Source organism: Tasmannia lanceolata, unplaced genomic scaffold (assembly GCF_043159265.1).
Source record: "Tasmannia lanceolata isolate RefF3 unplaced genomic scaffold, GAP_Taslan_0.1 ptg000006l, whole genome shotgun sequence".
Lineage (NCBI taxonomy): Eukaryota > Viridiplantae > Streptophyta > Magnoliopsida > Canellales > Winteraceae > Tasmannia > Tasmannia lanceolata.
In genome coordinates, this window is record NW_027518683.1 from 20061097 (window position 1) to 20133185 (window position 72089).

At 38.8% G+C, this 72089-nt stretch overlaps 2 protein-coding genes across 2 annotated transcripts; one reads left to right on the top strand and one right to left on the bottom strand.

The window, feature by feature from the left end:
• Nucleotides 1-6741: 6741 nt before the first annotated feature.
• On the bottom strand, nucleotides 6742-30583 carry LOC143880045 (tropinone reductase homolog At5g06060-like). The gene is made up of 5 exons (XM_077382814.1): nucleotides 30417-30583; nucleotides 21359-21566; nucleotides 11140-11356; nucleotides 10856-10962; nucleotides 6742-7180 (listed from the first exon to the last, which is right to left on the bottom strand). The coding sequence occupies exons 1-5, from the start codon at nucleotides 30485-30487 to the stop codon at nucleotides 6995-6997; spliced, it is 789 nt and encodes a 262-aa protein (XP_077238929.1). The 5' UTR covers nucleotides 30488-30583; the 3' UTR covers nucleotides 6742-6994.
• Nucleotides 30584-60179: 29596 nt separating this feature from the next.
• Nucleotides 60180-61581, top strand: LOC143878472 (zinc finger protein 10-like). The gene has a single exon (XM_077380758.1). It carries the CDS (start codon nucleotides 60360-60362, stop codon nucleotides 61314-61316), a length of 957 nt encoding a protein of 318 aa, XP_077236873.1. The 5' UTR covers nucleotides 60180-60359; the 3' UTR covers nucleotides 61317-61581.
• The last annotated feature ends 10508 nt before the right edge of the window (nucleotides 61582-72089 follow it).

The following is a 72089-nucleotide window of genomic DNA, read 5'->3' on the forward strand; positions in this document are numbered from 1 at the left end:
ATGATTAAACAAATATAGGAGTGCACGCCACGCATATGTCGGTCTGTGTAGAGGTAATGTTTGTTTAACATTTTGACTTAGAAAAATCTGTATTTCCTTCCCCCGAGCACAAGAGAAGTTTCCTTGCATTGCACTTCTCTTGCAATCCAACAAATTGTTCTTCTTGCCACGACAATAGTCATCGAGGCGAGCTTATTAGTCAATAACTAGTATGAGGTTAAACAAAGCAATCACTACCCAATAAGTACATATATGTATAGACAAATATGTACAAAATCTGTCAAGAGGATTGAATATTGAATATGTAATTTGCTAGTAACTTTTGAAAGTATGGTTCTTTTGTTCCCACTGGTGGAAACAATGGGACCCATATAAGTTTGAAAGAGGTCCCATATAATGGCTCTTTTGTTCCCACTGGTGGAAACACTGGGACCCAGATAAATTTATTAGAGGTTCCATATAATTCCAAGTGGGTCCAATTTCTTTCACCAATGATATCAGGTGGAGCAAATTTAATAAAACTTTATATGAAGGATTTCCTAGAAACATAATTTTTTCTTACTCTACACGAAAAATTAGCTAATGAAAGCACAATTAATCTACTCAAAAAATCCCATAATTCAGCAAAGATAATCCGAAAGAAAACGCTAATCAATATTTAAAAGTAGGTCTGAAGGCGTTTGAAACATTAAGATGTCAATAATGGGCCTTATAGGGACACAAATTATTTGGCTGGGTCATTATGGTTTATGGAGTTTTTTAGTGTTATTTATTTGATTTTTGGGCAAAAAAATAAGAGGCTTTTGTTGGGCCCTATGTAGTGAAAATGCAAAGTGTTTTTAAGACAGCAACATGTAACGCACTTTCAGGCTGCTCTAAAATAGAAATTAGGCTGGCTGAAATTGATCCTATACCAGTAGTTAAAATTAACTAATGCTTCAAGGTGATTTAGGCCTATTTTTATGAAGTTTTGATCTACTTTTTGTGAGGTTAAAGAATAGTTAGGCCTATTTGTATGAAGTTTTTATGTACTTTTCATGAGGTTAAAGAATATTTGATCATGTTTTAATCAAATAGTTAGGCCTTTATCTTTCTCTAGCATTGTCTGTGAACATTTATTGGATTGTTTGTAGGACTGTTTAGTTTTTTGTGAAAGTTTCTACTTTTGGTGGATTTGTAGTAGAATTACTTGTTTAAGGAAATATTTGTAATATTTGTATAAACTTTACATTGTTTGGTTTTTAATAGTGAGCTGATATTAATTTGCACCATTTTTGCCTTTTGCCATTCAAACAACGCAACTCAACTCAACTCAACAAAGCCTTTGTCCCAAACTAGTTGGGGTCGGCTAAATGAATCCTTTAGAAAATTTTCATGAAGAAGTTGAAAGGAATCTACCCGGCTCTAATCCGGCTCTAGGTGGGTTCTTCTACGTGGATCATTTTCTTCCATTCTATCCTATCCAAGGTCATGTTCTCTGTTATGTTCCTAGCTATCAAGTCTTTCCTCACTGTTTCTACCCAAGTTGTTTTCAGTCTCCCCCTACCTCTTTTTACTCCATCAATTTGGCACGAGTCGGCTCTTCTCACCGGAGCATCCAAAGGCCTATGTTGGATATGTCCAAACCATCTTAAGCGGTGCTCTCTCATCTTCTCCTCAATTGGTGCCACCCCCACCTTTTTACGAATGTCTTCATTTTTAATTCTATCTAACCTTGTGTGGCCGCATATCCATCTAAGAATTCACATCTCCCCTACACTCATATTATGCACATGCTGCTTCTTAGTGGGCCAACATTCTGAGCTGTACAACATGGCCGGCCTCACAGCTGTCTTATAAAACTTTCCCTTAAACTTGGTAGGAATTTCACGGTCGCACAGAACTCCTGAGGCAAGCTTCCACTTCAACCAACCGCTCTTATTCTATGGTTAACATCATCTTCAATCTCTCCTTCCTTATGTAGAATTGAACGAAGCGAGCGAAATATATCTTTCTTAGGTACCTCGTGTCCAGTCATATTTACTACATCCTCATCCCGCCTCCTTACATTACTAAAGTTGCACTCCATATACTTTAGTCCTACTCAGTCTAAAACCTTTGGATTCCAAGGTAGTTCTCCATAACTCTAACTTAGCATTTACTCCTACTTAGGTTTCATCAATTAATACTATGTCATCGGCAAATAACATACACCACGGCACCTCATCCTGGATACCCTCCGCAAGCTCATTCATAACTAGGGTAAAAAGATAAGGGCTTAGAGCTGATCCTTAGTGCAGTCATATTGTAATTGGAAACTCACTACATGTGCCATCTGTAGTTCCGTGGCTCTGACACTAGTTACTTTGCCACTCAAACCAAAATAAATAAATAAATTATTTCTACCATTTTTTGATTAAGTATTCCTGTTTATGCCAATGGACTGTATGTGAACCAATAAAAAAAAAGGGGTGGCCCAGTGCACAAGGCTCCCACCATTGCATGGTTTGGGGAGGGCTAGATGTACGCAGCCTTAGCCCTGCTTTTCAGAGAGGCTGTTTCCGTGACTCGAGCCTGTGACCACCAGGTCCCAATGGAGCAACCTAACTGTTGCGCCAGGGCTCGTAAATACAGATAATGGGTGTGTGGTACCACAACAAGTGGATGCAAATATCAGCACCCCAATCAATATCATATTGTATTTGGGTAGAATTGTCAAGATAGTGGTTTTCTAGAGGTTTCATGCTTTTGTTTGTTTGCAAGGTTTTAAGTTTCGGTTTCGGTTTCAAACAGCGTCAAATCGGAAATGTTTTGGTATCTGTTCGAATATCCGTGGAAGTTTCGTGAATAACGAAAATGTATAGAAACATATGCAAATGATAGACGTTTAAGATGAAACTTTAGAAAGTGCTAGAATAAGTATGAAAACGTATACAAACATATGCAAATGATGGACTTTTAAGATGGAACTTTAGAAAGTTGTAGAATAAGCACAAATACATATTAGAAAACAATCACACAAGCAAAAAACCACATGTAATTAATAACATAAAAAACTAGGGCACGCGCTACCTTGCATGATTATAATTCAATTCATATCACATTCCACATGTAATTCGCATAAATATTTATATACAATACAACACATTTAACATGAAATTCATATAAATATAATGATGTAACACGTACTAGGGACATGCGCTATCGTGCATGTTAATAATTCAATTCATATCACATTTCACATGTAATTCATATAAATATTTATATATAACAAAACACATTTTACATGCAATTCATATAAATATAATGATGTAACACATACTGGTAAAATAAGCCACTAATACACTTAGGGCCCGTTTGGATACCCCTTGGATTTGGATTTGAAGGTGAATTTGGATTTTTAAATCCAAATTCGGTGTTTGGCAAGCCTTTATGACATCTGGATTTGGATTTGAGTGAAATCCACGAGATTTACAAATTCCTCATGTTTGTGTAATTTTTTGGATTTATAAATCCTTTCTGCAAGAGGTTATTTATAAATTTAAATGTGACCTGTAAGGGGTTAAAATAACCAAAATATACCAAAGAAGTGTTAAATGACTAAAGTACCCACATAACATTAAAAAATGATCAAAATACGTCGTATTAGGTAAAATGACTAGAAAACCCCTGTACCAAGTAAAAATGAAAAAATAGCTCGAGTCGTGCAAAATGACTAAAATTCCCTTATAACATAAAAATGATCAAAATAATCTCATATAGGGTAAAATGATTAGAATACCCCAAGATTATGGAAGATTACTGAAATACCCCTATATCAAGTAAAAATGACCCATGGATCATAAAAAATGACTAAAATGACTAAAAATACCCTCATGAGATAAAAATGATAAAAATATGTCATATTAGGTAAAATGACTAGAATACTCTCAGGTGAGGCAAAATGACTGAAATACCCCTATACCAGGTAAAAATGAAAAAATACCCCTGAGTCGTGCAAAATGACTAAAATACCCTTATGATATAAAAATGATCAAAATAACCTCATATAGGGTAAAATGACTAAAATACCAGAAAATCATGAAAAATTACTGAAATACCCCTATATCAAGTAAAAATGACCCATGGCTCATGAAAAATGACTAAAATGACTAAAAATACCCTCATGAGATAAAAAAAGATAAAACTACGCCATATTAGGTAAAATGACTAGGATACCCCCGGGTCATGCAAAATGACCGGAATACGCCTATACCGAGTGAAAATGACCAAGCACCCTGAGTCATGGAAAATGAATAAAACACCCTTATGACATAAAAAATGATCAAAACAGCCCCATATAGGGTAAAATGACTAGAATACCCCTGGATAATGGAAAATGGCTGAAATGCCACTATATCAACTATTTTAGGGCTTTTTTGTTTTGTTAGATTTCAAATTCAAATCCAAAGAGCATCCAAACAAGAAAATAATAATTTAGATTTGAAATCCAAATCTATACTTGGTCATCCAAACGGCATTATTTATAATTTTGTGAATTTTAAAATTCTGGATTTTGAATCCATGGATTTTGGAAATCCAAATTCACTTCCAAATCCAAATCCAAGGGGTATCCAAACGGGCCCTTACGGTTTTTGTTTTGCTAACGTTTCTGTTTCAACATGTATTTCGGTTGGGATGAAAACAAAAACATTTCTGCTGTTTCGTGTTGGTTTCGGTAGAAATTTAAAACTGTGTGTGTTTGTAAGTGTTGGGATACACATAACCTTTGTTGTTGCATCTTTCAGTTTCAGTTAACATCTTTTGATTTGATCAGAAAGGGAAAAAGCTACTGTTAACTATTAAAACCTATTGCGAGTCCAAAGCTGATGATTTGTCTTAAATTTAATACTAGCAATTGGTTCTCAAAATCCAAAAAAAAAAACAGGGCCTAAACACCTTAGCTTTTTTGATTAATTACCAGAATAATTAATAAAACATTACATGTACATGCACTATGGTGTCTCCAAATAGTCAAATAATCATTCTTTTCTCACTGAATTTTGTTTGTGAGAGATTCCAATGACTGACAGTTGATCAGTTGTTTCTGGAAACTATCACATACTCTCCTTTAGTTCGGATTCTGATTCTAATGTGCTACATTCTGCTTCTGATTATAAAACAGGATATTTGGGACAGATAAAGGTTACCGGAAATTGAAGGTGCTGAAGAGTGGCGTAGAAGTAAACGACAAGGAACTGTAAGGAAGACATTCTTTGTTAAGCTCATGTTTGTCAATGGTGAAATTTTATTCCTAGAAATATTAGTTTGCCAAGGGTGAGTGAGAGGTAGGTAGGAAGGGTTTTTCATGGCTGCCAAAGATGGCCTAAGTATCTGTGTTCAGGGTCAGGAAATAGTCAGTACATATGGGACGTTTTAGGTGGTGTCTCCTCGTTCGTTTTTTGTTTATTATATAAAACACCAAAATAAAGCTAAATAGACAAGTTTTGACAACCCAAAAAAATACCACAAATAAATGATGAAAATAAGAAATAAAAAATAAAAGATTTGATCAACGCCATGCGTTCTGTATCATTCACCCCCGCTTGAAGAAAACTCGACCTCGAGTTTAGGCCATCGTCCTTCAAATCTGATTTTCAGCTTTGCACCAGCCTTCCATTCTGTTTCCATCTTTTCTTGATACCTTACATGAAGCTTCTTTTTAAAATAAAATAAAATAATGATCCCTTACATGAAGCATAGCCATGAAAAGGGCTCTCGAAGGCACTCTCAGATCCATAACCGTCTTCTCATGGATGCGGGCTTCGAGTAGTGCTAACTATGTGTGAAAGTCTTCACTTGTTGTTGGAGTTCTTCGTTCTTCGTGGCTACATTAGGCTGGCCGACGTTAGGTGCGACGACTTCTTCATCTCGTCGTGCATTCGTCGGAGATCCCTTGTGCTCTGATACCAACTGACGCAGGGAGCGTGAGAGCAGCAATAACAAGATGGAGGTCAACACAAGCAGCAACTAAAATAATCTCGTAGGAGTTTGAAAGCCCATGCCACGGTTTGGAGAAAAACTCCAATATAACACGTGAAAGGAGCGATGCTCCTTCACCCACGTGAAAGAGCCAATGCTCTTTTCACAAGTGATATCCCAAAAATAAACTTTATTCAAATCTATCTTTCCTTCCTAATGCCATTACATAATATAGAGAGTTAAAATCCAAGAATAGCAACCCTAAATACTTGCCTAACAATTATTCTTCATCTTCCAACTAAAGCAACATAAATAAAAAGTAGAAACATGACTAAAACTTTCCTAAAATAGTAATCCCGTAATAGCACTATTACCATATCTGTAAAATGCCTATAACTTACCCAAATCAAGTCCAAACCGTGTAATCTCTGGCTCTTTAGATAGGTAATCGAAAAACCTTTCTAAAACACCAAAATCAGGCTAAATAGAGTCTTTTGACGTCCCAAAAAAAATACCACAAATAAATGACGAAAATAAGAAATAAAAAATAAAAGATTTGATCAATACCATGCGTTTTGCATCAGAACTAGTCAGTAGTATTCCGTATTTCCATTCAAACTTGCATTATATGGGCTTCAGGCAATTCAATCTTCAAGAACTTTAAAAGAGGAGATATCCAAGACTAGTGCAAGGACCTTCGACATGTAGCAGGAATGTTCACATGCTCAAATGCATCTCGTAACCTTCGAAATAATAGTAAATATGGATCATGTGCTGTGATCCCACAACTTTAGAAGTGTATCACTCTAAAAGGCATAAATGGCCGCAATAGCATATTTCAGTTGGGAAGCCATCACATATTGGATGGTCTACACATATCAAAGAAAATGCTGATAAACGGTTAACAATATCTTATAGTCCCATGTGACATTATTTTTCTAATTTTATTTTGAAATCTCAAGCACAGAAAGCATACATACAGTTACTGGTAAAATGTGGCTCCATGTCACATGTTCTTGCAATAGCCATAAGGTCTAAATGTTGATTGATGTTTCTACTGTGTTGGGTAGAAACCATTCACAGTCATTCCACCATCAACCGAAATAACCTGCCCAGTAATGTATGAAGCCGCAGGCATGCAAAGGAATGCAACCAGAGATGATACCTCATTTGCCTCTCCGAGACGCCTAAGAGGAGTGCGGGAGATTATACCATTTGTAAATTCCTCATTTTTAAGCAACTGTAGAAAGGAATAAACAGAAAAATTAGCAATGTGGTCGTGAGGAACATGGTCTAGAAATTTCTTTTTAGATTTTAAGGGTTCTGAAAATGGAAACATATCAAATGTATGATTTTGTTAGGGAGATGATAAAGCCACCCTTTTGTTTACATAGACCATCCCCCTTGTCGCAGTTCTACAGGTGTGTGGAAATGGGGTGCATTTATCGTCACCCTTTTATTTAGTTGAATTTTTCAGAACAGCAAAAAAGAGAGGAAAGAGTATAAACAAATCTAGACAAAATAAGATAACAGCTATGTTCGGGTGTCAACGGAATCAATTCAGATCAGATCCACCTATGTCTGAGTCACAATCCATCTGGATCCCTTATCGGTGGGATCCTATCCGAAGTGTTATTTGGATCCTACTTTCAATATATTGGGTCACGGTCCATTTCATATCGGACCTTCCATCAGAGTTTCCTAGGTCCTTCCTATGTTTTTTTTTTTGAGATGGTAGCCAATTAATTGATAAACGACCGAGGTGGTCAAAGTACAAGAGAAAATACCAAATAGGAATAGGAGATGAACGCACGTAAGCCAATATAGAAGATTAAGGGGGGAGGGAATCATAACGAGCAATCACCTACATATGTTGTACACATAATTTTAGAAAAGTCAGAATGTTTTGTCCACTATTAGTGTGTGTCTATGCAGTTCATTCAGTTCAAATTAGTCTCTTATTTGTGACTAATCTAAACTTCTAAATAAATAAAATAGTGCTTGTAAACGAAGGAATTAATTTGAACAGTATACAAGAATCTAGCCTCTGAGGCTAGGTATTAGCCCACAAAATACTTTCATTTACAATATAAAGGGTACTTTCATACGTTAGCCACTTCCATAAGCTCGGTAGATTCCTTTTACCTACTTCATGAATTTTTTCTAAAAGATTCATTTAGCCGACCCCAACTAGTTTGGGACAAAGGCTTTGTTGAGTTGAGTTGAGTTGAGCCACTTCCAATCGGATCTAGCACGCCCTGATGGATTCTGTGGTCATGGTTATGTCCCATCTGGCAAATTTTCGGATATGGATCCGAATCATGTCTGATGGATCCACTGTGCCCAAGTCCTGTCCAATTAAGTTCGAACCCTATGGATCCATTGGACCGTCTGGTCCATTGAGAACCCTAATGACAGCCATATCATCCATAATTATTCAACTAACATGATTGTTTGTTCATGATATACTCACATGACACATTGTCTTCTATGGTGGGACACATAAATGAACATCATAAAGAATTCAGTATTGCTTTATGTCTCACCTGCAAGGCTGCAATTCAGGATTATACCTTTTAATCAGAATTAAAACCATGATTAAAGTTAATAAAAACTCCTTTGACTCTCCTGAATTATGACCATGTCAACCAAGTACTCAGTCGCGTCAATCGAGTACTCGACTGCATTGTGCCCAGTCGAATAGGATTTTCTTCGGCCACATTTTGTCCTGCCTCCACGTTTTGAAATACTGGTGGTTACAATTCTGTTTGTAAACGTGGTGGGTACAGCAGAACTCGGGGGGGTTTCGATAGCCATAAAGCAATTTCTATGATTCTTAAGATTGTTGGAAATATTTAGGTTTAATTGATCTGTAATATGGCTAAACCGATTTTGGGACTGTTGGATATGTAAAACTAAATACTAATTAAAATGGGAGGCAGATAGGACTTATGATTTTGAAGATAAAACCCCTTTTGAAAAACCGATTGTTGAAGGAAGAAGGCTGAGTTGTTCCACTTGGCCACTCTCCTCAAGAATCGTATTTGTCCTCTACTGTGCAACCGGGATCCGCGAATCGATGCTTCAAGATACAACAGCCAGCAGGCTCTAGTAGTTGTGCACTCGCTTACTCGTCCTCTTCGAACCACTTTGGAACTATGCTCAGATACGGAATGGAAATGGAGTGAATAGAGAGCAAAAATCTTGAGGAAATCGTTTTCTGCAAGTCAGAATCTTTCTTTGTATCAGTGTATTTTGGGCGTTGAAGAAGTTCTCTTCTTATAGAGGAAGAGATGCCCTTTGAAGAGAAAACGTCTCCCTCCAATAGTCACTTCTTGTGGCTGTTTGGAGAAGACAACCACAAAGCTTTTTGAAAACAGTAACAAAATTAAAGGGTGTAATTTAAAACCGTTTAGGAAATTAACTACAGTTAAGACGAAAATTAAAACCCATTTTTGGGAAATAAAAAGATAGTTTTTATTTAAACCCAAACCCAAACCCAAACCCAAACCTGGACCTGGACCTCAGACTACGGATTACAGCTACGGCCTAGCCCGAGCGCGCATGTGTGTTTCATATGTATTTTGGTTCTTGTTAAAATAAGCTCACCAAAACAAATCCAATGCCCCTTGAAAGGCCCAAGCCTTTGTCTCCACACCACCTCTTATATGGAGGCAAAAGTTCCTTCAACTTTCCAATGGGGGACTAAATGCTTTGCATTGGAGTTCAAACCCACTCACCCGACACATATGGTCTTGGGTTCAAGTTTCAAGACACCACAAAAGACAAGGAGTTTAAAAAGCACGAGAGGGATTCTTTATTTTGAATCTTCCCTCCAAAATTTTGAGTTCAAAATTCTAACACAGGTTTTACTATCTACGTACTATTCACATCACGATTCACATGAATAGTTACATATCACATGTTATGATCCCCATATAGTGTGTAAAATATGAACATAAACTTTGCAAACTAATCCGCTACCCACCTTTCCTTACCATCCTACCAATTCAACTTCAACTAATCCTTCTAAAAATAAATAAGGTCCAACCTAAAAATGAAATCCTAAGACCAGAATCTAGTTTAATGATGATGAAGAGAGATGTCAAGAAAATTGGGCCCAAGTCCAACACACTTTGTGTCACCCCATGAACCCGAAAACTTTCACCCTTGGTTTCACGAACAGGTCAGTCGACTTGTATAGGATAAATTAATTATCTATTAGATGAATAGTTTATCAATTTTAACTCTTAACTCTTTTTCATGTAAAAAATTGATTGTGAGAGTGACCTTTAAAGTCATCTGTGCTGATGAGTTTATGATAGAAAGTATGATTTGTGGACACTGACACGAGTGTCGTGTGTCGACACGTACACGGAGTGTCGGACACGGCAACCCCAAAACTTTAGAAATGGGGACACGGCTAAAATAGAAAGTATATGTAATCATGATTTGTGGATATGGATTCTTGTGTCCAGTTTCAACATGGATACGAGTTGTCTAAATTAGGTAAACACAATATTTAATAAAAAAACAGAATGTCACACCTGACACAGTACAAAAACATGTCCACACACCCGCATTAAGTCTAACACTTCCAGCAATACAAGTAAAAGTGTCCAAAGGAGTGTAGACATGCGTGTCGTGTCGGACATGTGAATCGGCAATAAATTCGAAGTGTCGGCCAAATCATAGGGATAGAAACAACAGAGGAAAAAAAATTAAGAACCAAACAAATCATAACAATATTTACATCAAAGTGGAAAACTGTATATTTCAAGCTTCACAATCAGTGAACAATCTTTATAGCAGATTAAACAATGCCAAGTGCCAACAAATTTACAGGAACAGAGTAAGGAGAAAGGTTTAAGTTGTTGAATCAGATACAGAACATAAGAAGGGGGAATAATCTTACATTTTCCACAAGTGCGGTTTTGATATACCAAGGTGCAACACAATTAGTCCGAATGCTGTCTTTCGCCCACTCACACGCCAAATTCTTCGTGATTTGATTAATTGCTCCTGAGAAGAACATACAAGCACAGATCATAAACTACTGCACTTTCCTATTCCGAGTTTCAACATGTAAGATCATGAGCAAATCTTTTTTTTTTTTTTTTTGAACGGTAAGATCACGAGTAAATCTCATTTTTTAATGGTAAGATCACGAGTAAATCCATGACTCCAGGTAAGTGTTACCTTTAGTTGCTGCATAAATGGTTCCATTGCTTACAGCTACCACACCACAAACAGAGGAGATGAAAACAATATTTCCCATTCCTGACGCTTTTAGAAGAGGATGTGAAAGTTGGCATAGATGGTAAGCAGAATCAAAGTTGGTGGTCATTATAGATGAGAATTCCTCAGTAGTATAATCGACCGTGGGTTTCCTTATATTTGTCCCAGCATTGTTTATCTAGTACCAGACAATCAGACATAACAAGTTAACAATTCCGTCGTTTGGGTACTAAGAAAAGCTCTAAAACCAAGATGCATTTGATTGTATTCATACTCAGAGAAAAGTATCTATAAATTTTCCATCGCATACTAGAGTTCCATAACGGGAAAGACATGGGATGGAACTGCTCTACTCGTATCAACTCGCTAAATAAAATGAAAGCTCTTAGAATTATATCAAATGATAATAGAGTCATGAGGGTGCCGCATAAACAAGGATAAAGAGAAAAAATCCCAGGTTTCTGTTTTCATATTAAGTCTAGAATGCCTAATTGTATAATACACCTTGCTCTGTTCTAATAACAAACCCATCGATGACGAAAAGTCGAAAACCCACAGCTAACACCCAATCAATGACAAAGTACCATTGTTTTAAAAAGGAACAGGAAGCCAAATGGGTTTGGTAAGAGATGGGAAATTAAATAGTCTTTATATTTATCCTTTATGGATGTTTCTTCAAGTCATTAGTGAAGTAATTACGATTGAGCCTACTCTAACGGCATCTTTTGTAATTTAAATGAATTAATATATATATATATATATATATATATATATATATATATATATATATATATATTATGAGATTTGCTAAGGACCATCGCAGAAGGCATTTTGCGGACCGGCTGTCGCATGAGAGAGCAGCCACCTCAGATGAATTAAACGAATAAGACAATCTGTTGAAAAGTGAGCCTATGTAGTACCATGCAAAATATCTTGACTACATAAAGATTCTTCAGCGATTCCATTTTTAACTGTAAACCAAATTTGTAGAGGTGGCAATATGTTCTTCTCCATCTGGGTAGAAGTGCTGGATTTCATCAAATTTTTTTGTTGGTGTTAGAGAGATCCCTTTTTCATTCTTCCTCCTTTAAGCTTGTTTCCCTTTGTATTTCTGCATTGAATTTGATTCAGTGGCGGAAAGAGACAAGCTTCTATTTTTTTTTGCTGATTTATTGATCCTCACCGACAAATTTATATTTACAAGTTTGCCCTTTGCGGAGATCGGCGATCGCCAAACCACTAAGGATAGCTATTCCCGTCTCGAACATCCACAAAAGTGTAATCCTTTCGCCCGGAGTAGTTGTCTTAGCCAAGTCATCTCTACAATAGTAGACACCAGGACTCCCTTCAATATCTCCTACAACAGTAGGAGATCTTGGAGAGAGAGAGAGAGAGAGAGAGAGAGAGAGAGAGAGAGAGAGAGAGAGAGAGAGAGAGGGAGAGAGAGAGAGCAATTCACGTGGCTTGAATTTCTATTCACTTCAAATGCATTACAACCCAAAACACATGTATATATAAGCTCTAAAATTACATAAATTATAATAATGACATTAATGATCTGACAAAACACAAGATAGTGCACGCATCATATTGACTCATGTGTTATTTCTAGCGGATGCCGCTAAGGTAGGATAATATAGGAAATAAAAGTGTGGAGAAGTGATGAAACCCTAACTTACAAATTGAAGAAAATAGGGCATTTTGAGATTTTCACATTTTTAATGAGGAAAGGGAGAAAGATGAAAGAATTCGACGAGAAAATAAAGAGATTTGATGCAGAGATGTAGAAAACACAAGATAAAAGGAGATGGAGGAACCGAGGAACCATAATTCTTGAAAACAGAACTCAGTGCTTTGAGATTTTTTATTTGATCTAAAGATGTAGAGAGCACAAGAGAAAATATGACCGAGGGAACATTTTGAGGTTTTTGAATTGTGGGAGATCTTGTGAGGTTCTTGCTCACATATACCTATTTTTGCTAACTTAATCCTAACTTCAGTTAGGGCCCGTTTGGATACCTCATATTTTGTATTTGGATTTGGAATTGAGTTTTGAATACAAAATGAATAGATCTGCCAGCTCATGTTGAGAGAGAGAGAGAGAGAGAGAGAGAGAGAGAGAGAGAGAGAGAGAGAGAGAGAAGCGGGTACTTCCTAGTGGAGGGGAGAGGTTGAGGAGCAAAGAGGGTGAAGGAAACTGCCAGATCTGTGGATTTCCAATTACTTATTTCCACAGCATCTTTGGAAATCTGATTTTTTTCACTGTCAATCGCTGATTTGGAAATCTAAGGATTTGATCCGGATCCAAATCACAATGCAAAATGGGCTGCAAATGTGAGAAATCCAAATCAAAATCTTCTCGGCATCCAAACGGGCCCTTAATGAAATAAGAAATATTCAACTTAAAAGGGAAATTCGATCAAGGACAAAGAGCAAACCTAGAAGCATTGGAAAAGAGAACTTTAGATGAAAAATAGAGAGAAATACAAACATGGGTGAAAAAAACTTTCATTTTAACTTAGCTTTGCTAACTTAATCCCAACTTCAATTGATGAGATAATATAATGCACATGTTTTTAGTTGGGTTGCTAAAGATGCCTAATTTGAGTGACCTCTTTATCTTAGAACCTCACTTAAAGTGTTGACTTGAGCCTTAATTTAAGTGAGTTCAATGCTAGCAAAAGAAAATAAGAAATGTTCAACCAAGGAGAAAGATCAAACCTAGAAGCATTGGAAAAGAAAACTTTAGAAGAAAAATAGAGAGAAATACAAATGATGGGTGAAGAAAACTTTGATTTTAACTTAGTTTTGTTAACTTAATAAGAAGAAGACAATAATGGTGCTAAGGAGAAGATTAAATCAATTATGGTAATAAGAGAATACGAAGAAAGAGAAAAGAGGGCTTACAAAGGAACAAATAAAGAGAAAGAAATTCCTTTGTTGTAGATCATATTCAATCCTTTGGTGCTTGATCCCTAGGCTTTGATAGATTGATAGCGTGTAAAGAATCTTAAGGCCAGTGATGTGAAATCTAGAAGAGAAAAAGAATGTGGAGACCTTCGCGAGCAGCGTAATAATTGGTCTCTTCACTAACATTTGAGAACAAATAAGATGGCTTTTACACAGATGATACTCAAAAGAAAAAAATACCCTTAATTAAGGGGCACCACCAAGACATTCACCATATGGCCCTATAACATACCATACAGATATTTCTAAATTCTAACAGATACTACTACTGAATGTGAGAATACACAAGAGATTATAATTTTTATGTCACTAAATTGCCCACTTATCTTTCAAAGCTTATAAAATAGGTAAATTATGTGTTGATAAAAAATATGAAATAAAATATAAGCTACAATTTATAGACTATATTTATATACTTCCATACAACACGTTCTTATCACTTTAGTTCACTCAAATTTTAAATGCTCTTCATTCCAGATTTTTCACACTATAAAAAACATCCTTTCATGAAATCTGAGCCTGATTCAACTGTTCCCACATAAGCTAGGCAAGCAATTTGATTTTTCCATTCAAATAATTTTTTAAAATACACAAAACTAGCAAAATGTTCTTCGGTATTTTGGACAATATCTAAACTTTTTTCTCAAGCAAAAGCCTTTAGATATTGGTACTACCCAAAACCATAGATAAATGTTTGTTCTTTGCTATTTTGACTCTGGAAAATTCCTTTGCAATTCCTCACTTTTTACTGGGTTTCCTCAAGAAACCAAGTTGACTCATATGAGCCTTAAATCCAAATCTCAACAACATGAGGTCACAATAGATCATGTGAGGGACCCATTAGTTTTTGTTTCAAAATAATATTGCAGGGTAGGTGATATGATGCGATCTGCGCATGTTTATTACGAATTCCAAAGGAACAAATGACAATCGTAACTCAGTTCATATCTTTCCACTGACACCCTCTGAAAATTGTTGATAAAAGAGGCCTCGCTTAGTAGGTGTTGCAAGAGAGATTAGAGAGAAAGAGAAAGTGAGTTGGGTATCTCCCCCACACTCATTTATTAATAATAATGAAAAGAGAAGTACAATGACCAAACTGCCCATAGACTTGTAGGCTTATTCTAACACTCCCCCTCAAGCTGGAATGTATAAATCATACATTCCTAGCTTGTTACATATATCGCTAAGCTTGGATTTATTCAATGGTTTTGTGAACATATCTGCCAACTGTTCTACAGAACGAGTTAATACAACGCGTATCTCCCCATTCTGAATCCTCTGACGAATGAAATGACAGTCGACTTCGATATGTTTAGTTCTCCCATGGAAGACAGGATTTGTCGCAATATAGATGGTTGCCCTGTTATCACAATATAACTGTGAAGGAGAGGGAAACCCAATACCAATCTCAGTTAAGAGTGACCTCAACCAAATAATCTTAGTCGTAGTATGCGCCATGACTCTATATTCTGCTTCTGCACTCGATTTTGCAATGACATCCTATTTCTTACTTCTCCATGAAACCCGGTTACCTCCAACAAAGGTACAATACCTGGTAGTCGATCTCCTATCAGTAGGAGATCCAGCCCAATCAGCATCTGAGAACCCCTCAATCCGTGTATGACCATGCCGTTTGACTAGTAATCCTTTCCCTGGAGCACCCTTCAGATACTTGAGAATTTGAACCATTGCGTTCCAATGAGATGTGCGAGGAGAGATCATGTACTGACTAACTACCCCAACGGCATAGGATATATCAGGACGAGTAACAGTAAGGTATATGAGCTTGCCCACAAGTCTTCTATACCTACCAGGATCTTTCAACAAATCACCCTCTTCTGGAACCAGTTTCACATTTGGATCCATGGGTGCAGCTACTGGTTTCACATCAAGATTTCCTGTCTCTTCTAGCAAATCAAGAACATACTTCCTCTGAGATAGAGATAAACCACGAGAGGAGTACGCAACTTCTATCCCGAGAAAGTATTTGAGACGTCCCAAGTCCTTTGTTGCAAATTCTTTTTGTAAGAAGTCTTTCAATTTTTGAATTCCCCTTGAGTCACTGCCTGTAATAATGATGGCATCGACCTATACAAACAACATAATGCATCCTGCTGAGGACTGATAGCTGAATACTGAGTGATCTACAGCACACTGTTGGAGACCAAATGTCATAACTGCCTCACTAAATCTACCAAACCAAGCACGTGGTGACTGCTTTAACCCATAAATCGCTTTTCTGAGTCGACAGACAGATGAGGACAACTCCTCCTGAGCAACGTAACCTGGCGGTTGCTCCATATACACTTCTTCAAGGAGGTCGTCATGCAAAAAGGCGTTCTTCACATCTAGCTGGTGAAGAGGCCAACCATTATTAACGGCGAGGGAGAGTAGAACACGGACATAAGGTATCTTCGCAGCTGGAGAAAACGTCTCATGGTAGTCTACAGCGAATGTCTGAGTGTAACCCTTTGCCACTAGACGTGCCTTCAGTCGATCAACCGTGCCATCAGGAAGATACTTAATGGAGAATACCCATCGGCAGCCAACTGGTCGTGTGCCGGCAAGTAGAGAGACAAGTTCTCATGTGTTGTTAGACTAAAGAGCGCCCATTTCAAGGTCCATTGCAGCTCGCCAGCCTGGGTGTAGGAGAGCCTCATCCAAAGACTGTGGTAACACAGCAGAAGACATAGACAAGACAAAGCTTTTGAAGGGGAGAGTTAGGCGATCATAAGAAACGAAATTAGAAAAAGGGTGAGCAGTAGAATGGGAATGAGTACGGGAAGCAATAGGAGAGTCAGATATCTGATGAGGGGGTAAGAAGATCTCTTGTTGTGAGGACGATTTCTCGGTGTGCGAGGGATGTGCCTGCTGTGGACGACGTTTATATTGGACTGTAATAAGGGGGCGATATACCCTGGGAGCACACGAGTCGACCTGTCTAGGAGGTCAAGCAGGAGGATGTGCAATAGGAGTAGTAGGAATGGGGAAAGCTCAGGAAGAGAAATAGTAACCTCAGGTTCTGATCTAACATTGGAAGGACCAGAGGAAGAGCCAAAGAATGGTCCTGATTTGAAAAATGTGACGTCAGCTGATACATACCATCGGCGCAGACGTGGACTGTAGCAACGGTATCCTTTCTGGGTGTGAGAGTAACCCAGAAAAACACACCGTTCTGAACGAGGATCCAGCTTATCACGGCCAGGACCCAAATGATGAACAAAGCATATGCAGCCAAAGACACGCAGGGTAAGTGGGAATGGGTCCTGATGTGGATAAACTATGTGAAATGGAGAATCACCATGAAGCACCGAAGACGGAAGACGGTTGGATAGGAAACAAGCAGTGAGAATGGCGTCAGACAAAAAAGATTTAGGAACCTGCATCTGAAAGAGGAGTGTGCGAACCACCTCAAGTAGATATCGCAATTTCATTTCAGCGACGCCATTCTGCTGCGAAGTGTATGCATATGATGATTGATGAAGAATACCATGAGAAGAGAGATAGTCCTGAAAGCCATCAGTAATAGAGAAAAACTCACGAGCATTATCAGTACGCCGGCATTTAAGATTAGTACTAAATTGATTTTTTATTTCATCATGAAAATTTTTAAAAGCAGAGAAGACCTGAGAGCGGTCTTTCAGAAGATACAACCAAGTCATGCGTGCGTAATCATCAATAAAAACCACAAAGTACTGGAATCCATTTTTGACGCGACCCGAGAAGGTCCCCATACATCGCAATGAACTGACTGAAATAAACTATCAACCCTAGTAACGACTCGGGAAGGGAAAGACACTCTATGATGCTTCCCGAGTTCACAAGACTGACATTGAAAATGAGAAATAGAACTGGGAACTAAAGATGTCTGCCTGAGACGCTGAAGGGAGGGGTGGCCCAGTCGACAGTGCCACTGAAAGGCATCCACGGAACTGTGTAAGGCTGACGAAGAAGGGGTGCAGTCAAGACGGTACATGCCATCCACCTCACGACCCGATCCAATCGTCCTCTCAGTCGAAATATCCTGAAAAAGACAGTAAGAAGGATAGAATGAGATAGAGCACGACAGATTTTTCGTAATTTGGCTAACAGATAATAAACAAAAAGGAGACCTAGGTACACACAAAACTGCAGATAGAGGGAGATTAGGTGAAGGACAGGTGGTACCAATACCAGTAATAGGTGTAGTGGAACCATCAGCTAAAGTAATAGACTGAAAATCAGATGGAAATGAGCGAAAATATGAGAGCTGTGATGAGTTACCAGTCATGGTTTGAGGCTCCTGAGTCAATAATCCAGGACCCAGAGCTAGAGAGTATCGTAGTGTGTGAACTACCTGGCTGGGCAAAGCCTGCAGTGGCCTGGGAGGCACTCTGTTGAAGACGCTGGAGCTCCTCATAGTCTGCCCTCGTGAAGGAGAATGAGTCCTAAGCAGAAGTAGAGGCAGGGGCAGAGGATACTGTGTCAGACGAACCAGAGGTGCTGAGGTGGGCTGATCGGGACGGGTGATGTTCTGGATGCAGTGTATAACAAGTCTCAATGACATGGCCATCGCGCTGGCAGTGGGTGCAATAAGGACGATCATGCCCATTGTCAACACAGCCACCACCACGGCCACCGTGTCCACGAGCCGGGGAAAAAGAACCACCACCCCGGGAAGGACGAGTACCACCACCTCCACCATATGCGAGCTGAACTATTAGAAGTAGGACAGGAGGGGGTCTCGCCAACACACTGCTGGGAGCGGAAATAGACCTCGCGCAACGAAGGAATATTGCCAGAACCAAGAATCTGATGGCGCAAATGTGTAAACTCGGGGCCTAGGCTTTCAAAATAGTGTACGACACGAATCTGTTCCCGTTGACGCCGGAGAACATGAACATCAGAGGTGAGGGGCATGAAAACATCAAGCTGCTGGCATAATGAAATGAACTTCCCATAATGGGCCTCAAGTGACATGTCGTCACGACGGAGCCGCATCCACTCAGAGTAAGTAGAGTAGATGCGATGCAGGTTCTCAGCCCCAGAATATGTCACGGCCGTGTGATCCCAGACCTCCTTTGCAGTCGGAAGAAGAATCACATTAGAATAAATGTCTGGAGTCATACTCTGCCATAGGAGCCTCCGAATCAGCGCATCTTCCTGTTCCCAAGGTGTATACAGAGGATCCTTTAGCGAGGGAGGATCCTCGCGAAGAAAGCGTACTTTACCTCGGCCAAGAAGGTATGTCTCAATCGCAACCTTCCAGGGTAAGTAGTTGGTTCCATCAAACTTGGCAATATTCAACTGTGGATAGGAATTTTCCACAGGTGCCAATTGAGAAGACGAAGAAGAAGCTGAGGGTGTGGATGAAGCACTGACCTCAGTGGTTATGCCAATAGAAGAATCAACAATGACGGGAGGATCCATACCGACAAGAAATCTAGACAAACAGAGAAACCACTACCCACAGCAAAAGAAAGATGAGAGATGAATAGACAGAACCAATTAATGCAGAGAGATAATCACATGACAATATCCCAAGTGAAGGACAAGAAACTAGAGAAGCCCATAAAGGAACAGGAAGAGGCTAGGGAAAATGAAAGACAAAAAAAGAAAAGTGTTCAGCACATAGATCGAGGAGATGAAGAAGACGCGAAATTAAGGGTAGATGAGAAGAAGAAGGCTTGTAGGGAGTAAAATAGCGTAGTTGGGTTGGAGTGGGGTGTGGGGGAGGGAAAAAAAAATTTGTGGGGAGGCTTACCTGGAAGGGGTGCAAATCAGGAGGGTAAGAAATTTTTTTTCCGGGGAACTGAATTTTTTGGAGGGTTGCAAATCCAAATTCCAGGAAAAACTTTTCTGACCTGGAAACTTTTTTATCAAAAATCTGGAAAGAATTTTCCGGGAAAAGGTTGGGGGGGGGGGGGGGGGGGTTGCGAGGGCTGGGGGGTCGCGGCCAAGGTTTAGGATACAGGTGAGAGGGCCGCGGTAGCAAGGGTGTGGGGTGCAGGTGAGGAGGTCGCGGGGGGCTGGGGATAGTAGGGGAGGGGCGCGGCGGTGTGTGGGGGCTGGGGGTTGCAGTGGGGTGGGGCGGGCTGTAGAGAGGGGTTGGGGTGCTGGAAGATGGAACGGGGGCTGAGAGAGAGAAAGAGAGGGTTAGGGTGAGGAAGATGATGGAGTGAGAGAGAGGATGAAGGTTAGGGTTTTCGGGGAGACGGAGAAGATGGAGGCTACGGAATTCCCCTAGGGATCAGAAACCCTAGGACTCTGATACCATGTTGCAAGAGATTAGAGAGAGAGAAAGTGAGCTGGGCATCTCCCCCTCACTCATTTATTAATAATAATGAAAAGAGAATTACAATGACCAAACTGCCCATAGACTTGTAGGCTTATTCTAACAGTAGGCGTTGGACTACCTGAATTGGTAAATCTATCCCAACCTCCAAGACTTGCAACGAGTGTCTCAACCGGACAATCCTAACCATCTGATCATTAGCCTGGAAACCATGTTTAGGAAAAATATGACCAATAGTTCATGCTCAACGGGCTAAACTCCTGATGGGGACCATCCTTGGGCCCATATTCTAATTTTTGTGTGTCTTTTAGGTGTTTTTAAGTCCTTTAAGTTATAGGATGGGTATCATAGTCTTTTTCCATCAAAATCATGATGTTCTTTGAGTTATGACTGTTTTAATTAGGGTCCACATATGTATTATAACGGTAAAAATAGAGACTAGGATTCACATCAACTCCGTTGTTCAAAGTTAGCATCATCTAATCAGTGTTATACTTGGGCATTAACCTATGTATAGTCAACCTCAACAGATGACAGTCACCACAAATATATGGCATTGATTAGCTGAACTACCAATTCAGGTAGTACCACGACTACCTTCTCTTTCCACAATTTTTTGAAATGGATTTGCACAATATTATTGAGGATAAATAAGGGCGGGGTTGTGGGGATTTGGAGACTAAGGACCAATCATAGGTAATGGTTCGGGTGCATGGAAGTCCATAATCTTCCCCCATTAATATATTTAGAGCAAATAAAAACAGATGATTTTACCCAAAAAAATTATATGATACCAAGATAGAGTCTCCAATTCATTCCAGCTATAAATTCCAAACCCCACTAAGGTAAAACCAACACAGTCTGTATAGTTCATAAGAATAAACAGTTTTAGATGCTAAAACAATTGGATTAAAAACAAATCCCAGAACTTACAAGGATGTTTAGCTTCCCTTGGAAAATCGAAGACACCTTCTCCACCAATGCTTCACGGTCCGCTCGGGATGTCATGTCACAAACGGATCCTGTGACACGAAAACCCAAATCCTTCCATTTCTGCAGGCATTGCTCAAGTTCATCTTTGTTCCGAGAACACGTATGTATTGACGCCCCGAATCCAGCTAATTCCTCAACCACAGCATGTCTGATCATAAGCAACAAGGACAGAATTTAAAACTACATCTTTCAATCAAGCCCCAGCGATTAGGGTGACTTCTGTAGCATTTGGGTAGTAAATTCAGCAAGAGGTTGTAATAGTATTACATCTGGATTGCACCGAAGATATAAGCATCCATGGACTATCTATTATTATATTGTCTCTCATTTCTAGTATGAACTACTTCATATCTCCCAAGTATAGAGAAGGTAATTGTGCTGCAAATTTGTCTGCAAGACTTAATGAAACTTTTTGGAACAGATCGCGTCTCCCAAGGACACGATGTTACAATCCCAGATTAGAAAGTTCAGTCTTTCTCTGAACTGAGGAAGAAAAAGAAGAAAAAAGATAGAGTTGGAGGAATTAGAGAGAAGAAAAGAAAGCTTTTTCATTCATCATATCCGTCTCCATGTGACTCTTCCCCTTTAAAAGGAAGTCACTAACATAATGTGTTGTGCTGACATCAATTGTTACTAACTTTGGTGCTTTTCTTATCACAAAGGACAAACTACAGAATCTTAACTACTTGGTTTAACAACCTAACTACACATCAACTAACTAGTGCTTGTTTACTGACATAATCCCCTATCCATACTGGTTTATTTATCACTCAGCTCTCTCTGTTTCTTCTTCTCTGCTTTTGCTGAATGGCCAACTCCTCTTCACTGTAATGGATCTCCTTCTCCACTGTCACCTGTTCACTATCATTGCCCATCCCTTGAAAAGTAACCTTGTCTCAAGGTTGAAGTCGGGATAGTCCAACTGAAGCTCGTTCAAATTCTCCCAAGATGTGTCCGGTAGAAGGCCACTCCATTGTACCAATACTTGGGTGACTGGCTGATCTTGGTGGAAAATAATTCTCTGCCCCAAAATAGCTAGAGGTGAAATTAGAGGTTGATTATTGACACCCTGGACAGGTAGAACGCAAGGTAACTGTGGAGCTGGTCCATGATATGGTTTGAGTTGTGAAGTATGGAAAACAGGATGAATGCAGTCACCTTCAGGTAATTGCAATTTGTAAGCCACCTTACCTACCTGGCTATTATCTCATAAGGGCCATAAAACCTCTTGCTCAGCTTGTGAGAAGATCTCTCTACAACGGAATGTTGCCGATACGGTTGGAGTTTCAGCAAAACCCAAGTACCAACATCAAATTGTTTATGAATGCGTTTTTGTCTGCCAAGCATTTCATCCTTGATTTAGCTTGGGCCAAACTACTCCGAAGCTTAGCTAAAACAACACCTCTCTGTCTCAGCTCAGTATCAACAGCTTCAATAGGAGAAGAACCTGGAATGTATTGTGGCAATGCAAGAGGTGGTCTGCCATATACAGCTTCAAACGGTGTCATTTGTATGGCACTATGGAACAAAGTATTGTAAGAATATTCAGCCCATAACAAATAATTGTGCCAGTGTTTCAGATTATCTTGAGAAAATGCTCGCAAATATCGTTCTACACAGCGGTTTAAAACTTCTGATTGTCCATCCGTTTGGGGATGGAATGCAGATGAGAGATTTAAGGATGTGCCACTCAATTAAAAAAGTTCGGACCCGGTCAGACACAATAGACTTAGGCATGCCATGGAGTTTAACTACCATTTCTGTAAATAGTGTAGCTACCTTGACAGCATTGAAGTTTGTTGGTAGTTCACCCAAATGAGCATATTTTGACAATCGATCGATAACCACGTAGATAGTAGTATAACCATTGGATATAGGTAATCCAGTAATAAAATCCATGGCAATATCTTCCCAAATCATGTTAGGTATTGGTAAGGGTTGTAACAATCCGAGTGGCAGGTTAGTAGCATATTTAGTCTGTCGACAAACTAAACAATCTTTCACAAATTGCTTAACATCAGCTCGTATGTTAAACCAGAAAAAACTGGCAGAGACTTTTTTAATAGTCCGTAATACTCCTTTATGACCTCCTTGTAGTGTGTTATGAAATTCATAAATGATTTGGGAACGCAACGGAGATTTAGAACTGAGAAATAACCTGTTGTTGTGAAATAGAAGCCCATTCTGCTTAGTAAACTTTGGTGCCGCAACTCCCTTGCAAACATGATCATGTATGTCAAGCAACTAAGAATCAATAGTATTCTCATGTTGAAGCTGAGCCAAAATGTCAAAGACTGATTTTGAAACCACTAATTGCATCTGTCATGGATGCTCTGTGGCTCCAACAGAGGAAGTATCCTCGACTCTGGACACGACTCTGGACAAAGCATCGGCGGCCTGATTCTCTTTGCCTGCTTTATACACAGTGGAATAGTTGTACCCTAGCAATTTACAAAGGTATTGCTGTTGTTCTGGTGTTAGAATGACCTGCGCCATCAGATTCTTTAAGCTTCTATGATCCGTATATATTGTAAATCTTCGCCCTCAGTAAATATTTCCGCCATTTTTTAACTGATTCTGTGATAGCAAATAATTCTTTTACATAAGCTGAGGCTTTGGACCTAATTTCTCTATTTCATTTTTTTGAAAGTGTGGATACCTATAAGGCTTCACATTTACTGGAGTTGATCCAGGAATTAAGTGAATCTGGTGATCCATGAAGCACGGGTACGGGTATGGGGTGCGGGTACGACACGACACGGGTACATGGGTACGTGATTTTCTAAAAAAATCGGGTGCGGGTACGCCGAATATAATAATATATTTTAATATTTTATTATATATTTATAAAAATAAAAAAATAATAATTGGAGAGCAATCAAAAAACAATAACATCACCAAAATGAAAAATTCTAATATTACTTATTACTCTTCATTTCATAAGTGATTAAGTTCCATAATTCATAACATGAGGCATCAATACATCATTCATTTGAAAAAAAGTCTGTCGCTAGTGTGTTGACCAGGGTGTTGACCAGTGCCTGAGAAGATGAATAATTTTTAGAGACCAAATTATGAGATTTTTTATAACGGACTTTTGGGATTTAATAATGTTTGGACATGATAGATTTTATGAATTTTTAAAATTTGAAAAATACCCCACCATTTGGAAGTTAAGAAAGTTAAAATTTTGACCCGACCCTTTTTCTACGAATTTTGTACTAAAATAGGAGAGTTGACTTTTTTCCTTTTAGATTTGGGCCTTGAAACTATTTTTAATAAATCCAAATAGGGGGTATTCCGTTATTTACATGTAAATCTTAAGTAAATGGACATTTACTTAAATGGTTTACATGTAAATACAAAGTACAGGAAAGGAGAGACAAGAAGCAGGAGGGTTTACAAACCAGATCAGAGAAACAAGATGTGTCGGGTACGCGTGGGTGTGCACCCCCAACGCACCCGACACGCACCCAATATACGAAAAATGATTTTTAGCTCTTTAATTATGGGGGAGCGTACCCGGGACGTACCCAGGGCGTACCCGCACCTCATACGTGTCGGGTACGGGAGGCCCGGGACAGTACCCGTGCTTCCTAGCTGATGATCAATGTCTCTTGGAGGTGGAAGTTCTGATGGGAGCTAAAAAACGTTTGAGAATTTACTCAAAATGTCAGAGACTACTACTGGTAAGTCAACAGGAATTTCGATGGATGGGGAGTCCGATTTCGAGAAAGTTGCAACCGTATGGTCAAGGCAAATCAATTGGAAGAAAGAAGCAATTGAATCAGTCTTGGTTAACCCTTTCAGTTGTGTAGCTTTGAGGGGACAAGGATTTAATGATGCCTCACCTACAAGTTTCACAGATTTCCCATTCCAAGTGAATTCCATGGTAGACATCTTATAGTCAATTAGTACATGTCCCAACTTTGCCAACCATTGAATACCCAAAACTACATCGGCCACTTTGATAGGCAATATGAATAAATCCAATGGAGTGGGAAGACCGGTGGAGGTGGTGGATCAGAAATTGTTTGGTGTCCGCTTGGTTCTCTGTTCTGATAAACGGCCCGGCTAAAGGATTTTTCAAATCGAGAGGTTTGAGGCAGGGGGACCCATTGTCTCCTTTTCTTTTTGTGATTGTAGCAGAATCCCTTTGCAGACTGATGAAGAAAGGAAGTGAGTTGGGCCTCTTTGAAGGGTTTCTAATAGGCAACAATAGAGTAGAAGTATCGATTCTTCAATTTGCGGACGATACTCTCCTGTTTTGCTCTCCGGTTGTTTCCCAGATTTTAAATCTTAAAGCAATTTTAAGATGTTATGAGATGGTATCGAGCCAAAGATCTAATTTTGCGAAATCCAGGCTGTATGCGATCAACGTTCCCGAGTGCGAAGCATCTTCTTTTGCGGGTAATTTGGGTTGTGCTTTAGATTTTCTACCTTCCTCTTATCTTGGCCTTCCGCTGGGAGTGGGAAGACCGAACAAAAAGTTATGGATCTCCATTATTCACAGAATAGAGCAGAGATTGGATACCTGGAAGCACAATTTGGTATCCAAAGGTGGTAGACTAGTTCTCATTAAGGCAGTTTTATCAAATATTCCGATATATTTTCTTTCTCTATTTAAATGTCCAGTGAGTGTAGCTCAGAGAATTGAGCAAATCCAGAGAAGATTTTTGTGGGGAGGATCGAGTTCTTTAAAAGGGCTTCCTCTGGTTAAATGGAGTGCGGTGTGTTTCCCTATAAAAAATGGAGGATTGGGTCTCAGGACGGTAAAAGGTTTTAACAATGCTCTGTTGGGAAAGTGGCTATGGAGGTTTGGCGAAGAACAATCTTCTTTGTGGGTTAGAGTTATTGGAAGCAAGTATGGGTTTAAGGAAGGAAACTGGTGCTTTGCTGACAATTATAAATTCGAAGGTGTATCGGTTTGGAGGGATATTTTGAATGTGGAGGTTCTTTTTAAGAAAGGCATTCGTTTCAAGGTCTATGTGGGGGATAGGATTCGCTTTTGGTTGGATCCTTGGTACTTGGCTGTTCCTCTCAAGGAGCTTTTTCCAGAGTTATTCTTGGTGTCTTCTCAGAAAGGGGCTTGGGTTAAGGATTGCTTCGAAAGAGTGAACGCGAAAGTGGTTTGGACTCCCAAGTTTAGAAGGGCCTTTTTTGATAGAGAATTAAATTCTCTTCAAGGCTTTCTGTCTTTGATAGAAGATTGCTATATGAAGAAAAGGGGAGCAGACAGCCGAGTATGGACTTGGTGCCCCTCTGGCTTCTTTTCAGTTAAAACCTTTTACCATCACATGATTTTTAGTGAAGGGGAGCCTCTTTCTTCCTCAATATGGAAGTTCTTTTGTCCGCCGAGAGTTTATTTCTTCGGATGGACGGTTTGCAGCGGACGTATTCAGACAATGGATTTTTTGAGGAAGCGTGGAATGTGGCTGGTGGATCACTGCCCTCTTTGCTTATCTGATGGCGAAACAATAGATCACTTTTTCATCCATTGAAAGGTAGCAAGAGATATTTGGGGCCTCATTTTCGCTCATTTTGGGGTCTGTTGGGTTCCCACCAAAACCATTGCTGACTTCATTAGGAGTTGGGAGTGGACTTCATTAGGAGTTGGGAGTGGAATCCTTGGAGAAAGAAAGGCAGGACTCTTTGGAAGATGTGCCTTGTGGCAACCTGGTGGTTCTTATGAAAAGAGAGGAATGCGCGAGTTTTTGAAGGAGATGCAAGGTCACCTTATTAGATTTATGTAAAGCTGATAGCTGCTGTAATATCCTAGGCAAAGAGCCTCCCTTTGTTTCGCTTTGTTTCAGCTTTTGACCTTTGGGAAGGATGGGAGACCATTTGTAAGGAAGGGGTCAGCAAAGAGAAAATCATCCAATCTTGGCATCCTCCTTCAGATGGGCTAATAAAACTTAACTTCGATGGTTCGTCTCTGTAATCCTGGTGAAGCAGGAATTGGGGGTTTATGTAGAATTGACAAGGGCGAAGTTCTTTGGGCTTACTCGGGACCTATCGGAGTTGCGGACTCAAATGAAGCAGAGGTAAGAGCTACTCATAGTGGGATCAAGCATTTGGATAGCTCGGTGTTTGATAAAATCATAGTGGAAGGGGACTCCTTAAATGTAATTCGTTGGCTTTCGGGGTTGGCGATCCCTCCTTGGAGATTCTTGCCTTTTGTCGAGGAGATTGAGGACCTGGTTCAGGGGTCTTCTATAGTGTTTGAGCATGTAAGGAGAACTGCCAATGCTGAAGCCGATTCTCTAGCTAGGGAATGTGTTCTTAGATCTGGTTTAGAGTGGTTTGATTACCTTCTTCCTTGAGTTATTGTAATTTCTTTTTTTCCTCCTTGTATCTCTTCAGGACCATCTCGGTTCTGTTTTTTGTATAATTCTGCCTTAGTAAAAAAAATAAAAATAAAATGAATAAATCCAATGGAAACTCGTGAGTCTGCAAACAGAGCTTAACATTAACACATTTCTTAGAACAAAGGAGATATTCACCATTTCCAATAAGGACTTTGAATGGTGAAGTGGGCATGATAGGCCAATTTAGTGATTCAGCTACCCTCTTGTAGGGAATCTAACCAGGTAGAACTCACCCCTAAAAGCTAGCTATTAGAGGGAGGGTGCCCATTCCCTTATAACCCATCCCCATCACTTTACCGATGTGGGACTATTTGCTTTTGCGTGGAACTCCAACAATCTCCCCCTCCACGCGGAAGCAACATGGACCATCTCGCCCCTCCACGCGGTGGCTATGTGGGAACCACGAGATCTTCTCCGAGGGAATTCCACCATCCTCGGAGGCACACCGGGGTTACCGAGATCTTCCTGGGACTTTCCACGCCCCAGCTCTGATACCATTTGTACGGAATCTAACCGTGTAGAACTCACCCCTAAAAGCTAGCTATTAAAGGGAGGGTGCCCATTCCCTTATAACCCAGCCCCATCCCCATCACTTTACCGATGTGGGACTATCTGCTTTTGCGTGGAACTCCAACACCTCTCTTTCACAAAGTTATGAGTAGATCCACTGTCAATTAAAACATGAATTGAATTTGTAGCACTAACCCCTGTTACTCGAATTGTACTTGGGTTATGTTGTCCTACCATAGCGTGAAAACTAATTTTAGCTGATTTTTCTGCTGGTAATTCATCATAATGAGTCAATTGAAAATCATCAGAGCAGTCATCAAGTGAAAGCTCTGTTTCCTCATCTACCGCAGCAAGATGATACAAACATTCACGACAATCATGTCCAGGGAGATATTTCTCATCACAATAGTAGCAAAGTCCTTTCTCCCTCTTTTGTTTCAACTCTTCCCTTGTTAATTGTCTTGTTCGTATTGGAAGTTGTTTCAATGGAGGGGCAGGAAGTGCCTTAACAGGCAAGGTAGAAGGATTTGGAAGAATACCCGGTCCTCCTACAGGTTTAGGCCAAGTTGGCCTCCATAATTTCCTCATGACTTATACTTTTGTTCGTAAATTCGAGCTAAAGAAATTGTTTGCAAGAGGGAACTAGGTTGTAACACCAACAATTCTCGCTTTAGATCTGGTTTCCGGCCAGAAATAAAAAAAACTAACGAGAAACGATTCAGAAAGACCACTGACCTTATTAGATAAGTCCTGGAACTTAGCTTGATACTCTTCTACTGAAGATGTTTGCTGAAGCTTGGCTAATTCACCTTTGGCATCCTGATAGAGAGATGGCCCAAACCTCAATCGGATCGCATCAAGAAAACCCTTCTAAGAATGCAACAAATTGTTGGCTCTGGCCCATTGAAACCAAGCGAGAGCAGGATCTTCTAAGTGAAAAGAAGCAATGGACATTCGTTGATCTTCAGGAGTACTATAGTAATTGAAGAATTGTTCAATCTAGAATGTCCATCCAATGGGATCTGATCGCATCGAATTTGGCTGAATTGATATGATTCCATCCTGAGAATTACAAGACGAATTCTCATCACTAATTTTTCTTTGGAAATAGGGTTGTGAAGGGTTTGATCATGGCAACCAACTCCTCATGTTGTTGCGATTGAGGAAGACACAATTCATTGAGTTGTTGCTGATGGAGTTTGAATTGTTCATCGATCTTTGATTGCGCACGTGTGCTGTCCGCCATTGTCGAAATAGCGGAAAAAGAATCAATGAAAGCACCAATGTTACAAATCTCAGATCAGAAAGTTCAGTCTCTCTCTGAACTGAGGAAGAAAAAGAAGAAAAAAGATAAGAGTTGAAGGAATTAAAGAGAAGAAAAGAAAGCTTTTTCATTCTATGATATCCGTCTGCATGTGACTCTTCCCCTTTAAAAGGAAGTCACTAACAGAATGTGTTGTGCTGACATCAATTGTAACTAACTTTGATGCTTTTCTTATCACAAAGGACAAACTACAGAATCTTAACTACTTGGTTTAACAACCTAACTACACATCAACTAACTAGTGCTTGTTTACTGACATAATCCCCCATCCATACTGCTTTATTTATCACTCATCTCTCTCTCTCTCTCTGTGTGTTTCTTCCTCCACTGTTACCTGTTCACTATCACACGAGAGGGGCTGTTAGATGTGATTATAAAAGATTAAATAACACCATCCCCAACAGCTTAAGCTTTTGGAGTAATTGGTTGTTTCACAGTGATCAGCTACGTATTCCTAATGTTCGAGTTAGATAAGTATTTTAAATGGCAACGTGAATTCTGTCTCCACTTTTGGGCCTAGACAAAAAAAACCTCAGAAATCTCTCAACAAAAGATAGAAATTCATGTATTGCATGTGTTCCAGATGGGAATTTTAGGGTTTTGCTAGGGTTTAAGATACCAAAAACCTGAATTCCGAATTGGGTATTTTTTATAAAAAGGGAATTAATATTCCCCACATCTTCGTTTGATAGGCACACAATATTCCTCTTAAAATTAAGCTTGTTTATTGGTTTGTACAAGGAGAGCGGTGTATCTACCAAAACAAGGAGGGTAAGAAAAGAAAGAGAGTACAGACCCAATTCCTCTGGTACCTCCAGTCACAAGAGCTGTCGCGCCTTCCAGAGACCATCTCCCTAATTTTTCCATCTCTCTCTCTCTCTCTCTCTCTCTCTCTCTCTTCCTCTTCAAGAAGTATTAGAGTGGTGCTAAAGTTCGCCTAGGGGTGACGCTTTAAGGCATAGGGTGGAAGAGGAATTCTGAAATTAAAAAAGATTATTTAATTAATTTCGAAATTTTCAGAAATTTTGGACCGAAATTCTGAAATTCCAGCGGAAATTTTGTAACATTTAAAAAAAAAAAATTTTTCTCGAAGTTTCGGCCGAAATTCCAAAATTTGTCCGAAATTCCTGATTTCAGAAAATTTCGGTTTCAGTCTCCACCGAAATCCGAAATTTTCTGTCGAAATTTCAAACCATGATCCCAGCTGCACCAGCTTTCAACTCAATTAGAAATAACAACGACTACAAATTAAAGCTACCCGAAATTTCCCGAAAAAGGGTTTTGCGGCCATGGATATGCGTGGACACTTTATTGGACAGGTTTTATATGAGATGAATATATTTAGGTGGTTGATTAGTGGTTGGGTCCGAAATGGAGTTGGGTCATCATCATTTAATACATGGCATATAATTCAGCCCATTTCTTATAATGCTTCATCTCCGGTTTGTCACCATTCGATACGTCTTAGCTCCTATTTAAGTAGTTCTTTGCAACTCTTTTGGTAGAATCAGCCGTCATGATTTTTTTAGTTTTCGTCAAGATTAGTTTCATCTCATAGCTTGCATGTACAGACCTTTGTATATTCCTCCTTGTCTCTTCTATTATCTCTTTCACTCTCTTTTCTTTAGGTTTCGGGTCGATGTTAGTATTTGGGGTTGTCATTGATGTTGGACATTCATATTGGTTTTTCAAGAATTCTCTGTTGGGTTTAGGCAATGAGAGAGCTATCTGCAGCCCACCCTTTTAGGAGACAAGCTTTGTCTCATTAGAAAAGTCATACCCTTTTAGGAGACAAGCTTTGTCTCATTAGAAAAGTCATACCTTTTAGAAGACATACTTTGTCTCATTAGGTAGTCACCCCTTCAGGAGACTTTGTAAGTCTCATTAGCAAGTCATATATAGGAGACTAGCCCAGTCTCATAAAGTAGAATACCACCTACTAATTAGGGACGGACCTAGTCCTTTAGCTATCCTATTTATCATTGCATGGGCAATCAATGATAAGGTTACTTGGAGCTCATCTCTGTGTCTAGAAGACTTGCCCAGTCTCACTAGCCCCTAGTTGTCTCATCTTCTTTTAGGAGACTTGCTTTAGTATAGTTAGTATCCTCTTAGGGTCATAGCCTAGGAGTCGGTCCATAGTATGGGAGTCTGTCCTTAGATAGGAGTCTGTCCTTTAGCTTAGTTGTCACTCCCTTTCCATAGAGACTAGCTCAGTCTTACTAGAATCTTACATTCTTGGGATCATGTCATTTGTTCTGGGATATTAGTTCACCTGTTTAGGAATTTTCCTTTAGGCTCTAGGGATTCTGTCCTTAGTGTTGACACTCCGCCATGCTGTGGATCACAGAGTGTGGTCTTATAGGTTCCCTTTAGCTGAAAGGGTAAAAACCTTAAAAACACAAAAAACATCAGAAAATACAAAAGACACAAAAACACTGAAAAAGTTAAAAGATACTAGAAATATCTTGGAAAAGCTGTTTCCGAACTACGTTGGCTTGATCATCTTCCACGGGGTACGTAGGCACCTTGTGACCGTCATCCCAAGTCTAGTCAAACAATTCAATAAAATCATTCAAATCTTTTCACAAACATTGTCAAACCTTTCAAAACAGAAATTTTCAGTAGGAGTCTGTCCTAATTATATAGGAGAGTCCTAGAGTTAGGAGTGCCTCTGTCAGGTCAGTTGTACACATCGTCAACTGATGTCTAGAATAGGGTTCACTTAGATAGCCCATAGTTTTTTATGGTAAAGCCTAATCACACATAGGATATAGGGCCCATCTGCATTAGTCTAGGATAATACTTGCATCTAGTTTAGGAGCATATTGGGTGTCCTAAAATGCATAATCAACTTCAACCTAAATAATCACCTTCAATAAACTTTAATCACAGGTCAAGTCTAGTTGATCGAGTCTAATTTAGTGGTTCTAGGCACAATAGGCATCGTAGCTTAGAATATCGCCATCGAACTATGTTGATCTTGATTCCAAAAGAGGGTTGGATACGTAGGCAGCTTGGATGGCCATCCAGGTCCGGATTACCCTATGCACATTTTTTATAGAGTTCTCAGAGTTTTAGGTCCGGATTACCCTATGTCATTTGTTCTGGGATATTAGTTCACCTGCTTAGGAATTTTTCTTTAGGCTCTAGGGATTCTGTCCTTAGTGTTGACACTCCGCAATGCTGTGGATCACAGAGTGTGGTCTTATAGGTTCCCTTTAGCTGAAAGGGTGAAAACCTTGAAAACACAAAAAACATCAGAAAATACAAAAGACACAAAAACACTGAAAAAGTTAAAAGATACTAGAAATATCTTGGAAAAGCTGTTTCCGAACTACGTTGGCTTGATAATCTTCCACGGGGTACGTAGGCAGCTTGCGACCGTCATCCCAAGTCTAGTCAAACAATTCAATAAAATCATTCAAATCTTTTCACAAACATTGTCAAACCTTTCAAAACAGAAATTTTTAGTAGGAGTCTGTCCTAGTTATATAGGAGAGTCCTAGAGTTAGGAGTGCCTCTGTCAGGTCAGTTGTACACATCGTCAACTGATGTCTAGAATAGGGTTCACTTAGATAGTCCATATTTTTTTTATGGTAAAGCCTAATCACACATAGGATATAGGGCCCATCTGCATTAGTCTAGGATAATACTTGCATCTAGTTTAGGAGCATATAGGGTGTCCTAAAATGCATAATCAACTTCAACCTAAATAATCACCTTCAATAAACTTTAATCACAGGTCAAGTCTAGTTGATCGAGTCTAATTTAGTGGTTCTAGGCACAATAGGCATCGTAGCTTAGAATATCCCCATCGAACTATGTTGATCTTGATTCCAAAAGAGGCTTGGATACGTAGGCAGCTTGGATGGCCATCCAGGTCCGGATTACCCTATGCACATTTTTTATAGAGTTCTCAGAGTTTTAGGGTTTGAGTCCTTTGCTTATTATTATTATCTCCTCTATGTAGGTACATGATAATGTGTTTTTTTCCTTGATTTGATTGTTATTTACTCCGTTACTTTGATCATATGCTTTCACATGATTAGCTATAGCATTTTCTATCTTATCATATACCTATTTATATGCTTAGCAGTAGCATTACCTGTTTTTTTTATTGCTTTTGATCACATGCTTAGCTGTAGTATGATTGCTTCACCTGCTTATTATCTTGATTATCTGCTTAGCTGTAGTTCTTTATAGCTTATTTGCTTATCTTATCTCATTATATCTGTCATTATCTGTTTAGCTGTAGCATGCATTCGATTGTTTACCGCTTGCCTAGATGTGATGAGTTATGATTAGATGTGATGAGTTACGATGAGTGGAGACAGGTATCAGGGTCATCTGATATTTGATTGGCTCTAGTTTTCTCCGCCTCCCAATGAATGATGTGAGGATATTTTGAGAGAGGAGAGACGGCGGACTTTAGTGTTCATTCAAATGTCAGGTCATACTTATATCAACCCTCCTTAGAATTTGGATGTTTTTTCCTTTCTTTACCCATCCCCGGGTCATGCATGTTTAAATAGATTGTCTTCTCGGGGATGCATGTTCTCATCTCATGATTTCTGCCCAAAATTCTTCAAAAATAATAAAAATGGCATAAGAGACCGAGTTCGCTTGGGCGAGTGGGGTGTCTAACACCTTCCCCACTCATAACCAGGCACATACTTTTCTTCTCTGGTTATCCGTTGCACATAGCACTTTATGGGTTTCAGGCCTATTTCCTGGATGACGACTATTCTTTATATTTAAGTACGTCTTGGTTCCGAGTTCTACTCCGTATCAAGAGGTATCATACCCGCCATGACTCATGCTGTGAGGGCACTATTTTGAGAGAGCCGCAACGGAGCTCTCCATTCACTATGAAAGATCGAGAGTCCCGCGGGGTCTAATCCCTCGAGATCAGGTCCTAGACGAAGATCTTGTAACTCACTACGAAGTTGTAAGACACGAGCAAAGGAGTGGGCCGAGAAGGTTTTTCCAAGGGATACCCAGACATCACGAGAAGTCTGGTGATTGACGACCTATGAGATGGCAGGTTCAGTCAAGGTAGCATTAATCCAGCTAAGGAGGGTAGAGTCTATATACTCCCAGAGAGTGAAATCAGGGAGAGGATCAGACGAGCAAGAAGCATTGATCTTCCCTCTGATACCATGTAGAAATAGAACTGGATTTCTGAAATTAGTAAAACCACCACACTGAACCTTGTGCGGCATCTGTATTTCTTTACAGATAAAAGTTGTACATTACATTACAAAATTGATAGAAAACTTGGCAGAGAAAAATCCCATAAAACCAGGAATAAAAGTTTATCTTTAAGGCTAGTAAATATCTCTATAAACCGTGTGATTTATCACCTCTATCTCTTGGTGACTTATAGGTGTGGAACAAGAAAGAGAAACCGAGTAGGAAGAGTCCTACTTGGTTATGCATTCATCTAACAGAATAGACATTCCATGCTTACGATTAAGGACTACAAAAATCATCGGTTTATCTTTTCTCGGCATAATCCTGAATGAGGCTTGGCCTAGGCTTATGGATCCCGGGCTTGGATCATTAGATCAAGTGGTCTCAACATCATTTGGACGGACTTATGGTTTCCATTCAGATCAAATCACATAAATAGGGCAAAAGTGGAGCCCCATAAATGCTTAGAAGGGAGCTTAAAAGTAATTTTCTTGGGGAAGTGATATTACTTGGGCAACCCTCTCTTCTCTCTACTGTATAAATGACTACCCTTTTACACTAGAGGAGGTTGTCCCAAGTAAATATAGGGGCAAATAGATCATTTCCCATTTTCGTGTAACCAATTTTTAATATAATACAATCAGAGTTCTAATAATTAATAATGATGGTGACCACATTTTATCTAAGGTAATAGAATATTAATTATCACATAGGTGTTGTCCATTTCCATTCCCTTATCTACATGACACTTCATTTGTCCTTGCCTTGACCACGTTTTTAGTGTACTAGGTTTTATACCAGCTTGCCTAATAAGAAAAAAACCCAGAAAAAAAAAATCTAATGACTTTTTACTGCCAGACGGGAGTATGGTGCTGCTGCCTTTTCTGCATCTGCCATTGGTGCCCTTGCCAATGTCACGCCAGAGCCATTGGCTTTTTAAACCACCACAACAAATTTCATGACTGAAGAGTGAAGAACATTTCCTCTATACAAACATACAATATATACTTTGAACATCATATTGTTCAATAGGATGTACTTTGAACAACATTTCGGTACTCTCTTATTGTATATCATTGGATTCTTGTTTTAAGTATTAAAAATAAATGAATATAAATTATCAACATAGAAACAATACTGGTTCGTGATCTGACAGTATGATATAAGAGATTATAAATTTATAGAGTTGAGCCCCGAGTTGTATATAGAGACATTACGAGTTTTTATATGGTGCCCGCATGTAGTTTCCCATTTTTAAAAAAAATATACAGTGTGGCCCACCTTATTCAAAGATCGAAACCATTCATTTCCTAGGATCCAAAGTGAATCAAATTTGCCTCGAAAATCATCTCCACAGAACGATCCTAGCCCTCCTACATGGCACCATCCCTCTACAAATTAATTTGTTACTCAATAAGTTACTAATAATTAGGTATAGAACAAGTTGCTGACAAATTTAAAAACTCTTTTTTGATTGTGATTGCCTACCCAAGCCCTTAAATATAGAGGAAGTTGCCAAGACATTCCATCGACCTTTCAACTACTTTCCACTCAACTCAACTAAGCCTTTGTCCCAAACTAGTTGGGGTCGGCGACCTTTCAACTACTTTGATGCCTTCAAATATGAGCATTTTAAAAGAGTTTTGGATATAGCCATGAGGCTCCATGTAGTGTGTGTTTGATTCTTTTCATTAAACATAATCAGTGGAAGCTTAGTGATAACATCCATGAGTAGTTGAGCTATGGGTTTCCATCCACAAACTCTAAAACATGTCGAATTATGCCATAGCATATAAGCTAATTTGCATCTTCTTCTTTTATTTATTTATTTATTTTATTTTATGAACTCTGCATTTTCCTTCATATGAACACATTCAAGGCTAATTTGTTCAATCTTAAATGTTTGTTTGTCATTTCTTTACTGTTACCGAGTTGTACGTAAGTGAGTTGACTTGCTCTATTACTGAAGGATCTTTACTGCTACCGAGTTGTAAGCCAGTTTTAGGTTGTCACAACAAGTTTTAGCTAGTTATATGGTATAGAATGATATTTGAGAAACTTTGGATACCACCAAAATCGATCTTTATTTGAAAAAAAGATTACAGTATGTCCATTTGGTGGGCATCGGGTATGAGTGGATTTCACCTCGGTCGACACTAAGTGAGTTGCCCCAAATCAGCTTAGATTAGTGTAACAGAAAAGCATGTTTCTTTAACCTCAGTCACTCACTTTCAGTGAATAGGCTTATTTGGGTCTTGATGGAGGTGAACCGGCCTCTAAGGTTATTTAAAAACTTGTAAAGTTTCTTTTAAATCTTTAAATGCCTTGTAAATGTAAATTTCTTATAGCTATTAAATATATTTTGGGTGATTCCCACTGTTATTTAGAATGATATAAATTCAAAGTCCCCTCTAACTATTTTGTACCTTTTAAATGTAATTTTTTTTATAGCTATTAAAAATCTTATCTAGATGTTAGCTATTTCATACTTTAAAATTTTAAGCTCTAGCTAAATTTTTGCCTCCAATAAATTCAGTGATGAAGTCACTTGCTTTTTTGTTGTTGTTGAGGCTGTGTTTCTTTAGATGCAAAATGGGCGTAAAACAAATTCTCCAGTTAAAAATGGGCGTAAAACAAATTTTACACCAATTTTATGTCAAAAAAGCGGTTGATTAATCTTCACCACATTGCATGCCATTTTTCTTGTAAAATTTTATGATAACAAGACTATACATGTAAAATAGTATGTAAATTTTTTTTAGGGTTATCCAAAGACGCCAATGTTTTAGTCTATAGCTCATACTTAGGTACCAAAAATAAAACAAAATTATAGTCCATGGATATTATAAACCATCTAATTTGAAAACAATACATAAAGAATCAGGTGCGCATAATGTGATTAGTGACAGTTAAAGATATGGGACCCAAACTAAGATTAAGGAGTCTCATTTGGTTTAATTTAAAATCTAAGACTCTAAGAACTGATCTTCATGATTGACACCCTGCAGTGCAGTTGATTGAAATCTTTAACCCTTCTTGTCAGCAATTCGGCACTAAATTTTTTAATTGGGGAGAATGAAAAAAATATTTAATTCTACGCGGCTAAAACAGTTGTTTTTTTTTGTTTGTTTTTGAATGAAGCAGAGTCTCTCCACATGATAAGCTTGAAGAAAGCAAATGGGCCGAGTGGCCTGATGGGCTGATGAACCCTATGAAAGTAGGCCCAAGATTGGGCCAAATATTTGAGCCCATTGGGCCTGAAAGGCCTGCCAGTTATGAAACAAAAGAACATGAGATTTGGGTTGCTAATCATAATTATAAGTAAGGCACTGTTCATCAGGCCCATTAGCCTTACTATATTCAAGTAGCTTTTCTCACCGATCGGCTTTAGATTGGAGATTGAGTACTGATGGGTTGGGCTGGGCCGGACATATTTTAGCCCATTTAGTAAACAGACCAGCCTTAGCTAAACCTAGGCCCAGTCCGAACTGGCCCATTTTCATTCCCTACTTGTGTTACCCTTTAACACTGCCTTAGCCCTTTAAAAGGAAACCTGCTATTCATGTGGATTACATCAGCTTCTATGTCATGTTCTCTTTTCCTAATTATTATTGGTTATTACTGTTTCTTTTTGTCAGCTTAGGCACTGTTTGGATTGCTGGAATTTTCTAGAAAAGTTTTGAAAGGAATAACATTTCTAAATTTTCAAACTTTTTTACGCACCAAAAAAGATAACTGGAACTAACTCTATTCAACTTTTACTTAGATGGGCTTATTATAATATCCCTCAAAATTAACCATAATCATATCATTTCCTACTAAATTGTAGAAAGAAAAAGTTTCCTCAAGAAAAAAAATTCCATTAGAAATGTTTTTCTTGCATTCCAAACAAGGCCTTAAGGTAAATGTTTTAATCAACATGATTAAACAAATATAGGAGTGCACGCCACGCATATGTGGGTCTGTGTAGAGGTAATGTTTTTTTAACATTTTAACTTAGAAAAATCTGCTACTGTATTTCCTTCCCCGAGCACAAGTAGCTTTCATCCTGGACTTTATGCTAATGATGGTCAATTTATTTCAACAAGATTAACAAGAAGGAATGAGAGAGATTTTTCCATTTTCTTGACCATGTTTATCTAGGTTCTTCTAACCAAATTGATAATGGAATGGCTTTATTGGGCTTTAAACTTCGTCGAAACTTCCTTAAACTAGTTTGATAGTGCAGTTCAACGATACGCAAAAGAAACGCAATCTAGTTTAATAACTAATTATTATTTTAATACAATAAGATAGTATTATTTATTTTTAGAGAAGTTTCCTTCCATTGCACTTCTCTTGCAATCCAACAAATTGTTCTTCTTGCCACGACAATAGTCATCGAGGCGAGCTTATTAGTCAATAACTAGTATGAGGTTAAACAAAGCAATCACTACCCAATAAGTACATATATGTATAGACAAATATGTACAAAATCTGTCAAGAGGATTGAATATTGAATATGTAATTTGCTAGTAACTTTTGAAAGTATGGTTCTTTTGTTCCCACTGGTGGAAACAATGGGACCCATATAAGTTTGAAAGAGGTCCCATATAATGGCTCTTTTGTTCCCACTGGTGGAAACACTGGGACCCAGATAAATTTATTAGAGGTTCCATATAATTCCAAGTGGGTCCAATTTCTTTCACCAATGATATCAATTGGAGCAAATTTAATAAAACTTTATATGAAGGATTTCCTAGAAACATAATTTTTTCTTACTCTACAAGAAAAATTAGCTAATGAAAGCACAGTTAATCTACTCAAAATAAATGTGAACGGTTAGACCTTTTGTAGTCATTTCTCCCATTCAAATTTACAAATGGAGAGTTTTCTATGTCAATCAACTTGTATCTTTCACATTATTTTAGTTTGAAGCCAACAGACTTGTTAACAACATATAATAAGAATAACAAATTATTTTTTTAGATAAGAAACTTAGGAATATACCATAGGGCTTTTGTCACATATACTGTCTTCTTTCTAGTGTCAGCATTTGTAACAATCATATCTTAACTATTAATCCTGATTATAATGGATGGACATGAAGAAAAAAACACTACAAGAAATCGGTGTTTCGGTAAAAGTCTTGACATCTGCCTGTGAAACGTACACGGTGGTTTAGGGGTACTCCATAATCTGCTGACAATTGAGATGTCCCTAAGGGTGCATTTGGATTGCCTGAATCAAGAATTGGAATCCACAACTGTTGGCCCAGGTGGCAACCTAAGAGGTGGGGGAGGGAGTGGGTGACTTGGGTTTTAAAAACATTTGCTATCTTCATATTGATTCGGCCCTAAAAAAACCTACATCCACTCCATGAAGACGTCCCATCTTCGTGGCTTCACCAACCTGGACTTCTTACTGGTGAAGTCCAATCATTTACAAGCTTTGATGCTCCCCAAGGTTGACTCTGTGCCTCGTACACTATTCCAAGCTTGCCTCCAAGGGTTGACAATGTGCCCCCACCAAGTACATAGAAGATGATGAATAGCCTTCACAAAGGCAGATATACAATGGACTCACACAAACAAAAAGAAGATTACACATGAAACCTATATATAATCCCTCAAATGATAATCAATAAATAGAGGCACAAGAGGTTTTCCAACTAAAAAATATCGTCAAATAAGTTCAAAGAGTTATCCTTAAGTGGTAAGGGGGCTTAGACCCCTTTATATAGAGCCATGGACCATTTTACAACTCCAATGGGTAAGTTAGGCGATCTTTGGTCAACTGAGTGGGTGATTGTTGGAAAACTAGCCGAGCAACAACTTCTGGATTTTTTATTTTACAGCTGTTTCTAGTTTTCTAGCTTTGATCAACCGACCAAACGTAGTCGACCGGGCAATAGCTTCTGCATTTTTTATTATAAAGCTAGTTGGCCTTCGGTCGACCGACTAATTTCTTTGGTCGACCGAGCAAGTGCCAATTTGTTTCTTTTCTTGTTACAGATATATTTCGGCTCTCGATCTTGGGAGAACTATTTGTATTAGTCATTTTAAGTTATTTTGACCCCTTTTAAGTGCCTTTAAGAGATATTACAAGAGGGAGTAGATATTTGCAATCTAAGACTTAAGACCTGACTTGGATCATTATCTTTGGTCTTATTCTTCAAGTCTTCCTCTCATCTTCATGGATCTTCTCCTCTATTCTTTGGCTCCTATGATCTTTAACTTGATTCATGCCTTTGGTCCATGCTCCTCGACTTTGTCTTTTATGAGATCTTCAAGTAGTGCATAAGACACCAATACAACTAACTTACTTAATGAATCGACTTGTGCTTGGAATCATCAAAATATGACTTAGAAGATTGCCACAGCCCATTCCATTCTTATTTCGATTTTCCTTGTAATGGAAATGGGATGTCCAGTTTTAGTCAGGCGTGCTAGGCGCTTACATTTTTCAGCTGGCTTCAAAGCCCCTATTAGTCAGGCGTCCTATCACATATCTGAAAGGTCAACATAGAAAAGCTTTGCTTTTGGTTTCATTTAGTTGTAGCTGATTTGGATTTCCCTCAATTGAACTAATGTTTGGGTAAGAACTGAAAAATCAAAGGGATGTCTGAAAACCCCTCTACAACCTGTTTACATATGTTTACATTCACATCCAAGAGCCAAAAAAGGTTTACATCCTGTTTAGATTCACATCCACAACCTGTTTACATATGTTTACTTTCACATCCAAGATCAAAAGAGTATACATTTACATCCACAACCTGTTTACATATGTTTACGTTCACATCCTAGAGCAAAAAGGGTTTAAATCCTGTTTACATTCACATTCACATCCAAGTCAAAAGGGTTTACATTCACAACCATAACCTGTTACATATGTTTACATTAGATCCAGGAGCAAAAGGCTTTACATCCTATTTACATTCACATTTACAACCTGTTTAGATTCATATCCGAGATCAAAAGGGTTTACAATCACATCCAGCCACAACATTTTTGTATATATTTTCATCCACATCCAAGAGCAAAATGGTTTACATCCTGTTTACATTACAGTCACATCCAAGACAAAAAGGGTTTACATTCACATACACAACCTGTTTACATATGTTTACATTCACATCCAAGATCAAAAGGGTTTAAATTCACATCCACAACACGACTGCACATATTTACATTCACATCCAAGAGTAAAAGGGTTTACATCCTGTTTATATTGACATCCAAAACCTGTTTACATATGTTCACATCCACATCCAGAACATGCACATCCAAGAGCAAAAGTGTACGTAATTTATAATCCCGAAACAATGTAATATCAACAACTTCAAAGTTGCTTACAAGTCCAATATGAAACTCCAGGTGGACATGGGGTCCTCAATGGAGCTTCTCTATTTTCTTTTCCCCAACAATGGTATGCTCCACTCCATGTTTTTTGATGATTCCAATCATAATTGCATTAAAAAAATCAGTTGCATGGGTACAAAAGTATAATAAGCTTGTGAAATGGCATCATTCCATAAGAGAGGTGAATCTACAGTTTAAAAAATTCGATACATACAATATAGACAACACACATGTAACTACAATAAAATTACACCTAAATAGCCTACCTTTCCATTCTTATATTAAAGCTCAAAATGTTCACACCATCTAAGACTTGGGAAATTAATAAAGAAAAAAATAAACAAAGTAAAAAAAAGTATGGGAGAGAATCTCCTCACTCACACATCTACGTCCGAGGGCATGACAGCCCTTTTTCAGATGAAGGATATCTTCTTCTTCAAACCCTCAAGATGCATGTCACATCTGAGTGCCCTCTTTAATCTCTTTTTATCCTTCATTAGCATGTTAGGTTGACATGCATGACCCATGCTAATTTATAATAGTACGGATTTCCTTTGATTCCTATTTGCACACTTAAACTAAAATTGTAAGTTGCATACTTTAAAAAATAGTAAGTTGCATCATTATTAAAAATAATAATTTTCCTTCCAATACTCTCTCTTCCCTTGATATGAAATAGAAGATAAAGATATTTTCTCCTCTCTTCCTAAGAAATAGGGAAGGAGAAACTCTTTCCAATAAAACAAGGGTGGGACCTCCTCCATGCGGGTAGATACGTGCCACCTCATTCCTTTGATGCATATCTTATTTTTTTACAAATGTGCAATATGCGCACATGTGAAATATTCTCTTGCATGTTGGACCCCTAGATCTGGACCCAACATATCTTTGAGATCCACCTGTATCATAATCAAGTAACAAGATTAAAAAGTCTTGCATTTATTTGTTAAATAAGTGGAAAATGTAGACATTTTAGGTAAAATATACCTACAAAAAGAAGACAACAATACCAGTATTTTAGCGAATGCGAAAACTTATTCTGATCGAAGTATTAAGTAAATGTTGTTGGAAATTAAGATGTGTAGCTCTTCTGTTTTGTCAAATTCCATGGAATTTATTGCTTATGGATTTTGGCTATGAATGAAAAGGGGATCAACTAGCAGTTTTAAGGCTTTTACCACATGTATTAAAGTGAACATTTTTATTTGGTTGATCTAGAAGAATGAGTAGTTCTTCTTCATCCAAACGCTTATACAAGGTTTATTTTGTAAATGGCTTCATTATGTTTTTTTTAGAACCAGTGTTTTTCCACATGCATTTGGCAGGTTGAGATTCTATGACACCCCACCTCATTCAGTTCTTGTAATCATGAAAATCTCATATGATTCAAAAAACAACCTACAAAGGAACTACCAAATGGAGGAAGTTTCCAATGATAAAAGTTAGAGTATTAGACATTACATCTTCCTCCTATATATAGTCAAGTTACAGGATTAGGAGGAAACGAGAGAGAGAGAGAGAGTTTCAAGTTACCAAATAGTCAGCAAACACCATTTGAAAATTTCCTCATCTCTCAAAACTTGGGCTGTAAATGGGTCGAGTGGCTTGATGGGCTGATCAAGGCTATTGTACTTCAGCCCAAGTTTGGGCTGAAAATTGGAGCCCGTTGGGCTTGACATGCTTGCTTTCATTGCCCATGTACTTAACAAACTAAATTGAAATGTGGGTTAATCATAATATAAAGTAAGGTCCATGTTCATCATGCCCATTAGCCTTATGCCCTGTTCGAGGTTTGGATTTTGAAATTTGATTTTGAGTTTAAATATGACTATTTGGTTCAAAATTGATTTTAATTCTAAGTCCAATAATAAGTTTTGGACTCAAAATCAATTTTTAAATTCCAAAGAGGACAGGTTCTGGCTTTAGACGTTCGCTTCAGATTGGATACCGATAACTGTGTTGGGCTGGGCCAGGCTTATATTTTAGCCCATTTAGTAAGAGGCCAGCCTTAGGCAAACCCTGCCATAGCCCGGAGCTGGCCCATTTCCATTCCCTTGTTATGTTACCCTATAAACTTGGCTTAACCCTTTAAGAGGAAAGTTTTTCTTCATGCGGCTTACATCAACTTTAATGTCATATTGTTTCTCTTTTGCTAAACATTCTTAGTTATTGCCCTTTTTTGTGAGTTTAAGGTAAATTTTTTAATCAACAAGTTTTTTTAAAAAGGAACTGCGTGAGGACCACGGAGAAAAAAATAAATAGGAGAGCATGTACACCATTTGACTTGGAAGTATCATCAAAATCTGCTACACTACTTCCTTCCCTTAGCCTAAGTACCTTTCATTGTGGACTTTTTGCTTATGATGGTCAACTAATTTCAACAAGATTAACAAGACAGTATGAAAGAGTTTTTGTTTTTCTCTTTTATTGACCGTGTTTTTCTTTAACTACTTAATCAATCTCAAACCAATTTTGTTCTAGATTTTCCTGTTGATAATGGAATGTCTGTATTGGTCTTTAAACTTTAGTTAGATAGCACAGTTCAACAACATATCATCTAGTTTAATAACAAATTACAAATTATTGTTTCAATACAATAAGATGACTACATTTATTTATTTTTAATGAAGTTTCCGTGCATTACACTTCTCTTGTAATCCTACAGATTGTTCGACACGACAAAGGGTTGAAACCGAACCCACCGAGGCGTTGGCTCTTCAGCATAAAGTCACGGGTTTGCTCCTTGTTGACGAGTGTTCAAATCCCGCCCCTGACTTACCTGATACACGTGGTGAGTGGGTCGTTGCGTGTATCCGTAGAGACTAGTCCTACTCCCGAAGGGGGTGGGGACATCCTACGTCATCAAAAAAAAGAAAAGAAAAAAAAGGGTTGAAACCGTACTTCTGATTAGCATATAACTATCACGAGGTTTAACAAAACAATAATTACCCAATAAATACAAATATGCTTACAAAAAATTATGTAGGAAAAATCTTTTAAGAAGATTGAATTTGTTATTTGCTAGGGAGCTTGGAAGGTATGGTTGGGAGGCCTTGGGGCTCATATAAGTTTAGAAGAGGACCCATATAGGAGATTATTTCACCTCCGTCACGACTAAGATAATAGCTGAAGAATCAGCCTCTCACTGTTTTTGTCAAGGGCTGAGATTAATTTTGCACAAAAGTGAAATTAGTATTTTTGGGAGCGAGCTAGGTTAAACCTCCGTATATAATTCCATGCGGGGTTCAATTTCTTTAACCAATGATATCAGGTGGAGAGAATTCAATATACCTTCATGTTGGGAAAGTTGCCTTATTTCCCATGGCAATTGGGAAGGCAGAAACGGAAGGCAAGGATGCAAAATAGAAATTGCCTTTTAGGTTTTTTTTGGAAAACCCTAGTATAGGGAGAGTTTTTCTCTCTTGGGCTGTTTAAGAGAATTGTTGGGGTGTGTCGTTTCTCTCTTGGGCTGTGCAAGAGAATTGTTGGGGTGTGTCGGCTGCCCCAAAGGGTAGAGAAGAATTGAGAGAGAGAGAGAGAGAGAGAGAGAGAGAGAGAGAGTTTTTCTTTTGGGTGATCTCTTTGGGTTTTCTCTTGGGTTAACTTCTCGGAGTTCTCTTGTACGGTCTTGGGTTGAGAGAAGCAAGGAAAGGGTTGCGGGTTTTGGGTTTGAGATTAATCCACTGTAATTGTATTATGTTTTTCTCATAGTGGAAGATCGTGTTTCTTGCCCGTGGAGTAGGCTTGGCTGAACCACGTAAAATCTTGGTATTCATCTTGCGGCTTGCTTGTGTTGATTTTACTTTTCAGCTAAATTTGTGCACGATCGGATTGTTTGCTCGGCTGATTTTCTCAACAACTGGTATCAGAGCTCAGGTGGAGCGATCGTCGAGGCCGGGTGGAGTAATCGTGGGCGTTGTGGTTGGATCTTTTGGAGTAGAAAGATTGTCCAATAAAGCTTCTCGCTCGAGGTGGAGTGCTACACCGTGAAGTACAGAGTAATCTGAGATGACGGTAAAATCGAGTTCTTCCCAGTTCAACATCGACAGATTTGATGGAAATAGTAGTTTCACCCTATGGCAGATGAGGATGAAGGACATTCTAGTTTAACAGTGCTTGGCGAAGGCGTTGAAGGGAAAGGATGGGAAGCCGAAGAAGATGATGGGTGCCTAGTGGGAAGACATTGAGTCAAAGGAGGTCAGCACGATTCGACTATGTCTAGCAGATAGTGTTATGTTTAACGTTATGGAAGAAGAAGATGCGCCTAAATTATGGGAGAACTTGGAAAAGCTTTACATGTCAAAAAGCTTGGCCAACCGGTTGTATCTGAAGCAGCAATTATACAGGCTGAAGAAGCAGGAAGGCGGAGATCTTCTGGAACACATTACGGTGTTCAACTAGCTTGTGGATCAGCTCCACAAGGTTGATAAAAAATAAAAGGAAGAAGACGAGGCCTTTTTACTTCTTACTTTTCTTTCTGATTCGTATGACAACCTGGTGATGACTTTATTGTATGGTAAGGATACGATAAAGTTGGAGAAAGTCACGACGTCGCTCTTATCGAATGAGATGCGGAAGAAACTTGTTCTTGGTGGAAGTGAAGAGCATGGTTGGTTGTTCATGGTGGGAATCAAAGATGAAGGTCATCTGACAGGGGATCGGGAAAAGGCAGGTTAAGATTTAGGGTCAACGGAAAGGGCATGCAATGTTACCGCTGCAAGGAGTATGGCCACATCAAGCGGGATTGTCCAAAGCGAGCTGACCAGGCGGACAATGGTGCTATGAATTTGGCAGTGGCGGTAATGGATGAACAGAGCGAAGTGTTTGGAGACGTTCTCACAGTCTCCTCAGGTAATCACACTTCTCATGATAAGTTGGTTCTAGATTCAGGTTGCTCTGTTCATGTATGCTCTAAGAGAGAATATTTTGATACGTTCCAGGAGATAAGGGCAGGTGTAGTGTCCTTGGGTGACGGTCTACTTGTGACGTCATAGGAGTTGGGACGGTGAAGATCAAGATGTTTGATGGAGTGGTTTCGTACTTTGGGTGGTGTGATGTATGTCCCAAAGATGCGAAGGAATCTAGTATCACTTGGCCGGTTGGACTCCAGGGGTTGCAGGTTTTCAGCTGCAGGTAGAGCTATGAAAATTACACGAGGCTGTATGGTTCTGATGAAAGGAGAGAAGTGTGGCGGATTATATCGTCTGGTCGGGGACACGGTGACTAGTGTTCCTAAGATCTCGATGGTTAGTTGGAGACAGAGTGGTAGCGCGTACACACATAGGGTCTCTTTCGCAGTTGGTGCAGAGACGGATTTCCAAGTTGCAGACGATGTGAGAGGATGACAGTACCTGTGTTGGGGAGGATGGATCGAGTTCCCTCTCCAAGGTTGACTAGATGAGTCAACGGGGTGGCAGCTACACATCTGCATTGGCCGTGTTGATCGAATCAAAAGGAGTCAGAACCAAGGTGATTCGAGGGTGTGTAGTTGGTAGAGGGTGTGTAGCTGGTACTTCAGAAGGCCAATGGTGGTTTGCGGTGATAGCGGACCGGTAGCGACATCAACGGAAAATCTTCAGGTGGCTGGGAAATAAGCTAAGGTGTAGATTGTTGGGAAAGTTGCCTTATTTCCCATGGCAATCGGGAAGGCAGAAACGGAAGGCAATGATGCAAAATAGAAATTGCCTTTTCGTTTTTTTGGAAAACCCTAGTATAGAGAGAAAGAGTTTTTCTCTCTTAGGCTGCGGCAAGAGAATTGTTGGGGTGTGTCGGCTGCCCCAAAAGGGTAGAGAAGAAGAAGAAGAAGAAGAAGAAGAAGAAGAAGAGAGAGAGAGAGAGAGAGAGAGAGAGAGAGAGAGAGAGAGAGAGAGAGTTTTTCTCTTGGGTAATCTCTTTGGGTTTTCTCTTGGGTTAACTTCTCAGAGTTCTCTTGTACGGTCTTGGGTTAAGAGAAGCAAGGAAATTAAGGGTTTCGGGTTTTGGGTTTGAGATTAATCCGCTGTAATCCTTGTATTTTTTTTTCTCATAGTGGAAGATTGTGTTTCTCACCCGTGGAGTAGGCTCGGCCGAACCATGTAAAATCTTGGTGTTCATCTTGTGGCTTGCTTGTGCTGATTTTACTTTTCCGTTAAATTTGTGCACGATCGGATTGTTTTGCCTGGCGGATTTTTTCAACACTTCATATTGAGGATATCCTCGTAAACAAATTTTTACTTACTCTACAAGAAAAATTAGCTAATGGCAAAGTACGTGTGAACGGTTGGACCTTGTGTAGTCATTTCTCCCATTGAAATTTACAAATGGAGAGTTTTCTCTTTCAATCAACCTGTATCTTTCACTTTATTTTATTGCATTTTGAAAATAACAGACTTGCTAACAACAAATGGAGAGTTTTCTCTTTCAATCAACTTGTAACTTTTCTTGTCAATTTTATTTTATTTTGAAGCCATCAGACTTGTTTTTTTTTTTTTTTTTTTGAAATGGCATATAGTAAAAAAGAAACAGGAGGGACACCCAAAAGGGAATACCCAAATATTATAAGAATAATGAATAATTTTTTAGATAACAACCTTAATCTACCATTTGAATTTTGTCATATGTACTGTCTTCTTTTTAGTGTCAGCATTTGTCACAATCATATCTTAACCATCAGACCTGATTAGAATGGATGAACGTGAAGATAAAGGAGAAATATTTTATTTAATCCTATTATATTTGACAAGAAATTGATGGATTATGACAGGGACAACGTTGCCATTTATTTTTATTTCTAATTTTCTATTCCCCATTATTAAATTAATTCAGTAAAATGTACGCAAACGTATAGGAGAAGCAGTAGACAGGTCATGTAGTGGCGAGGAAATTCTTGAGACAATAAAACAAAAGAGAAGTTGGACAAGTCTAAAGCCTTGATAGCAATTGAAGAAAAGGAAATAGAAATTAATGACACATCTATCAAGGACACAAATGATCGCCATATCTGAGCTTTGATATCACTTGTTGAGAAAATTTGCTGGGCACATCCGATCCGATCGTGCATAAATTAACAGAAAAGTAAAATTAACAAGAAGCAAACCAAGAGATGAACATTGAGATTTTATGTGGTTCGGCAAGATGCCTACATCCACAGGTGAGAACACGATCTTTCACTATGAGAAAAATAATATAAAAGAATTACAATGGATTAACCCAAACCCACAAACCGGCAACCCTTTCTTTGTCCTCTCAACTAAGAACGTATATAGGAGAAATCCGAGAAAACCCCATAAGAGAATACCTGAGAAAAACCCAGGAAGAAACCCTTCTCTCTCTCTCTCTCTCCCCCTTTCTCTCACCGCAATACCCAAGACTCCACACTCTTGCTGACAACCCCTTGATCATTAGACATAAGAGTTTTATATCTAGGTTTTACAAAAAACCTAAAAAACTCACTTTCCTGTTTCATTTCCCACAAACAGGAAACAAGGCAACTTTCCAACGACACTTCAGGAAGCTATCATATCATAGGACACGCAGAGCTATGTCAGTACTTGAATTGAGGTTCCAATAGGTCCACAAGCACGAATTCTAGTCCTGGATCACAATTAAAGGTTTACAAAACCATAGCGATAAAAATTATACATGGCTCAACTATGAGTCACTCTCAATAGTAACATATACATAATTTCAATGTTTTATTTTATCCCTTTTCTTCTTAGATGATTAATAGAAAGACTTTGATTTTCTACTTGTCTGGTAACAAGATTAGAGGAGTCACATATTAATTTGTTTCTCAAACAAGTGGAGAATGGAGAAATTTTAGGTAGCATCTACAAAGAGAAGACAATAATACTAGTATTTTAGTGAATAAGAAAACTTATTCCTGAATGAAGTGTTAGGTAAATAATGTTGGAAAGATGTGTAGTCCTTCTGTTTTGTCTATTTCTTTGGAATGAATTGCTTATGGATTTTGCCAATGAATGAATGTGGATAAACCAATAGTCTTAAGGCTCTTAGCACAAGTATTGGAGTGAATTATTTTATTTGGTTGATCTAGAAGATGACTAGTTCTTCTCCGTCCAAACACTTACATAAGTTGATTTTGTAGAAGGCTTTTTTGAAGTGGGATTTTTCCCCATGTGTATTTGTCTTATTGATATTATAAGAAAGCCTACCATGTTCCCTTCTTCTTGTACTATTGAAAATCCCATTTATCCAAAACAGCCTACAAAGGAATTTCTAGGAAAAACTCTCTCAACCCTAGCTTTGGGTTTGATAGTTGTAATTGTATTTAAAGAATCTCAAACTATGGCATAGCTAACAATACAAGAAACTTAAATTTAGAAACAAATAAATCTACTTTTCTAAGTAAGGAAAACTCTAATCTAAATCTACTTGTAATGAGTGTGTCTCATTCTCCAAACTTATGCTACTTTTCTAATACCCGTACAACTGTCCTATTAACCCCCTTCCACTGGCTATCACATATACCTTATAAGGAAATCTAAGCCATTGATCTTGAGAAAGGTTGTTGATGATGATGTCATTGTTAATTGTTTTACTTGGTGGGCGTTAAATCTATGAGGTTTATCTAAATCACATCCTGCTCATCTATAGAGTTTGTCCGAGCTGGTGGCCCAAAAGATCAGACCAATCACATACTCGTGTGATTGGATCGGACAAAATGAAAAAGATAGAAGAAGATCAGTGTTCTTTATTTTGATTTCATGAAGGGATAATAGGATTTTGATGAAGAAAAGAATTTATTATAGTGATATTATGCTAAGAAGGTTAAGCAAGCAAAAAAAGAATACGAATTGAGTGAACGGAATATGTGGGTGGGGTGCAAAATTTCCAAGACTATGGCTAGCTTGATTGCAGGATCTAAGCAATCCGTAGCACTGGTACCATGTAGAAAAGTGATGCAGTAGCATAATAATAGTCCAACTGGGCAGCCATGTGATAGTTCCATTTGTCATCCATGTAGCACATTCATATGGTTTGACTCGGTCATTTGTTGCATGGGAATTTGGTTAATTAAGTAATGACCATATCTAGTTATTAGAATTGGTTGAGTCTTCTTTAATGCTTCTTAGGACTATGTTAAGACTTATGGGTTTTGTTTTTGGGTTTTGTTGACAGGTACCATAAGGTGCATTGGGAAAGGAATTTTCCAATCACTTTTCACATTGTTTGAGAATTTTACAAATGTTTTGAGTCATTTTTATCAAAACATGAGTAACAAAACCCTTTTTGAACAAAATCCTTTTTGTTTTTTTAGCTGTTTTAGGAAATCATAGTATTTTGAAAGTTGTCTTAAAAGTTATAATAGAGTTTTGAGAATTGGCATGGATGACATTATTGAGTCATTTTCATTATATCTCATTAACTACATTGTATCCATCTATCTATATCTATAAAGATGAATGTGGTAAGCTGGGGTGTTGCCATGTGGCACCCCGAAATTTAAAAACGCTTGCATTCCCTTATTTAAAAAATGCTTTTTTAAGGATAATACCGCAAGGAATTCTAAAAGTTACTCTTTCCAAATTACATGGCACGTTTCCTAATGCCTTAATCAATAAGCTGAATGTGGTAAGCTGGTGTGTCGCCACGTGGCACCCCCACGTGACACTCCGAAATTTAAAAACACTTGCATTCCCTTATTTAAAAAACGTCTTTTTTTAAGGATAATACCGCAAGGAATTCCAAAAGTCACTCTTTCCAAATCACATGGCATTTCCCTAATGCTTTGATCAATAAATTATCGATATTTATATTGTTGATAATTTATCTCTCATTGATTTGGTTAGACGACCCATCTTATTTTTCTCCGTTCCCGTCTCAGACATATTTCATATTCCTAAGCAAGAGTTAAAACCCAAACGACACTTCTCTTTCTCTCTATCTCAACAGATACGCCTCGTGCATCGTACGTGACTGCAACTAGTATATATATAAATGAGAATGAACAACTAAGCATTGAACTTTTTGAAATTCTCTACAATAAATTACTGTAATTTGGAGTTGAGTGATTCTCCCAAGGGTTGAGTGATTCCCTTTCGGCGTTGATCATTCTCGCCTTGCTAGTTAAGTGATTCCTAGCACCCTATGCAGCGTCGAGTGATTCCTCTACATACCGGTCGAGCGATTCGCAATTTTATCTTTCATATCATTCTTGTTTTTTTGAGCAATTCCTTCTTGTATTTTTTTCCGGGTTACACTTTGCATCAAAAACCAAGAAACAACAAAAATTGGAAAAACTCTCCCAACTGTAGCTTTTTTTTTTTTATAGGCAAGCTGGGGTTAGGCAGACCCCTACCGGATATATTAATAAAAACGAGAGATGCAGCATGAAAGCCAAAAGGCAAACCCCCAACAGAAGGGGAAAACAACAAAGAGCTCCAAAAGGAGAACCAACATAATCACAAAGGAGGGCAAGAGGACCCTCAACCCAAAAAGACAAGACCACCCAAATGGGGAAAGAAAAGAAAAGAATCAGGCACCCCGTGACAAGCCCCAAAGGCAAAAAATTATCCTAATTTTAGAGGGGGTCTTGAAATGGAGGGAAGCACACATGTAGGAGATGGTCAAAGGAACGAAACTGGGGATTTCCCTTTCTTATCCTTCTTTTTTTGAACTGTTGGCCATGAACCATTTGTGAAGTGAGAGTCCGAAGAGGAAGGTGCTACTGAATTTGAAGTTTCCGCAGCGCAGGAGTATCAGAACCCTATGATGAGGCACGGGTGGACTAAAGTTGGTCCGAAGAGGGGAATTCCTTGCCAAGTTCTGATTTGGAACTTCATATTGATGGAGGACTGAACCCGAAATCTCAGTGACAATTTCAAAATGGATTATGCTGACTGGTCTCCATTCTTTATTTGGCTGAGGTTGAACATGATTTGAGTGAACTAGGCAAGCTTTGGTACTGTGACTAAAGTCCTTGCAAAATGCACATGAAAAAATGGTAGCTTTGGGTCTGGGAGTTGTAACTATATTTATTGAATCTAAAAAAATATGGTATTGCAAACAATACGAGAGAGAGAGAGAGAGAGAGAGAGAGAGAGAGAGAGAGAGAGAGAGAGAGAGAGAGAGAGAGGTTGCACCCTTAATTTGATGTTCAATTCGACAGTAAGAAATAGGTTTTTTTAGTTTGGTCTTTTTGGTGGTTGCACCCTTAATTTGATGTTCAATTCGACAGTAAGAATTAGTTTTTTTAGTTTGGTCTTTTTGGTGTTAACCATCAGCGAGCAAAACTGGTTTGGTGGTCTAGATCAAAAGTAGTGGCCACTCATACACAATATCATAATATAATTACACTACATATCGAAAATTGATATCTACACTCCCTAATTGCAATAATGTCACTCTATTTTTTTTTAATTATTAGTTAAAGGCTGTCACAATCCCAAAAAAGCTATCAGCAACTAATAAAATAGTATTTAATAAAATAAAGAGTACCATTAACAAAATATGGTCCATATATCAATTCGATATGTCTATACGTATTAAAGAAAGAGAATATGACTCCTAATTAAATGCCTTAACTGACTCCATATCTTGACCTAATCTTGAAGAGATGACTCAAGGATTTGAAACACATTGGCGAAGCAGACAAAAGACAGCATTAATCAAGTTTGTGTTGCTCCTATTAAAATCATTTTTTAAAGGAGCTACGTGTTTTGAATAAAGAGATTGATTGAAGGTTTTATAAAGAGATCCTTCAATTCTCATTAGCTGTGAAATCGAGACACTCCATATAATGACACATACTTTCTAATTATTTTAATCAAATCACTCATTCTAAATAATCCAACCACAAGATTCTTCTATTAGTAAGCAGTAAGGCTTTGTTTCTTTCGACTTAAAATTTCTTTCCATGTAAAATGGGCCTAAAACAAATTAATAATGGCAGTCCCTAATGTCTTAAATCATCTCCTACCTGATAACTTTTCTAATAATGTAATTTAGGCTCTGTTTCTTTCCAATTAAAATGCGCGTAGAACAAAATGTATGCCCATTTTTAAATGAGAAGATGGATCTCAGGAACCTCCGTATCTCAACAACTTTACAATGTTTTCACTCTAAGGCTCTGTTTGGATCTCAGAAATTACGTGGAAAAGTTTGATAAAGAAAAACTTTTCTAAATTTTTCTGCTTTTCCATTGTTTAATTTCATAGGAAAAAAGTAATTTGAACTACAAAGATGTCCGAAACCATTTCGCCTTTGCTAGATAGAGTGGTGCAAGAAATCAAGAGACTATGGGATAGAGAGACGGGATCTAGAAAATATACTTCTTTGTCTTCCTCGTGTGTCTTTGAGATTCAACAGAGAATGAAATCAGAAGCTATACGACTTAGAAAAGTCCCAATATATGTGCACTGATATCTGTCACAAAAGACCCAAGCCATAACAAATGAGAACCTATACGACTTAGCTCCAACATAATAACTCTGATATAAGTCCAATAAAGTGCATCGAGTTGATTGTAACTTAGGCTAGGGATTGTGTATTTCAACTTCGTAAGGAGAATTTGTATGGAGCTCAGGCCTGGACAACAAGCAGATAAACATCGATCTTCACAATCATTTTCTGTGGGACATGGAAGAATGAAAGGCTGTCCGTGCCCCGGAAGAGGAAAAGGTCACCTTCACAAGCATGTCTCTTACGGGGGATACGAAGGAGAACCCCCATCTTATATTACAATTGTAAAAAAAGGTCGTGATGCAATCCAGGAACTTGCCTAAGATTTAGAAGATACGTATCGCCGAAAATTACACAATGGCAAGTACGGAAACCGATTTATTTCCGTGAATGAGGAGGTAATTGCATTATTGGAAATTTCCAAGATTATATGGATTGAGAAAATGGAAAGATACAAGAAGATTAGAAACTTGAAAGATATGAAGAAACACAATTTCCTAAAGTTTTGCAAGTTTGGAAACATAAAGATTTCGTTTCTTAAAGTTTTGCAAGAGGTTATCCTTCTAGCTATTTCCTAGCTTTTGCTAACTTTAGTTGACTGCCTTTCCTAGTTGTAGAAGCTAATTGTTAGCCTTTTACTAGCCTTTCCTAGTTTGTAGGATTGTGCCCTTTTCCTATTTTGAGGTAGTTTAGATTTTAGACTCCATTTTGGAAAATATTATATATGGATGATTGAATAAAAATTTAGCTTCTATGATTTTGCTCATTCTTTGATCATAGCCATTTGGCTACGCCAGATTTGTATTAGAACATCGTAGTTCCTTTTGCTGGTAAGCGAATCGATCATGTCACCGAAAAGGATAGGTGTTCACACCATTCCAATGGCAAAGGTTGAAGCATGAGAAGAATTGGCCACGCTTCGAAGAGAAGTCAAAGATCTGACGGCCCAGATTCTCCACTTGGAAACGTCTTCTCAAGAGGAGGACACCAAGGAAGAAGATGAAATCTAAGTGAACCCTCTCCATGACACAATATGAATTAAGGGTCCAGTGAACCTGCGTGAAAGAAACAACCACACTTGGGCATCCAGACTAAGAATAGAGATGTCCGAGTTCCATGGTGGTTTATTCGCGGAAGAGTTGTTGGATTGATTATGCATGGTGGAAAGAATTTTTGAGTTCAAAAGAGTTCCAAACCACAAGCAAATCCAACTTGTGGCTTTAAAGCTAAGGGAAGGAGCCTCAGCATAGTGGACACAACTGGAATTGACCCCATCATGTCGAGGAAAGACCAAAATCAACACCTAGGAGAGGCTGAAGAAAATGAGGGAAACCTTCCTCCTTTTTAACTACCTACACTCTCTTTATCAACAATCGAAGAATCTGAGGCAGGGATCAGTCGATGAATTCACCAATGAATTCTATCAGCTCGTTGCCCGTAAGGAACTGAAAGAAAGTGTAGAGAAAATGGTGGTGAGATATATCAATAGCTTGAAACGACAAATGCAAGATGTTCTAAATCTGCATAATTAACTTCTGGTTGGTTATGAAAGTACACCAACACCATTCTAAAGTACACCAGAAGGCGTTGTTTCTTGAGAAGTAGCAAAGGCGAAACACTATGAGGATTACTCGTAATCCTTGCCCTAGTCCTATTGCACTTGTGCCTATGAAATGAATCCAATCTGGATGGAAGCCACGCGATGGGATCGAACATGCTAAAACTTGATCGAATTTGGTCATAAGGCACTAGGCTATTAAATAGAAGGTTGAGAGGGGAAGCAGTTGCTTGTCAATGCAAATGATGAAGATGAAGATGAACCCGTCTATGATGTGTATGAGGAAGCCTTGCTCATTCGAAAGGCAATGATTTCACCCCAACATAATTCTAACAACAAGAACATAAACAATATTTTCCATGCTACACGTACGATGACTGAGAAAATTTGCTCATTGGTTATCGATAGTGGGATTTGTGAGAACATCATATCCTATTGGATTTCGTCGCGACCAAGTTACATATCAACTTCAAAGGCCATCCAAATCCCTACAAGCTCTTATGATTAAAATGAGGAAGCGAGATAAATGTTTCCAAACACTGTCTTGTGAATTTTTCAATTGGTAAACATTATTGTGATAGCATATGGTGTGACACGGAATGTATGGATGTATGCCATATCCTATTGGGTCGTCCGTGGCAATACGATTGGGGTTTCGTGCACGATGGGTGCCAAAACACTTACACCCTTTGGAAAGATAATTTAAATGTTGTGCTTATTCCATCAGGTGAAGTTAACCCCAAACCTAAATCACAATGGAGTCCTAGCCTCCTATCCGTGCCTCAATTCACCGATGAAATGAAAGAGTTAGGAGTTGTCTATATTTTGCTTGGCAAGGAGGATCCATGAGGTGCTCCTATTCCCGATCAAATGAAGTCCTAATTGGATGAGTTTATAGATGTATTTCTTGGTGATTTGCCAAATTAACGCCCCCCCCCGAGAGATACAACATCATATCAACTTCGTACCTGGTACATCAAATTAATTAGTTAATTCATTGAAATAAAATCTACGTATTTTTAATCTTGCTTGTGGATTCAAGGTTCCACTTCCAGTCGAGTTGGTTATCTTACCTTTGCCGCATCCTCTCCAGATCAACAACATTGAAGGTAGAGGAAATCGCCATATCGTCAGGAAGATCGACCACATAAGCGTTGCCATTGATTTTCTTGAGTCAGGAAGATCGACCACATAAGCGTTGCCATTGATTTTCTTGAGTATCTTATAGGGTCCATCTTTCTTGTTCTTCAATTTGTTCTAGGCACCCATAGGAAAACACTCATTCCTAAGGTAGACCATAACCATGTCATCCTCTTTAAACACCTTAAGTTGTTTGTGTTTATCTGCAGCTTCTTTGTACTGGACGTTAGAGTCTTCAAGTTGCTTCTTAAAGCTTTCATGAATTCTTTTGATTGTATCAACAAAATTTTGTGCTGCCTTATTAGGACCAGGAGACTTTGATATATTAGCCAAATCTAATGGGCATCTTGGTATCCGTCCATAATCAATCTGACAAAGATGGCTTCCCCATGGACTTGTTCACCGTACTATTGCAAACAAATTCAGCCTAAACTCAAGTTCTAGTTTTCTTCAAGTAGGACGGAGTAGCATAGAATATCTCTGGACTTGTAGTTTTCTCCAAGTTGGGGAGAATGACAGCGAATTATCTATGGAGCTCTAGTTTTCTTCAAATAGGGGAGATTGACATAGAACAAGTCGCTAAAGCGTTTCTAAACATGTAAGATCAAAATGAGACAAGAAGGTCAAAACTTCAAACAACCATAACATTTGATCTAACTGTTGGACCCTAGTTTATGATATACCATTGGAATTGTCTCGATGAACTTTATGATATAAGTTGAGATACACTGGATTGAGAATCATAGCAAAACAACACACGAAGATGGATATTTCTTTTTTATTCTGTTATTTTGGCAAATTCCATTCTCATCCGATTTAGAGGATTTTGAGCGCTCTCATATTAGAGAAGATTTTTCTAATAGTTCGGGACATGTAATATGGTTAATATAGGAAAAATCATAAATACCAGTGATGACTTTTGCTAGTTGAATATGAGCTCTGGCTACTTTAACTTAATCCAAGGTGATGTGGTTTTTGATCACTACTTTATAAAAGGTTAGCTATACAACCACCCATATATGGACAAGCCTAACCATCCGAACATTGATCTTTTGTTCATTGAATATTGAACTTTTGGTCATTTACTCCTTAACTATCTATTTGTAGGCCACCAATCAGAGTTGTCTAATCTCTATGTTCTTTGGTTTTGTGGCCCCAATAATAGTGAACTCAATGAACGAACAGTTTTAGACACTGTGCACGAGGTCACTTCTACAGTGGAGACTTGAGCCCACCAATTGGGGGGCAGTTGGCCGGATTAAAAAACCACATATTTTCTTTTAATCCTATCTGCAGATTGCACACCTGGTCCTTGAAGATGTTAGTCATCAAGCTAAAGGACCAATTTCTTCGGTATTTCTGCTATGGCCGATACTTGTATCTGATATTCGAGATTTATTGGTAGAGAAACGGATTTATAATTGTTATAGTTATTTTAAAAACTCTTAAAAATATCATGAAAGATTCTAGAAAGAAAAAGGGAAAATAAATAAAAGAAGTGCAAATTTAGATAATTATAGGGGAGTAAAAAAGTAAAATGGCTAAAAAAATATATATGAACATTGATGATTCAAAGCAAACAAGGTCATCCTCTTATACATGATCGGAGCCAATATCATTCATATGGGTCTCTTCCATTGATATTGTTTGGCGTTCCACGAAAAAGTAAAGATATATCACACATCGGAAAAGTGTTTGGATGTGGATGGGCTTATAAGGGCTTGGGCACCCTTCCCTTAAGGGCTAGCTTTTAAGGGTAAGTTCTACCCGGGTCCCAACAAGATCAGAGCCGGGGCATGGTAACCCCAGTGCGTGCCTCTGAGGATGGAAAAATCCCTCAGGAAAGATCACAATAACCCTGGTGTGTCTCGGAGGACGGTGAAATTGCCTCGGAGAAGATCTCGTAGTTCCCACGTTGCTGCCGTGTGCATAGGGGCGCAACTCTGGTTGGGTTCAACCCGAAAGTCGTGTTTTCCCAGTCCAGGTTGAGTTCGGGTTGAGGGTTTGGGCAACCAGACCTGACCCAAGTGAAACCCGACATTTTTTATGACTTTTTTTTTGTAAGCTTATAAAACTCGGGTTGGGTTAGGTTGAACTTGGGTCGGGTCAGGTTCGAGTTGGAAAAAATGGTTCCTCGGGTTGGGTCGGACCGGGTTCAGGTTAGCAAAAGGGTTCCTTGGTTCAGGTCTGCCTCAACCCGACCCAACCCAACTTGAGTTTCACACCTACGCATGGAGGGGCGACATTATCCATCTTTCTGCGAGAAGTGGGAGATTGTTGGGGGTTCCACGCAAAAGCAAAGATATATCACACATCGGAATGTTTGGATGTGGATGGGCTTATAAGGGCTTGGGCACCCTCCCCTTAACGAGCTTTTAATTCTACCCGGGTCCCAACAGGTATTATGATACACTTCTATTTCAACCCTTGGCATTTTATCATATTCCAGTAGGATGACCAAAGCCATTGATTGAGGTTTAGATCCCGATCAATGATTGCCGTCGAATCATGATTGGACCTGACCATTCAAGGTGACTAGATCCATTAATCTTGTCCGATAATACTATATGGGCCCATTATGTTTTATCCCACTATAGTGAGGGAAATATTCATACTTCGATTTTAGAGATGCAATGTGTATTTCTTTTTTCTTCTCTTCTTTCTTTTTCAAAATATGAATTATTGTATTTTGTCGGGCTTTATTTGGTTTTAACACATTTTATCATCATCTAAAGATCCTAGGAGAAATTGGGTCCTTCTTGGGACAAAGAATAGGAAACGTGTAAACTATATATGGTCTTGGTGAACCATGTAAGCCTATATACCTGCATGTTGTATTTCTAGTATGTATACCCTTAAACCTCGAATTAAATATCTAACAAAATGACAAGCTGCCAAGGAAATGCCAAGACAATCTCTCAGTGAGTGCAGGGAAAGAAATCACAGGAAAAACCAAAAGTAGCTTCACTAAATCAGCTAAACTAAAATACCCACCTTCTAAAAACTACTCCAAAGGTAGCAAATAGACTTTTTCAGCTAGACGCTTCTCTCTCTAATAGATTCTCAAGTAGCTTTCAAAGTCTTCAACTTGGATATAGAGATGCTTTCTTCCCACCTATATTCCTCACCTCCTTCAACCCCCTCAAACACCCTTCTCTTTGGTAGTGAAATGGAGCAAACTAGGCATTGGATGTGGACACGAAGGAAATTCAATAGCAGATCACATGTTCAAGCCCCAACTTCTTCATACCATGATTCTTGGGAAGAACAGGCCTTCGCAGAAGACTCAGCTGGTGCTTTGGGAGGTTGCGTATGGCCTCCAAGGTCTTATTCTTGCACCTTTTGTAGAAGGGAATTTAGGTCAGCTCAAGCCCTAGGTGGGCATATGAATGTCCACAGGAGAGATAGAGCAAGGCTCAAACAATCTCCAAATTCCAATACTGAAAATCATCATCAGAACCCTTGCACTCAATTGGATATTCAATACCCATCTCCTGTTTGCACCTTGGTCTATAGCCCTAACCCTAACCCTAATATTGTTGCATCAACTCTCTCTCCTTCTAGGGGTTCAGCCCCATCCAGCCAACAAAATTACAGTGAGAAAGCCTTGGTGTCTCTTCCTTATTCTCCATCCCTTGCTCAGGAACACCCAAAGTGTTCCTTCTTTTCTTCCCCTACCTCACGTTCGGATCAGGTCCTTGGTGTCTCGGATAAGCTCAAAAGTGAGAATTCAATGCTAGGAGAGATGGGGTCTCGGGCGCAGAGGAATTATGTTAAGCCTGAGTTAGCCTTTAGCTCATCTAATCATGTTTGTCGTCGGAGTCGGCAGATTGATTCTAGTGGGGATGATGAGGAGGCGGTTAGTACTAAAAGGAGGAGGAAAGATGCGTCATCACCTTTCTTTATCGAATCAAATTCTTGCGAAAGACGGAGAACCGGCCCGTCTTTGCCTCTCTTCATCAAACCCAATTCAGGTGAGAGACATCTTTTCCAATCTGAGGTACTGGTACTCGGTCCTAATCCCATTGAGGAATTAGATCTTGAGCTTCGGCTCTGAGATCGGCCTAAGATTAAATAGAATCGAAAAACCCTGGTACATGGATGAACATACTACTTGTATTTTTACAACTTTTTGTTCTTCCTTTTTTACTTCTATGGCAAAGGCATCTCTTCTTGTGACAAATTGCTTGGGTTTCTATCTTCTCTTCAAGTTCAAGGTTGTGACAATAACAATATTGATATAAAAAATTAGAATGGGAAGGTAATCGTTTTTTAGCAGAAGATGTTGCACCTGTTCTTAATTCAAACCATCTTTTTAGTTACATCTCTGCTTGTTTCTTTTATTGAAGATCTCCGGTTATATCGAAGAGTAGGAGATGGATAATAATCATTGTCTTTGATTTGAAAACTTATGAATTTCTCTTCCTAATTAATTCATGGAAAGTAATTGATTTTTAGCAGAAGTGTTTCACCTGTTCTCAATTCCAACAATATTCTTAGTTACATCTCAGTTTGTTTCTTTTTTTGCTCTCTGAAGATCTTCGGTTATGTGGAACTGTAAGAGATGGATAATATTCATGTTCTTTGATATGAAAAGTTATGAATTTATCTTCCTAATTAATTCATTGCTGTTTGTATGTAAATCAAACTTTAGGTATTTTTGGAGGTGAACTGTATGTCAAAAGATAATGGTGCATGCCTAGAGGCATGTTGATAGCCACGCTTTTAGATTGCAAGATCTTTCCAGCCCTGGTGCAAGCCAGAAATTATGGTTTTTTTTTGTTGAATGGCCAAACTATGGTTAAGATGGAGTGGGTGTCTCATTCCAATCCCTAAAAGTTAAGATGGTTTGCAGATATCTTTTTTTTTTGGATCATCTGGAAACATATTAATCAAATTAGGAAACTAGGGTTCTAAGCCAAACTAAAACTGCAAGAGCCAAATTCAAAATAATGAAATGTTTGACAGACATCTTATATCAACAAAGAAAGCATGGGTGTTGATTAATGTATGAACTTCATCTTTATCTTGTGGTGGGATGATTTTTATGTAGGAAACATTATTAGAGCCTAATTGTCACTTTGTCTAGCCCTGAATGGTTTCTTGTTCATATTATCTCTTTGTGAAGCCCTGAATGGCGTTTTGTTCCCCTTTTTGTCAATTCCTTTCTTTCCATTGGTTTAACGACAATGGAGAGAGAGAGAGAGAGAGAGAGAGAGAGAGAGAGAGAGGGATAAGAGAGAAAAGTAGTAAGAGTTTTTCTCACTGAGTGCCTCACTGACATTCTAGCAGTAGGATTAAACTATTGCATATGGGTTTGAGAAATCAGGTTAAATACACCACAACATGGATTCCCTTTTCACTGTACTTTAGTATGACCATATCTGCTACAGTAATCCAATTCCACTACAGTATCTAAGCATAAATCCATATGCTTGTGTTCTTTTTTCCCCCTTTCTCCTACTCAAACCTCCAAAATGGCCACCAACTCTATGGAATCATTTGATTTTAGTATTAGAGCAAAACCCATATTTAATCCCGAAAGGAATATTATTGCATCACGACTCTAAGCTATTTTCTAAGCTCCTTTTTTTGTTTCTTCTACTGTACGTATTCTCCGTCGATAAACCCTAGATGCCTAATATATCTAAAATAAGAACACTGTATACCTGTCTGTCAGACAATAAAACCCTAACCCTAACCCTAGTTATAGCTACCAATGGCCAATGATCAGTGCTTAAAACCGTGCATGATATAAGGGAAATGGATGAAACATCGCTTTTGACTAAATGGGTTGCAGAAAATAAAAAAAGGAATAGAAAAAGAGTCTCTAGTAGAAGGAATTTAAGATAGACCCAACAAGTATTTCTATTAAAGGGTAGTAACTAAAGATTGGTTTAATGATTTGGGTTTTTGAGGTGGGGTTTCAGTTGGGTTTTGAATGGTGTGGGAGTTCTACATTGGTGTAAGGAAGGTAATAAATAGAAAGAGAGATGGTTTGTTTTGGTTTCTATGAAGTTCTACATCTGTGTAAGATGCTTTGAAGAGTACTGGTATGTTTTGTCTGGTACTGGGTTTGGATCGGTTTTGTTAATGTAACAGCTAGGTAGGTGAGGACGTGCAGTGGTCTGAGTGAGGTTTTTTGGGGCAGAGACAAAGGTGCACATGGGCAACCTATGTCGTTTCTCTCTCAGGTTTATAGAATTCAGCAAGGGAATTACGACTTATTCTTGCTGGGGTGGCTTCCTTTGTTTAGGGCATTTTGGGAGGTCGTGATATTGATAAACAACATAAATTTTTATGCTAAAACATCCAAGGAGCATTTTGCTTGTTTTGAATTTTATTGTTTTGTTTCCACAAACATATATTTGTTTATTTTGTTTGAACAATCCGTGTGTGGTCCTCTCTCTCTCTCTCTCTCTCTCAATTTTCCAATATCTTTATGAAGAACAAGATTTATGAAGATCGGCAAATGATAACGCGGATGCGCTAGCTAAGCGTGGAGTTTCCAGTGGTTCTATTATGTGGTTCGACCACCTTCCTCCCTGAGGAGTGTATTTTGTTTTTTCTTTCTTTCTTGCTTCCTATTGTAGATATGGGTAGTCCATCTCGGCCTCCTAAATTTGCTTTGATATATAATTATTGTCATTTCAAAAAAAAAAAAAAACAACAAAAAACAAAATGACATTAATTATACAATTGAGGAAGGTCTAGTGTGGTGTACCCCCATCATATTATGATACGACACTCCTCTATTGCACAAGTGGACACTACCTTTAGTCAATGCCGGCCCTTCTCACCTCGTGGGGCCTGCACATGGCCCACAAAATCACCTTAATCGAACTGTCCAATCCATCCAATCAATGGATTGATGGCCATTGATTTTCGTATTTTGCGCCTATATATGTTATAGACCATTTATTTATAGTCCTTTTAGTGGACGGTTAGTATATGGATTTATAAATCAAGTCGTGCCACTAGGTGGCGTCCAAATTGACCAAAGGTGGGAGCCACTAGAAAGAAAAATCCTGATTGATCAAAGCTAATCCGATATGGGGCTGCTCATCTTTTCTCTACTATGTTAGCTGGTTTTCCACTATTCCTCTAGACAACTCAAATGGCTGTCTCCTCCCTTTTGACTTCTTATTCTACTAATCTCTGAGCCGCCCCCGTGCAACCAAACAGTCAATGGAAATGACCAAATTGTATGTAAATTTCACATTCGTCTTCATTTTCTAAATGAAATCCAGTTTTCGAAGTGTTTTTCCTAGACTTATTTTGCTATGGCAATTTTATTGGTAAGAATAAGCATCTAGAACTTGATATATATAAAAACAACTGATATTGTTTTTGTTTCTTATACTGGTCTTTTGGTTTTGGTGGAAGGCAATCTGTCACACTCCCAACACGGCAGTCCAAGCCAAGGACGTGGCATCGACCGTATGCCTATGGCCTTAACCTCATAAGCATGCAAGGTCCCAATAAAAAAAATTCATAACAAGGTCATTCTATATACATTTATAATGATAGAAAATAAACTCAGTTTCATAAAATGGTCAAAGTCTACAATAATTCAAGAGTCTCAAAATACTATTCAATAAAAAAACAAAGTGTCGGCCTCAGTAAGTAATATCCAGGCTTAACTAATCGGGTCAAGCATACGAGATAACACATTTTATTTCAATAACACTAGTCTCTATTGAGGGTTATTACTCATTTTTGGTTTCTCTCATTCGAATCAAAATTAAAGTAATGAAAATCTATAATAGAATACTCGACTATCTTTCCCACTTCCTGTATTTCCACATGAGTTTAGAAAATACATGTCGATAGGAGACTATTTACTTTATACACCCAAGATAAATGACACAACAGTTGCTTCAAAAATTTCAAGCTTCTCCCACCATAAATAAAAGAAAACATTTCCTACACACTAGCTTAAAATACAGTGGGGGCCCACATTGTTTGGGTGATCCAAACCATTCATTTGAATTGTCCTCACATAGATAGGGTGTCCACAAAAATCAGATCCATAGGATCATCCCAACCATTCAAACTATGGAGGCAAAAAATGGACTAATTTGTGAAGGTCTATACACGTCCATTTTACCTCCACAAATCGTAGGGTTGGGATGATCCTATGGATCTGATTTTTTGTGGACACCCTATCTCTGTGATGACCATTCAAATGAATGGTTTGGATCACCCAAACAATGTGGGCCCCCACTGTATTTTAAGCTAGTGTGTAGGTAACTTACCTACACAAGTGTGTAGGAAATGTTTTCTCTAAATAAAATTACGAAAATTTCAAAATCTGACTGCATATAAAAAAATATGGATGTAAAATATTCACTCTAAAATATAATTAATTGATGTCTTTTCCTTCCTCTTTCTGTTATTACTATTACTATTAATATTAATCCCCATAAAGATGATTCAAACAATCATTGGAAAATTAAACTGAGGCAATCAATCCCAAAATTGATGTGAAACCTTGATGCAATTGACTAAGACATTTATAAATCAATCTTAATCATGGTTATTATACAAAACCACAATTTTTTTAAAGAAAATTTCACAACCATTTAGCTCCAAATAAATTTTGGAAAGAAACTCCTAAATTATCATTATTAATCCAATCTACATGCACAGCATGATTAATCGATGATGAATCTTATGATTAACACATGAGATTTATAAAAAAAATCCAAATCATGTTCCAAACCCTAAAAACAACAACAATCGAGACAGATAAAGGTGAAGAAGAAAATACATAGAAACTTTTTCCAATTCAATAAAACCCTTTTTGCTCTCTCTCTCTCTCTCTCTCTCTCTCTCTCTCTCTCTCTCAAAGAAATTGGGAGTCTTTCCATACAAAACAATCTCAAGGCTTATCCTTTTTCATATAAATGGAGAGACCTCCCCCTATAATAGGGGCAAAAAGAAACGAAATCTCTTTCTTTACCTCCAATGTTAATAAAGTTTCCTAAACTCGATCTCTAGATTCTAGTATAATCTCCTAAAACTAGTAATGAGAGATCTCCTAAAATCCCTCTTAGAACCTTAGAGATGAACTAAGAAACTTCTCCCGTTCCTCACATCTAACTACTAAACCAAATAAAAGGCCAACTTAGCAACAAAATCTTAAATTAAATCTTTAGAAATATCCTCCACTAACGTGTGTGTAATTAGGAACCTTAATTTGGGTGTTACACAATACTCACACCCAAAAGGTTGGTTCCCCCCCTAAGGTTGGCCTTAATTTGGATGGGAAATTTGGCCTAGATGTTATGAATACTACAATCAAGACCATTCTCCTTGTAGCCGCTTCTCGATATTGGTTTATCCACAACTCTGACATGAAGAATATATTTCCTTATGGGCCATCTAATTTCCTTGTGTTAGTACTCTCTAATGGGTTCGTAGTCAGACTATGGAACTGGAATACTGGATGGTGTTAGGGACCAGTTTTGCCTAATTTGAAAAAAATGGTTCCACCACTATTGGGAATTTCATGTTAGTTTAAACTAAGGATTAATTAAATTATCATACTGGAAGTACTTTTATGCATTAAAGGGGCCGGGGAAAGAAATGGTGGTGAAATGCTTGCATATGGGGATCATGACCTTAGACATCTTGCAATCACATGGAAGTATGTGACCATAAGTACCATGGGAATTTTTTTATCGTGAATCCCCAACACTAAGATTTGGTAATGCTCGAGCGAGTTTTATCTCTAGGCCGGGAGACTTCGAGTCTTTGACAACGCCCATTTGGGGACTTTAGAAAGCCGATATAATCCTTTGGCTCTGAAAATAAAAGAGGATAATACGGTTATCTATATAATTTTGCATGAAATAAAGAGACTAATATAGGTCTATAAAAACCACTTAATTTTCAATGTACTTGAAGTCAAAATCATTCCCCTGTGATTTGGGATTATGCTCTCATTGACAATACCTCAACCTTAGAGTCAAAAGCTTCAGGCCCAAACAGGGACGGAGCCAGGAATTTGGTTTAGGGGGGGGGGGGGGGGGGTTGGGGGGGGGGGGCCAAAGAATGGTTGTTATAGCATATTGGGACCCAAACTTTTACACTTCATATTTCGACAGGTGAGGCTCACCATCACCCACTCACCCATGCATTAGGGGGAGCCCACAATTGAGCCCTCAATTTATACCGCATATTTTGAGGCAGTGGGGCCCAGTATTTACACCTCATGTTCTAATGGGTGAGGCCCACTATTTTACACCTATGCATAGCATGACCCAAGAATGCCAGTGATTTAACAAATTCCAAGCCCCCCCTCGCCCAAAGGATTGCTTTCTATTTTTAAAATCATAATAATTCCTGAGATTTTATATGTTGTGTGAACGTGAAGTCCAATATTTTTCAAAAAGAACTATCGGCCAATGTAATAGGATGATCCAAAGTGTTCATTTGTTGGGTCACAAAGTAAATAGGTTGAACCGCATAAATCATCTCCATGGGATGATCCTAACCCTTCGATCTATAGAGGTTTCTATAATGGGTAACCCATTGTATATCAGATATTTAGCATAATCCTATGGAGATATTTTATGAGAAGCGGCCTATTTACATTGTGGCCCAGGAAATGAACAGGTTGGATCATCCTAGTGACCTCCCCCTATTGTTTCTGCTTTTGCCCCTTAAATCAAACATTCCCTCCCTTGGCCAGTTAGCCTCTATCCAGAAATTTGAGAGAGAGAGAGAGAGAGAGAGAGAGAGAGAGAGTTACTTTAGGTGGATTGTTTAGAGCTACTTATTATGGGAAAAAGGCTAGCTTTATGAGAAAAACTAGCATTCTTTACCAAAAAAACATTAAATACTACGAATTTCAAGGGGGTAAATCCCGAATTTAAAGGGGCCAAAAGTATTAATCACATGAACTTTACCAAATAATCCAAGCTTTATGATAAATTTTCGAGATTTGAGAGAGGGGGGGAGGGGGGGGGCAAATTGCCCCCCCCTCGACCCCCTGGCTCCGTCTCTGGGCCCAAACGATGGGAAATAAATAAGAAGCTATTCTTGTTAAGTACAATAATCTATGGGCTCTGATAATTCCTCCCCGAAGCCAAAATGGTAGGCCCCACCTTTTTCAAAATGAACTGTACGGCCCACATCATAGGATGATCCAAACTGTCCATTTGATGGGTCGCATCTGTGTCCAAAAAATCATTTCCATAGTATGATCCTTGCCCTCCGATCTAAAGAGAAACTGCATATTATGGAAACATCTATAGATCGGAGGGTTGCGATCATCCTATGGAAATGATTTTTGGGACACAACCTATTTACGTTGTGGCCCATCAAATGGACGGCTTGGATCATCCGATGGTTTGGACAGTACATTTCATTTTGAAAAATATTGGTGGGGCCTACAATTGTGCCTTGATGTTACTAGGCCCCAAAATCACCTCCATCGGATGATCCTAACCCTTTGATCTATTGATAAACTGCTCCATATAGAAATCTCTATAGATTGAAGAGTTAGGATCATCGAAGGGAGATGATTTTCACGGTACGTCATATTTACGTTGGGACCTAGCAATTGAATGGTTTATATATTTGAGCAAGGTGGACCCCACTTTATTTTTAAATGAATAAGTGCACCTCCGTATATATTCCAATATAGAGATGTTTTTCAGCGGAAGGCCTTTTTATTGGGGCCATCAAAGTACTTTTCAAAATGGGTTGTACGACCAACACTATAGGATGATCCAAACCATCCATTTGACGGGGAACAACGTAAATAGGTTGTGCTCAAAAAATCATTCCCATAGGATGATCGCAACCCCCCAATCTATAGAGGTTTCCATAATATGCATTTTCTCTTTTGATTGAAGGGCTATGATCATCTTAGGGAAATGATATTTTGGGGCGCAACCTATTTACATTGTGGCCCATCAAGTGGACGGGTTGGATCATCCTATGGTGTGGGTCGCACAGTTCATTTTGAAAAATACGTGTGGGCCCTAACTTGTTCAAAGATTTAAACAAATTAATTGTTGGGCCCACCAACCGGTTGTGGCTTCACAGCCGGTAGAAGGAGGCATGGAATTTATCACTGCCCAAAATAAAAGAGAATTGAAAAGAATTTTCTGAGAGCTAGCATGCATGCGATTAGATAATAAAGTCTTCTTTTGCTTTGGCATGAGATCCTTGAAGGGGCCTTTCGTTAGATTTTTGAAGAGGCTACCTACCATTTCACAACTATGGCGAATTCTCATTTCTCAAGTAGTTAATCTCTTAGAATGGTCTATGGTCTCCAAATTTGTATTCTTCCTTGTCCTTCTCCCTAAGTGCAGCTAAACTAGTTTCTAATGAGCTTGGGGTGCAGCCCTTGATCGTAACTGTAGACATTGTATCCTCGAGACACTTCATTTCCTGGTAGTCACTTGCATACATGGGGAAATAAAAGTTTCTAAGAGAAAGCCCTATACTTTGTTACAATTTCATCTTGTGTTTCCGTTTGCGATCCTTTGTATTTCCACAATTTGATCATTCATTATACCGCAAATTGTCCGAAATAGCCTGTTCAAGGTGGGGCCACCCACCCAACAAACAGAGAAAGTGCATTTGCCAGGAAGCCCTTGCAAGTGAGAGAGAGAGAGAGAGAGAGAGAGAGAGAGAGAGAGAGAGAGAGAGAGAGAGATGGAAGGCATGTGGGATTGTTAGGGTTGATTTGAAAGACGGCCATACGTATGTGGTAAAGTTTGTTGTTGAAGAAGAAGCTGTTTGTTGATCTTCTGTGAAAAAGCCAAGTTGATCTTCTTTCGCCCCTGCTAACCTCTGTCAAAAATGGAGAGACCGCCTGACCTAGGTAAAGCCTCTTTTGCCTCTGAAAATATTCCGCATCTTGTGCGGGAGATTGAAAAAGAGTATGGATTTGAAAATATATCCCTCTTCCCCCTGCTCGATCATCGAGTTGAAGCTCTATTTGCTGACGGGATGAGAGATAGAGCTGAAGGATGGCCGACGCAATCCTCCCCTGCACCCAGCTTCCTCAAACATGTTGATGACCTTCTTAAGATCCCTTCATCCCACAGATTCCCTTGGCACTCCTCGAGATCCCATTCCCCTCTATCTGATAGATCCCCTTTACTCCAGAGCCTTAATCTCGAAAACATCTCAGAATCCATGTCTAAAACACATCATCAAAAGGGTACTCGAACTCATAAGATCTTCCCTAAACCTGCTAAAACTGTAGACCCTTCAGTCACAAAACCCAGTACAAGATCTGTATCAGAAAAACCCAGAAACCATCCGGATCCGAAACCTTTGGAGCCTTCCCTATACGACCCTAAAACTATCCAAGACTCTCTCTCTCCCCCCCCCCCCCTAAACCCCAGCTAAACCAGTTCCTTAAGCTGCCGGAGAACCGCCGGCCGGAATCGGGTTTGCTTGAAATTTCAGAGAAGCTCAAATCCCGCCAAATAAGCCCGCCCAATTCTAATTCTGAATCCCCATTCCAAAAAAAAACCCCGCCCCTTTCAAATTCGAATCCCACCAGTAGCCAGATCCACACTCAAACCGAAAATTTTCCCTCCCTGATTTCTGGCAATACAGAAATGCCGCTACCCACTCAAATCATTTTGCAAATCTTCCCCCCAAACCAGTTGAACTAGGGCAGCCATCACATCAAATCTTGCCCACCCTTCCCAAATCAACCACCCAAGCTCCTCCTCCCCACCTCCCCCTCCTCTCCTTCCCCTCCCTCCTGTGAGTAGTGGACTATCATTCCAATCCCCAAATCCCTGGACAAACCTCTTTTCCAAAGCAAAGCCTTCAGTCCCTGTCAAACTACAAAGAGTTTCCCCCATAGAATCAGGTTCAGATAAGACTATCATCTCATTCACCATGGAAGAAGTTGACAGAGGAAGTAATAAATGGTACAATAGCCTTGTAGGCTTCTTCATGGGGAAAAGACCCTACGTTCAAAATCTACAGGAGAATCTTCAGAAGAAATGGAACCCCAAAGGCAATATCAGTGTCTCCACACTCAGAAATGGTTTTTTCTTATTCCGCTTTAGTTGCGGAGAAGATTGTAACCAAATCCTCGAAATGGATGGCTACACCTATGCAGGTAGACCCCTCATACTGCGCAGATGGACCCCTGGTGTCCCCCTTGAAAAACCCGAGCTAGCCTCCATCCCTATTTGGATAAGGCTTCCAGGACTCCCACTCCAATACTGGAACCATGAAGCCATTAGCAAAATAGGAAGTGCAATTGGAAACCCTCTCTATATGGACTCTAAAACATCTGAAGAAACCAGACTGAACAATGCAAGGTTATGCATTGAGATTGAGGCAGATGATCCCCTCCCAGAAACAATCCAAATCAATTCCCCTCTTGGCGAAGTTACACAACAAATTGAATACGAATGGAAACCCCAAGCTTGCATCCACTGTAAGATTTTCAACCACTCCTCTGGGAAATGCCCCCGATATATAAAACCAGCCCCTCCCATATCCCGCCCTGAATGGAGACCGATCTCAAAGACTTATCCCCAAGTGGAAACTGATGCCCCTCAGTCGGCAATGGATTGTCCCCCAGACTCAGATTCTGAGCCCCCTAAGAACCATCCCCTACTCACCATCCACACCTCAAATGATCTCCCATCTGTCCCAACCCAAAACCCCTTTGATATCCTTCTTTCAGAAGATCCCGAAAACAATCTTGAAACCTACAAATCTGATGAAGAATTAGATCTTGTTAACCCACCCGGTTTTGAAAATCTTAGGAGAAACTGGTCCCCTGGGATTGAAGACCCATCTAACCTGATGCCTAGTCCTTCTACTCCAACCC

Excerpts from the sequence above, each read along its gene's own strand:
- LOC143880045 (XM_077382814.1), bottom strand. The coding sequence starts at position 30,487 with ATGGAAAAATTAGGGAGATGGTCTCTGGAAGGCGCGACAGCTCTTGTG. Across the intron at positions 21,567-30,416 it reads GGAGGTACCAGAGGAATTGG|ACATGCTGTGGTTGAGGAAT; the intron begins GTCTGTACTCTC and ends GCTTATGATCAG. Across the intron at positions 10,963-11,139 it reads CATTTATGCAGCAACTAAAG|GAGCAATTAATCAAATCACG; the intron begins GTAACACTTACC and ends TGTTCTTCTCAG.
- LOC143878472 (XM_077380758.1), top strand. The coding sequence starts at position 60,360 with ATGCTTTCTTCCCACCTATATTCCTCACCTCCTTCAACCCCCTCAAAC.